General features: G+C 46.0%; 1 protein-coding gene across 7 annotated transcripts; it reads left to right on the forward strand.

Moving 5' to 3' along the window:
- The first annotated feature begins 18,949 nt into the window (after positions 1 to 18,949).
- Positions 18,950 to 57,320, forward strand: RUBCNL (rubicon like autophagy enhancer). 7 transcript variants are annotated; one of them, XM_042919217.1, is made up of 16 exons: positions 18,950 to 19,144; positions 19,380 to 19,455; positions 19,686 to 20,233; positions 31,122 to 31,733; positions 34,543 to 34,625; positions 35,354 to 35,564; positions 40,073 to 40,174; positions 40,654 to 40,714; positions 41,294 to 41,426; positions 42,367 to 42,512; positions 43,988 to 44,052; positions 50,746 to 50,984; positions 52,001 to 52,062; positions 54,698 to 54,851; positions 55,488 to 55,578; positions 56,065 to 56,893. In XM_042919217.1, the coding sequence occupies exons 4-16, from the start codon at positions 31,214 to 31,216 to the stop codon at positions 56,334 to 56,336; spliced, it is 2,139 nt and encodes a 712-aa protein (XP_042775151.1). In that variant the 5' UTR covers positions 18,950 to 19,144; positions 19,380 to 19,455; positions 19,686 to 20,233; positions 31,122 to 31,213; the 3' UTR covers positions 56,337 to 56,893. The 7 variants fall into 7 exon arrangements, with proteins under 7 accessions (XP_042775151.1, XP_042775233.1, XP_042775406.1 ...); XM_042919299.1 differs by lacking the exon at positions 19,686 to 20,233; XM_042919472.1 differs by lacking the exons at positions 19,380 to 19,455; positions 19,686 to 20,233.
- The last annotated feature ends 13,903 nt before the right edge of the window (positions 57,321 to 71,223 follow it).

Raw genomic sequence — 71,223 nt, forward strand, 5'->3', positions numbered from 1 at the left:
GCCACGTTCAACAGCTGGACCTTAATCACAGGCCTCATCCCTACTTCTTTTCTGTATTTCTACTCCTGACAACCTTTTTAGACGGCCGGGAACATCTCATCTTGTGGCCTTTCTACTTGTTCCTCCTTCGGAAGACCATTTCTCAACATTCTTGAGTACCACTCCCTCCCTAACCCATTCCCTGTGGCCCTGCCTTATTTTCTTAATAGTACTGTGAGGAATTACCTGCTTGGCTGTCCAATTACTTTAGTTATCATCTGGCCCTCTTGCTCTCTCACTGCTTCTTAGAACACAAGTTCTAGGAAGGCAGACACTGTTGTGTTTACACCGAATTTCCAATTTCTAGGCTAGCCATCTGCCCCATGGTAGGCTCTCAATAAGTATTTGAATGACTGAATCCTTAGGTTAACCTGCCTTTCACTTACTCTGTCATTTCTTACACTGCCTTCATTTGGGATCCCAAGAGCTGCTGTCTTCACAGCAGGTACGTGTAATTTTGAGTTCCCACCCGTCTCACCCTCCCCAGCTCTGCTGAGTCCATGCCAGGAGACCCAGCATCACATCTCCTGAGCTCTAGGCTTTCCTTCTCAAAACTTGACAATCCAGACCTCTGCTTGAACGGCTCGTTTTGATACATAGCCTTGTTCTTACCACGAGTAGCTCTGCCTTCTTGACTTTGGGATCCCACTGAGGCCTCTGGCCTCCCTGGCCTGCACTATGCCTTCTCCCTCCCTTGTCCCACTCCTCCATCTTTTACCCTGTCCTCCTCATTCCAGCTCCTGCCCTTGCCGCCTGTGGTCCCAGGACTGCCATAGAGAAGCTAGCATCAAGGTCAATGGCACTTTCAGCCTCTAATTTTAAATATGAAGGGCTTTCAGGGATCTCCAAGTAAGAATTTCATTCAAGTGCAACCCAGAGTATGTCAGTCAATAAACAGTCAATGGCGACCAAGTCTCCTCCTTGAGAAAGAGTTTATTTTCCTAGGATGACTAATGTCGCCATTTTTTCCATATTCTTTTTTTAAAATGTGAAGTAAAACATGTACTCCAAAAATAAATGTATGAAACACATTTGCATCATTTAATGAATAATTATCTAGCAAACACCTATATAGCCGCCACCTGGATCAAGAAGTAGAACGTGACCCACGATCACAAACTGCCCAGATGTAACCTGTCCCCAGCCCATCTCCTAGTGAGAACCACTACACTGACTTCTGTGTTTATTTCATTTTTCTTTCTCTAACTATACCGCTTATGTATATATCCCTAAAAAATAGAGTTGAGTTTCATCAACTTTGAACATTACATGGCTAGAAACAAAACATATTTATCTTTTTATGTTTTCTCCTTTGGAGGTGACTCTTTTCCATGAGAAAATTGTTCTTAAAACACATGCTCCTTTTTTTGTCATTCTGTCTGTACCAGCAGCATCTAGCAAGAATCATTATTGGTAAGTTTACCCTTTTCTCATTCTGGCCTTCTTTGGAACATGACTTGCAGTTTCCAGACGGGGTTTACCGCTGTGCTTGCCAGATTGCTTGGTAGTAAGCCCAATTGTGGCATCCAAACCCTAACTCTCTCCTAGCTGCCTACTGCCCACCCCTCAACCAAACAAAGAACATAAGATCTTTTCTTATCTCTACGTTTACACATTTGTAGTGGAGATGAAAATTCTTTTTTTTCTTTTTTTTTTAGAGAGAGAGAGTGCACACAAGGCAGAAGGGCAGAGAGAGAGAAAGAGAGAGAGAGAGAGAGAGAGAGAGAGAGAGAGAGAATCTTAAGCAGGCTCTATGCCCAGTACAAAGCCTGACATAGGGCTCAATCCCACTACTCTGCGATTATGACCTGAGCCCAAATCAAGAGTTGGACGCTCAACTGACCGAGCCACCCAGGCTCCCCAGAGATGAAAATTCTTAATGACTTGCACTGGCATATGGCCTGTAAATATCCAAGCTCTTATTCTATAGAGAACCAGAAGGAGAATTACCGAGGCCGCTGTCCTGAAGCAGGAAGAGCATGTGGAAGACGTGGCCAGTCTTGGGTAAAAACAATCCATGTGGAGCAGCTAACACTAATCCTTTGTAAAGAGAAGTTTTATCTAGGGCCTCCAAAAGGGGACAAACTAACACACTGTGAAGTACCCCAATTCTAAAGCACATTCCTATCGCTGAAAGAATATTGAGTACTCTCATTCTAGAATATAGCCAACTTTTTCAAAATAGCGATATGAAGAAGTCTTTGGATGCAAGCTAAAGCTTTCGGAAAGACAATTTGTGCAACAGTTTTGTAAATCAGGCCTGACTGTATTCTCTGCATTGAAATGAATCATGAAAGTCGTGTGCCTTGTTAGCGTTGTTCCACAGTTGGCTTTCTGACTCAGCAGTATCCCTCCCCCAGAACTGATTTATATGTTGGGAATGATCATTCCGAGGCAAAGAATGAAAGAAGAGAAAAAAAAAAAAAAACCACGTCTCGTTTTGGCCATCAAGTCAGAAGCCTCCACTGTGGTTCTGAGAAATCGCATAAATCCACCTGCTGTGCTGAGCTCATTCATAGTCTGCGCTTGGGTAGTTTGGCCCACTGTGCAGTGAGTTACAATGGGCTACATCAGCAGGTTCTGTCACTTACCCTTGCGCCCAGCTGCTGAGGTCTGAAGAGGAGTGTGTGTGTATGTGTGTGTGTGTGTGTGTGTGTGTGTGTGTGTGTGTGTGTGTATTAACAAAAGGGAATCCTGCTGGTACATTTGAAAGGGGGATCTTAGCAAAATACTTACTCTTACTTTCAGGAGTAAGTTCTAGAAGCTCTGAATGCTCACGCACACACACCCCAGGTGCCTCTGTGTTTCTACCCCTTGCACAGCAAAATAGTCCTTTCCCAGTAAAACAGAGCAAGAGAGAAAGGATGCGATTACTTTCACACAACCATTTGATGGCTATCAAATAGAGGAAAAAGGAGGAAGTAAAATACAAAGTTGATGACAACCTCTTGGTGTTCAGGCCAGACTTCGTGGCAGGACCTTACCTTCCCCGAGCGAAATCCACCCGTGTGGCTCTGTGCTGAGAAAGACTGGGTGACCGCAAAAAGCAGTTGAAAACTGTCTGGGGACAGCCGCCAAGAGACAGGGTCCCATGGCTTCTGGGACCAGAAAGCCACATACACAAGAAATGAATGTGAAGATACTCTTCAACGAGTGAGTACAGGGTGTTCAGTTTGGGGTTGTTAATTTAAAAAAAAAAATTAATGTTTTTATTTATTTTTGATACAGAGAGAGAGCATGAGCGGGGGAGGGGCAGAGAGAGGGGGAGACACAGAATCTGAAGCGGGCTCTAGGCTCTGAGCTGTCAGCACAGAGCCCAACGTGGAGCTCGAACTCACAGACTGTGAGATCATGACCTGAGCTGAAGTTGGACGCTCAACCGACTGAGCCACTCAAGAGCCCCTGGGTTTGTTAATTTTATCTGTGCAACCCAGGAACACAGAGCCTGACGCGGGGCTTGAACTCATGGACCGCGAGATCATGACCTGAGCCGAAGTCGGCCACCTAACCAACTGAGCCACCCAGGCGCCCCTAGCCTGCATAGTTTTAATTAGGCTCAAATATATGCTGGTTGCTACGTTCTTAAAGGGTCTCATGACTGCCTGTGTATCTCATCAAACTGACTTCATATCGAACTGCCTGATAAACACCAGAGAAATCTTGTGAAAGTAGTTTTCTGAGTAGAAATTCGAAGAAGACATTAATGATCTCATGTTCCCTCCACGTCCCCTCCCCCTTGAGCACTAAGCGTGTAACCCCCAGGTTCACATAGCAAGTGCAGCCCTTTCTGCCCACGGGTCCTGTCCCCATGCTACTTGAATAAACTTACTAAGTTGCACCATGACACATCTCAAGGATTCTTTCTTGACTGCCGCTCTCAACGATCCCACCACACTGAGACGAGCAGTGAGCAGAAGGTCTCTCAGAAACCCATCCCCGAGAGCCAGGCAGAGCTCACAGCTGGGGTGGCAGGGAATGACGGGTGGCATAGGCCAGGAGTGTGGCTGGCTCGGGACAAATCTGTGCAATGTAAGAAAAACATTTTTGCTGGAAGAAAATCAGTTGACACCTGACCTTTGAAAATAAAACAAAGAGCTGGGCACGTTTCGGATTTATGGGAGGAGTTTACATTTAAATTCGTTTGAATATCGCTTGCATGCAGCTGTAAATACAAATCTCCTCTCAGATTAGAATTCATTTGTCTACAACTCAGCGCGGCCAAGGGGAATAGTGATACTTTGTAGGAGTTTAGTGTATTGGGGGACAAATCATTCATTCATAAGCAGGGTTTTTACTTCTTTAGGATCCTCTGGGGATAGGTGAGTGAACAAGTAAATACAGGAATCAAGGTAATGCACCAAGTGTTTGTCTCAGAAGTGGTGAGAAAAACAAAGATTTAAAGTCCTTATTTGCTGTCATTTCTTACAAATCTGCCATGCCAGATATTTAAACCACCAAGGTGTTCTTCGGTGTCTAACTAGATAAATAGAGCTTGTCCCGCCTTTTGCACTAAAAAAGTAAATTGTAGAGGTGCCTGGCTGGCTCAGTTGGTTAAACCTCCGACTTCCACTGAGATCATGACCTCAAAGTTAGTGAGTGTGAGCCCAGCATCAGGCTCTTGACTTTCAGCCCAGAGCCCACTTCAGATCCTCTGTCTCCCTCTCTCGCTGCCCCTCCTCTGCTCTGTCTCTTTCTCTTTCAAAAATGAATAAACATTTTTTTTAAAAAAAGTAGATTGTGTCCCCAGGAAGATAATATATGTGAGGCAGTACCTGAGATGCATTTCTTTCCTTTCAATAAAAGGGAGCCCTGCGATGGAATAATAATTTTATCATCTGAAGCATTGAGTGTTGGTTAAATAAATTATGGATCAGCCATGCAATGGGTTATTACACAGTCACTCAAAATCAGGTTTTTTTTGAAAGACATTTCATGAATTGTGGAAATGCTGATGCTATCTTATTTTTAAAATCTGGACTATGCTAGAGTGCCTGGGTGGCTCAGTCGGTTGGGCGTCCGACTTCAGCTCAGGTCATGATCTCACATTTTGTGAGTTCAAGCCCCGCGTCGGGCTCTGTGCTGACAGCTCAGAGCCTGGAACCTGATTCGAATTCTGTGTCTCCCTCTCTCTCTGCCCCTCCCCCACTCGCGTTCTGCTTCTCTCTCTCTCTCTCTCTCTCAAAAATAAATAAACATTAAAAAAAATTAGGGATGCCTGGGTAGCTCAGTTGGTTAAGCATCCAATTCTTGATTTCGGCTCAGGTCATGATCTCACGGCTTCATGGGTTCAAGCCCCACATTGGGCTCTGTCCCGGCAGCATGGAGCCTGCTTGGGATTTTCTCTCTCCCTCCCTAGCTACCCTTCCCCCACTCGTGCTGTCTCTGTCTCTCTCAAAATAAATAAATAAACTTAAAAAGATTTTTTTAGTTAAAAAAAGTTTGGATTATGCTGTATATACAGGTGGTTTTCTATTTTGTAATATATGTGTATGTACATATACATATATACCGTATATGTACATATACCTGCAAAAAGACAAAGGAAATACACCAAAATATTAAGCATTGTTGTCTATAAGTTATAGGATTATTTCTGATTTAGAAATTGAGTAATTTTTCCATTCCAACTATCCTACAATAAATATATTTTACTTAAAATCAGAAAAAAAACCCTCATTTTTAACATTTTCAAGAATTGTGAGTCCCAAAGTGTCCAATCTGTTTTCTGGAACATTCACAAATATGATTAAAATAGATGTAGATAAGCCCAGGAAGATAAAGGTGTTCATCTTGCGAACTATTTACTTTGTTTCCTTGGCCACACGCTTCCCCAAATCTGCAGAACTGTCTCTGATAACTGCTGGAGAGGCAGCTCGAGATCCTTTCCTTCAGCGGGTCATCATCGCCCAGAGGGAAGTGGTGCCCGAGAGGAACCTGAAGATGCTTGCTTATTTACAACGCCGTTCAACACCCTCTCCGACAGGTGGAAGGCCACGTGCTGTGGTCGCAGGGACTCTGCCCAGGAGGTCTGGAGGCCTCAGTTCTGGCCCCGGCTCTGACTTGCACACACCGTGTGGGTTTAGACAGGAAAGGCACAGACCTGATGACCCTACATTCTACTCTAGCTCTCCCTGGACCCACATGAAGGAATGAAGAACACGAAATGGAGACCACATGGAGAAATACATGGCACTATACGGGCAAATAGGAGACTTTCTTTCTTATGATTCAGGTATCTTTAAAAGATAACCAATTGTATAAAGCAAAGCGAGGACAGCACTAAAGATTCATATTTGTCTATTTAATTTTCATAGTTGCTCTATTTGAAGTAGGTACTCTTATCATGTGCACTTTACAGATGAACAGACTAAGGCTGGGAGCTGAAATATCTTGCCCAAGGTCAAATAAACACATCACTTATATTCTATTGCTTTATGCCATTGACACAGTACACAGTTCTCTTGCTAGAAGTATGTGGAAGGGAGGAAATAAATATATTGAGTAATTACTATATTTAGCCGCTTAAACAAATGCCTCTTTGTTCAGACAAAAAGGTATTTATTGGGGCATATTACCATGTTACTCATAAGTCTAAATATGAAAGTCTATAAAAAAGAATGTCTGATTCACTGAAAGGGAAATGATCCAAGATCTGATAGAGAAGGATCAGTTAAGTTTTATGAGAATTTAGATGACAAGCAACTGGCTTTTTAGGGCAGTAACTGGAGAGGAGAGAACAACACTGTAAGAGAATCTTTGTGTTTCATATTATGTCATTTATAACTTCCATTTGGATTAGGCAAGAAACGGATACAGGATAACTAGCATCTGTTTCTCTCCCCCACCAAGTATAATGTTATTCAAGGAAAAGAATTTAAAAGAATACTCATTTTAAATCTATTCAGTAAGTGTGATGGTAGAAATTTCTATGACTGGACTTGAGCCTTTCAGAAGACCTCAAGCAGTACACAGGTTCATGAAACAATGTATAGATTTTTCTCCCGATTCAATAGGATCAATGGGGAGCAGGGAAAACTATGCATGCATGTGTGTGTGTGTGTGTGTGTGTGTGTGTGTGTGTGTGTGTATTGTGTAGGGTTAGTGAAACAAGAAACTAACAGAAGTTTGTTTAAAAAAACTAACATTTTGGGGTTCCCGGGTGGCTCAGTCGGTTAAGCATCTGACTTGGGCTCAGGTCATGATCTCAGGGTTCGTGAGTTAGAGCCTCGCATTGGGCTCTGTGCTGATAGCTCGGAGCCTGGAGCCTACTTCAGGTTCTGTGTCTCCCTCTCTCTTGCCCATCCCCCACTGGTACTCGCTCTCTCTCTCTCTCTCTCTCAAAAATAAATATCCATTAAACAAAACTTAAAAAAACTAACATTTATTAAGTTCTTATAATCTATAAAAAATGTACCACACATATTTTTAAACATTATCTGTAATGTAATGGGTTCTAAGGAATACAACTTTTGGCTATTCAGATGGCCGAATATTTCTTAGATATATTTGGTCTTCATCCACAGTTCCTAAAAATGCTTCAGAGCCATACAGGTGAAATGGGTGTCTTGTTATTAATGAATGTGACTTTTGGACCCACGCAAGGTGGGGGAGGCTCTGGTTGCCAGAAGGATGAACCATGTGATTAAAGGTTTGGAACTTTTAGTCCCCTGGACCTCAGAGAAGGGAGTGCTGGAGGTTGAATCAGCCAATAGCCCATGACTTAGTCAATCATGATTATGTAATGGAGCCTCCATTAAAAACCCAAAAGGATAGCTTTTTTGGTCTTTTTCAGAGTTTCTACACTTGGGAAACCAGAATGCTTCCTCAGGCCACTTAACCAGTCCCCAGACTCCATGAGGACAGAGCTCCTTTGTTCAGGACATCACCCTGTGCACCTGTTCATCTGGCTATTCATTTGTATCCTTATCACATCCTTCCACAAACTGGTAAATATGAGGCAGTGTTTCCCTGAGTTCCGTGAGTAGCTCTAGTAAAGAAATGGAACCTAAGGAATAAGTCATGGGAACCTCTCAGCTGTAGCCAGTTGGTCAGAAGCACACGTAGTGGCCTGGGGCTTGAGACTGGCATCTGGAGTGGGGGTGGGTGCTGAGGGCAGTCTTGTGGGACTGAGCCCTTAGCCTGTGGAAGGTGATGTCATCTCCGGGTACAGAGTGTCAGAATTGAGTTGGATTCTTGGACACCCTGCTGGTGTCTGAGAATTTCTTGGTGGTGTATGTAGGGAAACCTGCCCCATGTTGGAGCTGGGCCTAGGAACTCTAAAATATCATCCCATTTAATCTTCATAAAATCCTATGTAATAGGTGTTAGTATCCTTTTTTACAGATAGGGAAAGTAAGTTTTAATGAAGTGATCAGCACTATTAATAAATAATGTTCTAAGCATTTATTATAGAGGTTGTACTATGTGTCATATTTCTGTGTTAATCTTCATAATCACTGTTTTGAAGTAGATACTCTTATCATGTAGCACGCTTCACAAAGAAGCAAACTGAGACTTAGAGAACCTAAATATCTTGCCCAATGTCAAATAAACACTCTTCATTGATACTATTGCTTTGTGTCCTTGATAGAGTCCAAAAATTAGTCCCCATTCGTCCCTAGCATCTCTGTGAGGGGTATCTACCAACACCAAAGGCAAATGTTGGCAAGTTACATTTTCATTTGTGATAATCTATAAAAGGCTGGCCAAAAGAAGGTCCCATGTCTTCAAATCTGCCTCTCAGTCTATCAGGGAGGAGTGCCTACTTTTCCTTAGTTTCCATGATACTTGGGGCACTTGGAAGCTTAGATGTTGGGAGTCAGGAAGAGTCTGATTGAACATGAAGTGTTTGGGGCATGGTCCTTAAGGAATATGAGTGTAGGGCCAAACCAGACAGTAGCTTTGCTGCACGAGAGAGCTATGATTATCACACCAATAGGTGACTTCTCCATGCCAGCACTGGGTCTGGCATGTCCAACCCTACGTGCTACACGTTATTGGCATCTTGTCCATTTTACAAAGAAGGGAACTAAGGCTCAAGAAGTGTCTTGCCCAAGGCGTGCAGCTGGTAAGTGGCAAAGAGATGGGAAGGTTCCCATCTGGCTGGGATGTCTAGCTGGGATGTCTGGCTGGGAATTCCTGAGCTAAACTCAGACCCGCCTTATTACCCTCTTTCCTGATAGAATAATAATCCAGAGTAAAATTGCACAAATGGTGGTCTTGGGTCTTATTTAAAGACTTGCCTGGAACTACCAACCTTTAACGTCAGTAGGCTATTCTTAAGTCTGACTGCACATTGCCTGCTGCAAAAGGTTTGAGAAAGACAAAATCATTGCTCCTGTGGCTGGGAGGTCACGTGACCCCAAACGATGCTGACAACTTCATCAGGAGCACTCTGCACTGACAGCCAGTTTTCTTTCTAGGCTGCTGTCCTTTTAGGAGGATTCTAAAAGCACGGCTGAGGCCTCTTTTTTGTTCTCTCTTTATAAATCATTAGTTGGAAAAGGGTCTGGTATTTTGCAGTTGTAACGCATCCACAAAATGAACACAAAATTTAGGGCTCTGTGTGTGTGTGTGTGTGTGTGTGTGTGTGTGTGTGAGTATTTGGGCCCATCTGAAGAGTCTTTCACAATACTTTGTCAATCTCTAATAAATACAAACTGTAGCTAATATAAAAGACTAGATTGTAGGTGTTATTGAATATATTATTTCAAATACCAATCATATCTTTTCTGGTTAGTACTTCCCATGTCCCGATTAAGTAATTTTTACTCACCTGCAAGTCACCAAGGCATTCTATGTGCTTTTTAAAGATTAAGTGTTTTTACTGTCCCACCTTTCACATTAAGGTCTGTGATCCCTCTCAAATTAATTTTTGTGTATTGTGTGAAGTAAAGGTCAAGGTTCAGTTATATTCCATATGGTGTCAAATTGCCCAAGCACCATTTATATGAAAGGATCATCTTTCACTATCTGCACTGAATAACTGAACCCACTCGTTTCTTTGTTGCCAATCAAGTGGCCATATATCTGAGTCTATTCAAACTCTCTCTTCTATTCTAGTGATCTCTTAGCCAACAGAAGCCTTGAGCATTAACGCGTGAATTATACTGTCTTTCTGAGGTTAGAAGGAAGAGAAGACCTACATTCAGCGCAGTTTAATACAGTAAATTATAAAGCCATATATTGGATGCTTCCTGTGTACTAGATGTTATGCTCAGTACTTTACATTTATCATGTCATTTATACTATATAACTAATTAATGGTGTGTGCTATATTGACAAAACAAAGGCTTGACAAATCCCGTGTTTCTCTCTGCAATATCAGTTTAAAGGCATCTAATTTATTTTTCTGCAACCTTCCTTCACATCTCTAAATCATCCAAACCAAGGCATGATCGTCATTTTTGGAGAATCTGATGTTTTTGGCTTGATGTCAATTTCAAGAAACGGAGAAGTCAGTCCTGCTTAAGACATTAGGAAAAAGAAATTTCAAAGCCTATTTGTAACTAAGCACATGGAGAGCAGGACAAGACAGCCAGTTTTGAGCAGAAAGCGCAGAGAGTCTGAGTAAGGTCCAGAACAAAGGAAGGGCTCAGAAAGAATGACTACGGACTTCGCTACAATGTTCTCTGTCCAGACTATTAGGTCACCCCAGGAAAATACACAGCTATTTGAAAACGGAAAAGAGCTTTGTGTCCGCCCTCCAGCTGCTCCCTTGCCTTCTTGCAGGCTCTGAAAACAAATCAATGATAGATGCTCACAAGGCATTCTGTTTAGGCTTTTGCTACTCAAAATGTGGTCTCTGGCTCAGCAGTCCCGGCATCACCTAAGACCTTGCTGTAGCATCAGGGGCTCCACCGGAGAACTACTGGGTCAGAATCTACATTTTTTTTTTCAAGACTAAGGGGATTCCCGTGCATATGAAAACTTAAGACGTATTAGATCACCAAGGAAGGAAAATGCAAACATCAGCAGGCTCCCACTGTCCCACTGTCATGTCCCGTTGTCCAGGAGCCTTCAGTAACTCCCCCTGCCCTTGGGCTAAAGCTCCAACACCTTAAGGTGGCCTTAGACTCTCCCCTCCAGCCTCCTCTCCTCACCCTCCCCTTCTTGTATTTCACCCAAGCCCAACTTAGAACAGCAACAGGAATCAGCCAGGCTTTCTTTTTCTGTTTTGTGTTGCACGTGTTTCTGCTACTTAAAACAGGACTGTCTTAAAGCCGCTAATTAGAAACAATAAACATTTAAAACGAGGCCCCCTGGCCCATTGGAACCCAGTGAATGTGCATGTGGCTAGGTCAGTGCATCAGCTCTGTACACAGCTGAACTCAAGAAGCAGAGCTCTCCCCAGGAGGGTTCTTCAGTCAGTAGCTTTCAGCCAATGGCATTTCTCAAGAGACCTCTTTGTTTACACTTGGTTGGACTCTGGACAGCAGCTCCCACACCAAAGAATGACAATAGGACTCTTGGGAGCCCTTCTTAGTTGACCAACTGCTGTAATGATTCATTGAAATGCTCTACTTGTCTTTCCTTCTTCAAATAGACCTAGTGTTTCGTGTTGTACATGATATGGGTGTCAGCTATGTTGACAACAATGTCACAAGCTCTTCCACCAGCCAACCTGAAGAGCTTCCTCGTGTCGCGGAGTAGAACTGAAGCTCCCTCCTGTATGAGGGAAGTCACTGCTGCCTGCTAAGACTGGCATTGATTTTTTAATTTTTCTCGGTAAGTGGAAGAGAGACCTGGGTATTATCATCACAAATTCTGCTATGTGCAGTCCATACAATTTAATTACCAATGTCTTCATAGCAGAGGCACTCGTTCACAACTAGCAAGAGAGAGAGAGAGATGGTTATTCCTCAAGTTCCAGAGTATCAAAGGTAGACCAATTGTGGCTTGCAGACTCTACATTTTGCCAAAATTTCTTTATTCGACAGATACTTTTAAGAGCCTAGATTATGTTCAAAGCACTTTGATGATTAGAGGGAAAAAACTGAGATATTTCCAATGGAATCCAGGAAACCACTTGGCAAGGATACTACATTGTAGCTCCAAAAACTGCTTTTTTGGAGTTTGGATTTTGCAGTGCATCCAAAATCACTCAGTCTCTTGAGGTCTGTAACTTAAAACAATACAAAATTTATTATCATACAGTTCTGGAGGTCCGAAATTCTGAAATGGGTCTCACTGACTTAAAATCAAGGAGTCAGCAGGGCTGTGTGTTCCTTCCAGAGGCTCTGCAGAAGAATCCATTTCCTTGTCTGTCCCAGCTTCTAGAGGGTGCCTTCATTCTTTGGCTCACGGTCTGCTTTCATCTTCAAAGCCAGCAATGGCTGGCCAGATCTTTGTCACATTGCATCACTCTGACTCTCCTGCCTCCCTCTTTTACTTATGAGGACCCTTGTGATTACGTTGGGACATGTGAATGGTCTAGGATAATCTTCTCCTGTCAGAGTCAGTTGCTTGGCAACCTTAATTCTATCTGCAATCTACATTCTCCTTTGCTGTGTAACATGACATAATTACAGGTTCTGGGGATTAGGATGTGGGCGTCTTTGGGGGATGATTCCTCTCCCTATTACAGGATCTGATTTAATTTGACCAAACTCACTGGAGATTAATAGGCAAGAAGGAATGATAATTTATGACTATTTACTATGAAAAATATAACTTCAGGGTAGTGGAGTCGGTGAGAACGCCCATGGTGGCTGGTCAGCACCTTCTTTCCCGGTAGGCAAACTGACACGCAAATCTACTTTTAAATAGAAGTTAGTAAGGACAGCACAAAACTAGAGCATCAAGTCAAGCTGAATGACTTAATGGCTAGTGAAATGAATCAAAAAAGAGAGAGAGAAGGGGCCCCTGGGTGGTTCAGTAGGTTAAGCCTCTGACTTGGGCTCACTGTGTGACATGATCTCACAGTGTGTGGGCCGGAGCCCCACATCGTCTGGCTCTGTGCTGACAGCCTGCTTCACATTCGTGTCTCCTTCTCTCTCTGCCCCTCCCCTGCTCATGCTCTATCTCTGTCTCAATAATAAATAAACATTAAAAATTTTTAAAAAAAGAGGGGGAGAGAGAGAGAGAAGGTGTTGGTTGGATCCATCTCTGCTACAGAGAGCTAGTCTCCCACGGTATTCATTTTACTGGCATATTAAAAGATTGTAACTTAATGTGGCAAAATAATTTATTGAGAAAAGTATTTGTATTTTATTGTTCATGATAACTTATTAAGAAATGCACTTGTTTTATCCTCAGTGCTTTGCGGAAAAATCCAAAGGAATTGAGACCACTTTTCTGTTAATCTCCCTGCCCCTAAGAGGATCAGTAGGGCTTGGAGTACCCCAGGGCGGAGTTAAGGCATTGTGTACTTAACTTAATTGGATTGTGTGGTATGGTAAGCAGAAAGGCAGGAGTTGCCTGAGTGGGAAGTGGCTTCTTCAAAGAGAAGATTTTTTTTTTTAGTTTATTTATTTTGAGAGAGAGAGAGAAAGAAAGAACGTGAGAGCACGTGTGTGTGTGTGTGTGTGTGTGTGTGTGTGTGTGTGTGTGTGTGTGTGTTCCTATGCGCATGCGCATGAGGGAGGGCTAGAGAGAGGGGGAGAGAATCCCACAGCGGGAGCCCGCTGGTCACAGCAGAGTCCCATGCAGGGCTCCATCTCACAATCTGTGAGAACATGACCTGAGCTGAAATCAAGGGTCCGATGCTTAACCAACTGAGCCACCCAGGCACCCCTGCCTTTTTGTTTTTTAATGGGAAGGGCAGAAAGGGTCTGTGAGAGAGGGATAGACTTTCTGAAGGGGCAGCGTTTGAGTGCTGAGTGACTGAATCCCTAAGAGCCTGGTGAAGGACCCTGGTACCCACACTTGGTATAGAGTGATGGAACTGCTCAAATTAGTAAATTTCAAAAATGAGGCTCTCTCTAGTGACCATGATGGAAGAGACCAGAAATGTTACATAGGCACTTGAGCTCTTGAGAAACTTTAGGGAGGGAGCAAGGCTCGTTAACACATGGTACCTTTTTCCTGCTACCTTTTCAAGTGGGGATACCAAGTCAACTTAATTTGATGTAGAAACAATTTTAGAAAAATAAGGTTTTTCTTTTCTCTTTTTTCTTTCTTTCCTTTCTTTCTTTCTTTCTTTCCTTTCTTTTCTTTTCTTTTTTCTTTCTTTGTTTCATATCCAAGTTACAGAGAAAGATTCCTACCAGCCACACAGGATTGAATCTAGGCATTTTAGTCTTTCCTTATCAAACAGCCCATGTGGAAATGACATAAGGAATTATGTATACTGGGCCAGAAGGCTACCAGAAAGACTAACAAAATGTCAGGCAAGAAACACTGAAGTACCAGGTCGTCTCTGGGAAGCTGACGTGAAAAATGTAAAATGTGGTTGATGGCTTGAGGCACAAAGGTAGGAAACAGTGAAGGATGTCCTCAGAGCAATTGGTGGGCCATTGAGAGCCTTAGCATAATTGAAACACGAGTGAGAGAAGAGACTGGAAATTGGGCTGAGATCATAGTAAAGAACACTTTAAATGTTGACTAAGAAACTAAATGTTGGACACTTCAAGTGTTTCCAAACATGGGATAATCTTAGCCTCATGTCTTTCCCTTTCATGGGATGGCATTCAAATCACACCCCGCAAGCCACGTGAACAGTTAGCAAATACATGGATCCCCAGAAACATGTGAAGTACAGGGCCAGGTCTAGGGGGAGGGAGTTGTGGGGGAAGAAATTCAGAATTGAGTAAGGTCCCCCAGGTCCACAATCCAGAGGGCAAGACAGAATACAAACAGCTTACTGTTTCAGTTCTAACAGCAGATTACTGGGTACCCTTGCACTCATGTGGGACCCCACATTTTTACGTATACCACATTTCTTGTGAAAAGAGACCACAGAACAGGTGCAGCTTCTGGTTCTACTAGTCCCGCTAACTAAGGGCATCTTCAAAGAGGATGGGGAGAGGAGGAGGGGGGCTAAGGACAAGGTTTACTGGTTTTCCATCAGACCCAGGGCACGTGTCCTTCCTCTTGCCATTTCCACCAAAACAGGCTGACCCTGAGGATCAGGGTTTGCTCGTGACAAAATACTTTTGCTCGTGACAAAAGGGAAAACAGGCTCGAAATGGAGTCATTTGCCCCCACAGGAGTAAACCAAGAGTTCCTTACAGTTTCAGCTATGCCTGTGAACGCGCCCTCCAATCAGTCTGGAATGAACTGATGGCACTAGTGAGGTTAGACTGGGTGAGAAGCCCCGCCCCCTGCCTGTCCCTCAGAGGAGAGTGACCTTGCTGGAAATCATCCTTTCTTTTGTTTATGGCTTCCTTGTCCCACCCCCTTTCTGCCTTTAAAAACCTTCCCTTTTTGGGGGCGCCTGGGTGGCTCAGTCGGTTGGGCGGCCGACTTCGGCTCAGGTCATGATCTCGCAGTCCGTGAGTTCGAGCCCCGCGTTGGGCTCTGTGCTGACAGCTCAGAGCCTGGAGCCTGTTTCAGATTCTGTGTCTCCCTCTCTCTGACCCTCCCCTGTTCATGCTCTGTCTCTCCCTGTCTCAAAAATAAATAAACGTTAAAAAAAAAATTAAAAACAAAACAAACAAAAAAAAAAACCTTCCCTTTTTGTACAGAGCTCCCTTCTGTGAGCCTGATTCATGAATCATTGAATAAAGTCAATTAGATCTTTAAATTTACTCAGTTAAATTTTGTGTTTTTTTAAAACATATTTTAGCTTCCTCTGTCTCTGAAAGGTAGAACCTCTTTTAGGGTATGGCATTTCTGAACATGCCCTCACAGACCCCCAGCTACCTATCACTGGCAGAAGCAAGTAGTAAAGTGGCAGGATTACTCTTCCTTTTGAAAGAGGAGCACGACAAACCCAAAGCTAGGCTCTGGCACCCCTAAAGGGAAGCAAAATGGGGCAAGACTTATGAAAATTCAAAGAGTTTCCGGGGGCAGAAGGCATCTCTTATCTTAGCATGTTGCTTTCCCTTGGGCTTTTACTCCAAAGAAGTATTACATCCTGATGACACATCTTAAATATATTTATATATGTTTATAATATTACATATATATATAATGTATATATCATATATAACATATACACTATGCATTTTCAATATATATTTATATACATGTATATACCTACAACACATATACCTTATTATGGTAAAATATACAGAACATAAAATTTACTACTTTAACCATTTGTAGGTAGCCAATTCAGTGCCATTAAGTACATTTGCAATAATGTGCAACCATCACCACTATCCATCTCCAGAACTTTCTTATCATCCCAAGCAGAAACTGTACCCACAAAACGATAATTTCCCATTTCCACTCCTCCCGTCTCTGGTAGCCTCTATTCTCTTTTCTGTCTCAATGAGTTTGCCTATTCTAGGTTCCTCACGTAAGTAGCATCATCATACAAATTTGTCCTTTGTGGATAATGGATGTTTCAGACACACAGGAAGGAGGAAAAGAAACTGAGACAAGCCTAATGCAGCCTGGTTCTTTTACCCCTTGTCACGTGCTGACTTCCCTCACATGTAGGATCATCCCTCCTTCCCTGAAAGTCATGATGTCAGCAGACTCCTTTTCGTAGCTTACGAGGCAGTTCATCTCATTTCGTTCCTGTTTTGCACGGAGACTGATTTCTCCTTTGCTGACTTGGTTAGCTGAGCTCAACAACAGGGTCGCGTTCCTGCTCATGGCACAAATCACTTCTTGTGAAGTCTGGCTGGGTTTGGAAGGGCAGCTGCCAGGCTTCTGCTCCCCTGTGAGGCTCGTCCTGGCCACAATGGAGACTTGTGTGTGACCAATGGGTGCTGGGCAGGAGCCCAGTTAGATGAAGCCGTGAGTTGTTCCTGATATGCTCACTGCCCTGGGGCCCCAGGGCATGGAGGGCACTGTGACCTGGAAGATGACCTTCCCCATGAAAAAGAAAACCAACCTCTGCTTTTCCTGAGTGGTTTTTGGCTTGTAATTATCAGTGACTTTCTCAGCATTGAACAATTGATTGGGCAGTCTTGGAAAGCCCATACTCAGCATTTAGGACTTAGGAAATTCTACCTCCAGAACTCTAATCTCAGAGGGGACAGTCGATTTCCAGTATTCCTTACTTGAAACACCTGTCCTTGAGCTTTCTCTCTTAGTTGTAGAGATAAGCTTGCAGAATGTGGCCTCCTTTACTTGTGATTAGATGTCGAATGTGGATGTTCAAGTTTATAGGATGCCCACATAACGGGGCATAGGCCAGCCTATTTACTTTTGATAAAGATGATTCCAAAGTGACTTCAAAGGGGACTGACCAAATATTACCATCTTGGTCTAAAATCTCCTAGTGTCCCTACAAGAATGCTTTCTTTGCCTTGGATTTGTCCAGTCTACCACCTAGTACAGTTTGGTTTCTGTTGGTTGTTTTTGTTTTTTTTTTTTCCTTTGAATAGTAGACTTACTGGTTTACTTTGCATGACATTTTTTCTGTCCACTTCCTCCTGATTCCTTTCCTCTTTTAATTATTACTTGAAAATTCTCATGCTTCACCCCTCGATTTCATTATTTTTCTGTGTAGCATGGTGGAAAAGGGACATAAGGTTTGGTTGATGGAGACCTCGGTCTTCAGAGCCTAACTGTGCTTTACTAACTGTGTGACCTTGGGCAAGTAACTTAACCTCTTTAAGACACAGAGGAAGAATCTGTGGAAACAAATGATATTCCGGAATATTGATAGGATGGCTCAAAAATAATTTGTAAAAGTACCCGAGCCCACATATACTTTTTTTTTTTTAGTTTAATGTAAGCCCTTCCCAGTCTGTCTTCACCCGATCCGAATTCCTGAGACAGAACCCCAAAAGTTCAGAGTCCTTTCCGGTCTAAGTGGTTCTAGGCTCCAAACAGGCTGTGCTCAGTGTTAAGTCGGGTGACTGACAGCTAGTGTTCACCAGACTCTGACTTAGGATCAGAGACTACCTGACGCCGCCCCTTAGCCACTCCAGTCTAGGCTGTGCCAGGAAAAGCGTGTTCCAAAGAGACATCCAGCAAATAAAGCCCAACATACCCGTGAGATGGTTCCACAACCTGGAGGTGACCCAGGATAAAGCCAAAGAACCGAGGGAGGTGCGATGCGGTTGGCTTACCCTGCAGAAGGGAGTCTTTTAAGTAATCCTAGATCGGCTCACCCGCTGCCTGTTGCTACCGGGGCAGGTAACTCCGAGATTCTTCCCCCAACAGAGGTTAGGGCGCTGGCGGAGCGTGTTCAGCCTCCCTAGGGGCGAAGGGACACCGTGCACTCAGCCCTACCAACGGTCAGGGCTTCGGTGTCTGAGCGTGACAACATTCTGTTTTGGTTGGCAGCTTCTCGCCAGCGTCCACCTAGATCTGGACGCAACCCGCGGCACCCCTCGCTTCCAGAGGACTAGGTGATGAGTAGGTAGGTCGGAGGCTGCCAGGGAAGTCGCCGTCGTGGGGCTCCGCGCGGAGCAGCCCGCTGAGGTCACGCTCGGGGGAAGCTTTAGGTCTCGGTCGCGCGCGTAGATCTCTGTGCGGACGAATCCCGAATACTCGGCAGGATCACGCGTTCTCTCAGGCAATTGCACTGAACGCCAAATACCGCTGCCCGGGGGAGGGGGGGAGCTGGGAATTCGTGTCCGCCAGGTCTGCGGGCATCTCGGTATTTCAACCCCAGAAAGCGCGTTTGCGGCTCAGCGCCCCCCCCCCCGCCCCCCCAGCGAGGGCACGGCGTGATTTCGGGAGGGAACGCGGGGGGAGGGGAGCACGGCGGCCCCCGGCTGTCCCAGCCCGCGTCACCCGGCTCGGGGGTGGGCGGCCGAGGACACGGCTGCGGGGGGGGGGTGCAGCGCGGGGGCCGCAGTTCCTTCCGGCTCGCGTCCTCCGCGTCTCCCCGCCGGCTGCAGGCCCGGCCGCTGCGCTTCGCTTCCTCGGGGACCTTCTCGGATTGCTGCGGTGGCCCGGGATTTCGATGGGGGTGGGGTGGCGGCGGCGTGGCAGCGTCAGGGCGCCGCTTCCCCCTCCTCGCTCCCTCTTTCCGCCGCGGTGGCGCGCTCCCGGAGCCCAGCGAGCCGGGAGCCGACGCGATGCGCGCACCTTGGTGAGCGGGGGTGAGCGGGCCGGGGGCGCGAGGGGCGCCGGAGGTGGGTAACGCCGGCGCGGTGAGGCTGCTGCAGCGGTGAGGGGCGGGGAGGGGCGAGGGGCGCCGGAGAGGCGTGCGCGAGCCCGGGGGCACGCCGGGGCAGGGGCCGGGCAGTGCCGAGGCCCCTGGGCGAATGGAGGAGGGGGCTGCTCTGCAGGGATGGCGGGTTTTTATGGAATCGACCTCGCAAAAGGGGGCGATCCCGTGCTCGGCTTGGATCCGGAAGGCTCAGGAACGGAACCTCGAAGACACTTCAGCGCCGGGCGAAGGTCAGTGAGCCCAAAGCCTGCGCCCTGCGTGGCCCCAGGCACCGCGCTCCGGGCGCGCAGGCTTTTCTCGGTTCCCCCAAAGCGCGCGCACAGATGGCGAAGGCCCGCGGAGGATCCGCTCCCCACACACCCAGCCCTATGTATGGATGTCTGGTGGCCCAAACCCATAAACTTTCTGTTACTTAACCGAGCTGGGTTAGTGAGCGCACGGCCGGTTGTGTGGTCCCCAGCGCCCACCGAGAAGTCCACCTGCTGACACTGAGACGGGGAAAGCGGAGCTGCTGCGCTGCACCCCCACCCCGCTCCAGCCTGCCGGTGGCCGCGGTGAGGTTCGCCACCCTCCTGCCACATTGATACCGTCAGCCTGGAGAATGTGGAGAACCGCCGGAGGAGGGGTTATGTAGCCCGAATGGGAATCAACACGATAAGGAAGGGGTATATTCCGGAACCGTGCTTACTGTGTTATTGCAATGGCACTTGGAAGGATCTCTGAACTGACGGTATGTTGGGAAAGCGCAAAGAACTGAGGGTCTGCAGCCTTGGGTTCCGGGGACTCTGTCCTGAAAGGCTGAATAGCAGCAGTGAGGTCTGGGCAAGTCAAGAAACCTTGTTTGTGTGAGAAGCAGCAGGGTGATCCCTGCCCTACCTCACTGGACGGTAACTGGAGGAAGAGTAGGGTTTTGAAAAGCAGAAGTGTGGTTTCTATAAATTAAGGTATCACCACATTGCTGCGCACACCTCCCTCCTGGCCGCCAGCAGAACCTCGTTTGGAGCAGAGGTAAGGCAGCACCTTCAGGGTAGTGTGGGCACTTTCCCGCTTACCTGTCCACGATGTCCGGGTGTGGCTCTTCCTCAGTGTTTTGTTCTGGGCCCTCTTGCGAGCAGTACTGCCTGACGCTGCGCATCAGTGTGACCTCAGGGTTCAGGAGCTGTGCCTTCCTCATCTTCTTTAGGGCCGGAGGGAGATGCTAGGAAAGTTGATGAAAACCGGTCGTGGCCTCTGGGGGTTAGATTTGATTTGAGATGCTCTTCATGACTCTGAAAACATCCTTAGCCTTCTGAAGTTGGAGGTCGTGTTTTCTGACGCAGGGAAGACTCTGCCAGCACCAAGGATAAACGTGCAAGAATAAGCGTTTTAACTGGAATGGTCTTTAGAGGAGGATAAGCAAAGAGGTCAAGAAAGACTGCGTTGCTCGCGAACACATTTTCCCCACCTGTCTGAGGGCACACAAAGAATAGCTTTGCCAAATTTGAATAGTTTCCCTAGTTACTAAATTGAGATTCGTATTTCTCATATGGAAAGGAAAGAGTCACATGGTTGGTTGCATTACTGTTAAAATTGAAGCAGTTCTTTTTAAATAAGCTTGTCAAGCCTTCCAGAGATTATAAACATGAGCAATAGTAATGCCTGTGTGTCGTATTGTATCCTTCCTAAAGAGATAAGTAAGGTGTGCAAGTCAATATTACCAAGACCTCTGATTGTTTTTGCATTGTCATTTTTTTTTTTTTAGCATTTACTTATTTTTGAGAGACAGAGCTGTAGCAGGGAAGGGACAGAGAGAGAAGGAGACACCGAATCTGAAGCCGGCTCCAGGCTCTGAGCTGTCAGCACAGAGCCCGACGTGGGGCTCGAACCCATGAACTGTGAAATCGTGATGTGAGCCAAAGTCGGAGGCTTAACCGACTGAGCCACCCGGGCGTCCCGAGTTTTCATTTTAATTAAAAAGACTTGAAAGATGACTCATTTGCAAAGTTGGGAACTAAAACTAGGTCTCCTTAATTGTGCTGTCATACACTGAAGTCTAAGTCTGTAAAATTACACTGATGGTGATGATAAAGCCAACTTTTATGGAATAGTGTCTGTCGGACTGAGATATGCATGTTACAATTCGTTAAGTTCTCACAACAATCAGTAAAAAAAACTGAAGCACAGAGAGGTTAAGTGCCTTGCCCAAGGTCACACAGCTGGTAAGTGAGGAATTTCTCAGATTGGCATAAAAATTATATTTGATTGGGACTCTTTTTTTTCCCCCTTAATTTTTGTGCTGTTGTATCTTACACATACAGAAGCATGAGGGTGAGATTGGGGGGCTCTGGAGCAAGGTTCCAGGGTCCCAGTGCTGGGCTTGCTGCTCAGTTGCTGTGTGTGGTCTTCACTTCCTTTTCCTAGGCCTCAGTGTTCTCATCCACAAGATAGTAATAATAATCCTATATTGAATGATGCTTTATTTCTCACGTGTGAACCGTGAAAGGGAAATATTGCCGCAGGTAAAAGGAAGTCTCAGAGGCAGGTGTTTTTGTCGTCGTTAACAGTAGGCTGGAAAATGACAAAGGAGAAGCAGCTGAAATGATCTACACACTTAAATGTGATCTGCTCAACAACTAATGTTTGAAAATTCCTTAAAAAAATATTTTGGTTCAGGGGCGCCTCGGTGGCTCAGCCGGTCAAGCGTCCAACTTCAGCTCAGGTCATGATCTCATGTCTCATAGGTTCAAGCCCCACATCTGGCTCTGTGTTGACAGCTCAGAGCCTGGAGACTGCTTCAGATTCTGTGTCTCCCTCTCTCTGGCCCTCCCCAACTCGGTTTCTCTCTCTCTCTCTCTCTCAAAAATAAATAAACACTAAAAGAAAAATTAAAAAAAAATATTTTAGTTCTGTTCTTGGATCCTTAGTTTTACATTTACTGAAAGAGATAAAGGTAAATTGGACCTCAAAGTTTTGGGGGCAGGTGACCTTGAAAAGCACCCATGGCCAACAGGTGCTCTGCTCTAGTTGATTTCAGGTGATGAAGACTGAAGGGCGGTGTGGGATTCTTTTTAATCCTTAGGCTCCTCGACATTCTCTTATTTCAACAATCTATAGTGGGTCAGGAAACAAGTGTCCTGGGAACATCTGTAAAGTACCTCCCTATTCTCTCTTTCTTTATTTGGAAGCTGTTTTTAGAAGACAGCTTTTGGGACGGCTATTTTAATACGGTAGGTCGGGAGACTTGAGCTTTTATTTATGCACATTTTAAGAGTGTTTTAAACCATCAAATCACTTGAACTGTCCTATGACATACATAAAACCTGTTCTTTGTTTTGTGTTGTTTTTCCTGCTGGCTCACTCTTCGTTCAAACTCGGTCTCTGTGGAGATTTGGGCCAAGGTCACTGACATTGCCAGCAGCTACTTCGTGCTTGATAAACTTGGATAGTCTCCAGAAACGTTTGAATCTCTGAGATTTAAAGGTCTTTCCTTCATCCCTGTGCTGTTGCGGGTAAGAATGCGAACTTGGGAGCAAGACTGCTTGGGTGTGCAACGCTCCCCTTTATTGGCTGTGCCTCGGGTCTGCATCTGTAAAATGAAAACAGTGTTGTTGTATCTACCTCATAGGTTGTTAGAGGGATCAAGTGCGTGTGTGTGTGTGTGTGTGTGTATAGAAAATCTAGAACAGTGCCAGGCACCTGCTAAACTTCATGCAAGTGTTAGTTATGAGCCGATGACGATGGCTAAGATAATAGGTGAGTACTCTGGAGGAAAAAAAAATAGAGCAGTAAATGAGGATAGTGTGCACCTTAGGGATGCAGTTTTAAAAAGGGTGATGAGGAGAGTCTCATTCCAAAGGTACTTTTGAATAAAGATGGCTGTGCCGAAGACTATAGAGGAGTGTAGGGGAGGGGTGCAGAAGGGTGTAGAGGTGTAGGGTTGTAGAGGTAATAGATAAGGAGGTCAGAGAGGTAACTCAGGGACACACGGACAGATATTGCAAGTGTTGAAGCGTTTATTTTTGTTTGTTTGTTTGTTTGTTGGGACCAGCAGAACCTCCCTCACGGTGCTGGTTTAAAGAGAAGGGTGGGTGTCTGACCTCTGGGTGTAGGGTCTGGGAACCGGTGCCCAGTTACTGGTTGCCATCACATTGATGATGTTGTCTTTACCAGTCCTTGGTTTCGTTTTTTTTTTTTTCTCTTTTCTTTTTCTAGATAGTTCTGCTGTGGCATTTTCACTTCTTCCTCTCTCTTCTCTATACCTACTTTAGGCACACATATTCAGTATGCCTCTTATTTGCTCTCTGTTTCCCCTTTCAGCTTTCAGTACCTTAGTTTGCAGCCTGACTTAGAGCCAGCGCTCCTTCCATCCCTCTGCCCATGCACACCGGCATTCTCCAGGCTTCCTAGACCTTGTTTGAAGAGAGATGGGTACTTCCTCCCATCTCATTTTTTTTTTTTTTTTTGGACAGCATTATTGAGATTGAGATAGAATTCACATAACCTACAATTCACCCATTTACAGTGTACAAGTTAGTGGCTTTAATATATTCACAGATATGTGTCCTCACTGTCACGGTTGATTTGAGAACATTTAGAACCTCAAAAAGATACCCTGTACCCGTTAGCTCTCACTGTTTATGTTCTCATTCCCTCTTCCCCACCCCCCCCCCAAAAAAATAATTCCACTCATCTATGTTTTGTCTGTATGGATTCGCCTATTCTGGACATTTCATAAAAATGCATCGGTAAATACGAAATATCTTTTGTGCCTGGTGATTTCACTTAGTATAATGTTTTCAGGGCTCACCCATGTCGCGGTGTGTGTTAGTACTTCGTATTGTGGCTAGATAATACCGCATCGCATGCAGCCCCACGCTTGGTTTACCTATTCATCAGTTGATGGCCATTTGGGTTGTTTGCCCCTTTTGGCTGCTGTGACTATTTCTGCCGTTGACATTTGTGCGCAAGTTCTCGCGTGAGCACATGCTTTCGTTCTCTTCGGTATATCCTCAGGAGTGGAATTGCTAGGTCAAATGGTAACTGTATGCTTGACCATTTGAGGAACTGCCGGACGGTTTTCCAGTACGGCTCCCCATTTTATTTGGCTCAAACATGGGAACTTTGCCATTGTTCCAGTGCAGGTCCCTACGCTTACTTCGGGTAAAGTTTTGAATTAATGTTTTTTGTAAGTCTTATTCAGTTATGTGATGTTCGTGTGTAAGTAATTTTTTGTTTGTTACTGTTTTTTTAAATATTTTTTAATGTTTTGTTTATTTTTGAGACAGAGGGAGAGACAGAGTATGAGCAGGGAAGGGGCAGAGAGAGAGGGAGACACAGAATCTGAAGCAGGCTCCAGGCTCTGAGCTGTCAGCACAGAGCCTGATGCGGGGCTCAAACCCACGACCCTTGGGATCATGACCTGAGCTGAAGTCAGACGTTTAGCCGACTGAGCCACCCAGGTGCCCCTGTTTGTTACTGTTTTTTATATAAAAGGTTTTAAGTAAAACGTTACTTGAGTGGTGGTATGTACCTTTAGGTTACAAGATGATTTATTGGAAAGCAAGAACAAAATGTTATGTTCATGAATTTTTACATTACATATTAGGATACCTGTGCCTCTATAAGGTTTATAAATAAATATTGGAGCTGTTTGTACAATCACTTTTGTTTTTTACACAAATAGGTGTAATCATAACATTCTGGGCACAACTGTTCTAAAGACATGGAATCAAATACAGTGGTGTGGTTCTTAATCCTTTGTTTTGTGACAGATTTAATAGGAACGTTCTTAAATTTACATTGCTAACGAAATTGAAAATATCCCAACTTCAGCCCTAGTGATATACATAAATAGGAGTGGAAGGAGCTTTGGATCAGGTGTCAGACTTTTGTTTTTTTGTTCTCCTGGTAAATTACTGATGGTGAGGCCTTGGGCAAGCCCCCTAACGTTCTTTACGTCCGTTCCCAAATTGGCATAATACCACCTGAAACACTCCGCGAGAGTGGTCACTGTGACCTACGCGGTGACCACAGGAAGTTAGTCATTTGTGTGTCTTAGGCAACCTTGCAGTTTTCTCAGGCACGTGGTTCGTGTTCCTTGGTCTTTGCCTTCGTGGGGTCTTCCCAGGCGAACCTTACCCCGCGCATTTGTCATAATTGCTTTGTGTCCTTCCTCCGTGTTCTCCTGACGGCGGACCTTCCAAGTTAAGGGTCACTGCCAAAGTTCAGGTGGGCAGGGAGGAGCCCATGTGATGCCACCAGCCTCATTGCTATATGCCATTGCAATAGAGCACTGCTTCCTTCCTGGTGCTGTTAGTGTTCGAACACAGAGTTCAGCATGTGCCGTGGTGAGGGCGCAGCTGTGTGAAAACGGCAGTTGACTCTGATTGCAGACCGCGTTGTGGAAGCTATGGAGTCGCGTTACTGGGCCTCGAAAACAGTCGCTCTTCTGTTTGATAAGTGATGGTTTGAGTTTCTCAACATCCTGGGGGGTGGGGGTTTGTCCAAACGCAGAGCATGAAGGGAAGTAGATACGGAAAGATGGGGAGAGGACCGGGGAGCTTTGTGAACGAGACACCGTCCATGCTCTTTGCTCACCTGCATTTCGTTACTACTGAGCATGCTCAGTAAGCCGCCTTAAAGTGGGCATAAACGAATTTTACCCTTTACCCCAACTCTCGTTTGTGATTTCTGTTCTCTAGCTTCCTTTATCCTAAGGAAACAGTTGAACAGAAATTTTAGGTCGTGATCTCCAGCTTCTTCTAAAGGTTGACATCTCTTCTCCATTTTCTTTCCTAGGCGACAGAAATAACCAGCAGAACCATTCTTAGGTACTGTTGGTTTGTTCATTCGTTCATTGTATTCACACTCAATGCGTGTTTGGTTGAACACCTATTATGTGCCCCTGTTCTAGATTCTGGGAACAAAGCAGTGTCCAGAGTACAATTTTTTTTTTAAAACAGTTACCCTCAGAGATTTTCCATTCTAGTGGGTGTTCGTGTTTGAGGCTAAATACAATGGGGATTAATGCCAAGGAGTAAGGAGAAAACCAGAGGTGGGAAGCGGGGCGGGGGGTGGGGGGAGAGGAATTACTGGCTGGGGCAGTTGCCATGACATAGGGTGACCATGGAGGCCTCACTGAGGAGGTAACCTTTAAGATCAGTCTTCAGTGCTCCTAATCATGTATACAGTTGGTAGTTAGTGCTGGGGCAGAGAAAATCCTAAATCCGAAATCTGACATGCTTGTGTCTATTCATGGAGTCACTCTAAGATTGTTAGGGGTATTGGGAGTGAAAACTGCTCATCTGCATCAAAATTCTGGCTGGTTATGGTCTGAAGGATGTTTATGAGGTCACTGTAGAGGTCACGGTGGCTCATGCCCAACTGAGTCGTCCACCCCTTTGGCAAAAGCTGCATCTCTGCAGTCAGTATTGTGGCTCTGAGCTTGTCCTCATTATGCAGTCGTTCGTGATGGAACCACTGACTTTGATGGGCAGAGACCCATCTAGAATGACTTGCCAGGGGGAGTCCAGGAATCTCTCTCTTGTCTAGGACCTTTGCTGCCGCATATATGTTAACTAGTGGTAATCTGGCCTGTGCTCACCCTCAACAGGAAAATCACAGTAGAAATGATGGTAAGCTTCGTAATCTTCCTTTACAATGTTTTGGGAAGGGGGCCTGGGTGGCTCAGTCGGCTAAGCGTCTGACTTCGGCTCAGGTCATGATCTCTCAGTTCGTGAGTTCGAGCCCCATGTCGGGCTCTATGCTGATGGCTCGGAGCCTGGAGCCTGCTTTGGACCCTGTGTGTGTGTCTCTCTCTGTACCTTCCCTGCTCTCATTCTGCCTCTCTCTCTCTCTTAAAAAAAATAAACATTAAAAAAATTTTTTAAGTGTTTTTGGAAATAGATTTTAGCTTTGTACCTAAGCCTTGCTAATTCAAAGGACGCCATTTATCACAATGGGACGCATTTTGGGAAGATGTCAACCACTGCTTAAACCCATACTACCTGCCGGCCGTCGGCACTGAAATGTACGAATGTATAGGTTCAGTCACTGTCTTCCCTCTGCCGGAATGTAAGCTATTGGAAGAAGCACGGACTTATTTTGCTCCAGCGCTTCCAAAACAAAAACAGTGCCAGTCATGTAGTAGTTGCTCAGTAAATATTTAATTGATTACCAGACGACAAGCAAGGTGACAGTGAGCCAAAACACCGTATGATGGTATTTCATGAATTATCTGTTGCCCCAAAGATCAGGCAGTGGTGATGTGGACCCCCGGGGCTAGGGCCAGTGCTTTGTTTCTAACCATGGCTCTCTCCTGTGTCAGTCTCCCTCTCAGAGAGGCTCATGCTCCCGAGTGACTGTCCAACCTGGCTTGTCATCCTTTCTCTGCCGTGTCTTTAGACATGGCTTTGAATCTCTATGGGCCTATCCCAGCTCTAAAATGTGCTCGTTTTATAACCTGGAAAAGCCAACACCTGCTGGTTGTTTGTGTGAAACAAGAACACCTTTCTAGAAGGAAGTGGAGCAAGTACCGCTTCTGGAAATCACTTTTGAAAAGGAAGTCTGTTTCTGCTCAGTGCCGCTAAGTCAATTCCGTATCTGGGAGGCTCATAAATAACATCATTCTTCGTGAACTGTGGTCTTTAATCTGTTTGTAAAACACACAGGGATCCCTGCCACTTGTCATTGGTTTGAGGCTGTACATTTCTTTATGTGATTTCACATCTGTAATCATCTCCACCCCCCCCAAGAACAGCTATGACATGTAAAGAATTGATCATAGAATATGACTCATACAGCTTCATTCTCTTGGAAACAATGATGTTATCATGAGCTATGGACTCAGAACTAAAAGTTTAGCGAAAGAAAATTAATAAAAAGCAACATGAACAAAATTGTTCATCGCTATATATTTTATAACTGCGAAAAACTAAAAATACGTTCCCGTCAGTAGTCTGGTGACGTAAATTATGATCCTTTTATACTATAGAAAGCGGTAAGATAGTTGAGTGATACACAGCCTCAAGAACTTGTTGAGAGAAAAAGAAGTCTCATTATAGATTTTGTCCAGTGTGAGCTCATGTGTATGTATAAAAGAGAAAACAAAACACATCTTCTGATCTGCCGTATGTATGTTAATTCATAGGGAAAAGTCTGGAAGGGATGAAGTGGTTACCGATGTCATTTCTGGGACTGAGGTAGGATTGGCAGGTTTGGCACAATGTGAGTGCTTCGTTCACTCTAGGCTTCTGTGTTTTTACCATTTCATAAAAACACAGTCATGGTTCCCATTTGTAATTGTGATACTCGGAATTATTGGAGGGGAAAAGACGTGTGACAAAGAGAAATTGGGGCACCAGGTGAGATTTGAGGTCTGGAGAAAGAAGACGAAGCTGTTCAGATGAATTCTGACAATTGCCACCAATCCCATGATATTTTGTGAGCAGTGATTTGGAGCTCACGCAGTATCGTGCAGTATTATATGTATACCATATACAAACACGCACACATACGTATATATATATATATGTATGTATATATACATCATTTCAAAAGGTTTGACCTAGGATGGAGGGCCCCCACCTCAAGAAAACCCAAGGAATTTAGTACAGTTTTCACATGTACCTTCTTTTGGTCTATTTGTAGACGTTGAGAAAAATGTCATATCTTCAGGAAACATGGATTCACTTCTATCCTTGTACAAACAGTTCTGTCACAGTAACAGAGCAGTTGTATCTACCACGGAAGTCTTCTCTCTAGCTCACGATGTTATTTCCACCGTTGAATTTGCTCTTTCAGTCGTAAGTTTATTGAGGTCCCGCGTGCAGCCATCGGACCTGGCAGAGAACAGACGAGGCCCCATGTTCTTGTGGAGCTTATCGGCAGGGGGGGACTGTGGGGGCAGAGGGGAGTGACAGTGAGGGGTGGAAAAAAAATGAGGAAGTGAGACTACTAGGATGAAAATTAAGCAAGGTGATGTGATAGAGAGTAACTGGGGAACTACTTTAAGAGAGGTGGTTAAGAAAGACTTCTTTGAGGAAGTAATTGATAAACCAAAGCATGCAACAGGACAGGAAGGAGCCAGATGTATGATCAGTTGGGGGAAAGAACGTTCCAGGCAGAGGGACTAGAACAGCAGCAGTAGGGTGGGTGAGAGCTTGTAGCACGTGAGAGTTTGGTGAGTGGTTGGGACTTATGGAGGGTGGACAGAGATAAGTGAGAGAGGTCTGCAGGACGGGATCATGTCATGCCTTAAGGACAAGGTAAGGATTTTGGATTTTATTTCCAGAGTTGATGGGAAGCTGGTGGAGGGGGGGGGGGGTGGATGGTGATTAGGGGAATGACATCTGATTTACACCTATTTTTTAAAATATTTATTTTGGGGAGCGCACAAGCCAGGGAGGGGCGGAGAGAGGGGGACAGAGGATCCAAAGCAACCTCGGCTCTGACAGGCTTACAGCAGCGAGCACCATGTGGGGCTCGAACTCATAAACTGCGAGATCATAACCTGAGCTGAAGCTACCGACCGAGCCACCCAGGTGCCCCGTGACTTACACTTAAAAAGATCTCTCTCTGCGTACCTCTTGATTATAAGTTGGCCAGAGTTGAAGCAGCAAAACCCACTGGAAAGATGGGAGGAGGCCCAGGTGGGAGAAGATGGTGACTTAGATTAGGGCAGTGGCGATAGAGCTGAATTCGCTAATGGATTAAAGATGGAGAGCTACGGAAAGATAGATCAGAGGGGACTTCCAGAGTTTGGGCTTTAGCACCTGGGAGGTGTGGTTCCTGAGATGGGAAAACTAGGGAGGAGCAGACTTGGGCGAAATTAGGGTCTGTTTTGGATGTGTCAGGTTGTGGTGCCCCCTGGATGAATGTCAAATAGGCAGTAAAATATGGTAGCCCATAGTTGGGCGGGGCGGGGCGGGGCGGGGGGAGGGTGTCAGGAGTAGGGATCCAGGTGCAAGCCCTCTGGATACATAACAGTGGTATCTAAAGCCCTGGAACTGGGGTGCCGGGGTGGCTCAGTCAGTTAAGCATCTGACTTTGGCTCAGGTCATGATCTCATGGTTCGTGAGTTCAAGTCCTGCATCTGGTGAGCATGAGCCCTGCTTCTCTCTCTCTCCCTCTCTCTCGGGCCCGCTCTCACTTATACCCTGTCTCTCTCTCTCTCAATAAATAATAAATAAATAAATCAAGCCAGCCTTGGAACTGACTCCCAAGCCTCAGCTCACCACCTTGTAGCCCTGTTCTCCACTCTCCCCTTACGCTAAGCTCACCGAAGCAGACCACTTTCATTTCTTCCTCTTGCTGACCTTGCTTGTGCTTCCAGGGCTGCTTGGAGCCTGCCAGTGTGAAGGACAGTGGGAGCAGTAGAAAGTCGCGGGCTGGGCCAGTGACCACGGGGACCAGGGTGCTTCTCTCTTATCATAAACTAAGTCCCATAAAGCAAAGTTTTTAGTGCTGTGAGTTGCCCTCAGTTTCACGTGCCGCTTGTCTGCTTTGTTGAAATACAAGCACAGACTAAACAAAAATAAGGAACTGTGAAAATGTGTCTTTACTTCCGAATGGTATTCCCATTTCGGGTTTGACATTTAATTTCGTTGGAAGAATGCACGGCTGTCTTTCACTTTTATCTGTCGTATCAGCAGTTTGCTTATATGACTGTGTCCTTGTATAAAAGCAGTCCTCATTTATGCCCTGAAAACCCTTTCCTATCCTGATGTCACGCCTCGTGTGTTTGCTGCCAGTTTTATTGCTGATTTGTTTGTTTATTTCTTGTCAATCCAAGTGGAATTTACTGTATTGTACAGAGCGAAGTACAAACTTATTTTTTGTTTCTTCTCCTCAAAATATTTTGGAGTTTACAAATAGGACTGAGTTCTTACTTACCTTGAATGATTTTTGCTCGTTGCAGGTAAGCTCTCTGGACCTCAGCTGGCCTCATGGTGAGTTCAAGGCCCTAATCCAGTAGTCCAACGGAGTTCACGCCACCCTGAGCCTGGAAAGATGGTGTCACAGTCTATGGGCCGGCAGGATTCTCCTGTGCACCCTTGGGAAGGGGTCAGCAGTGACCCTGGTGACGTTGAGGACTCGCCCAATCTCCTGGACACTGACCAGCCTCCTTGCAAATCAGACGTCAGGTTCATGAGGCACAGAGCTGCCTGGATTAACCCCCAGTGTGCGCAGCAGCAGCTACAGGATTTGCCCCCTCAGGTGCCGACAGCGGGGAACAGTGGGAACCACTTTGGAAGGGATACCGCCTGTTCCCTGGGCCCTTCACCGTCGTCCCTTGGGGACTCCGTGGTGGAGACATCACTGTCCAAGGGTACTGCAGACTCTGCCTGGGGCTCCGGTGACAAGAGCAGCGACTTCTCTTTTGCCTCCAAGGGAGAGCAGACAGTGCTCCCAGGAAAGTCTCCTCAGATGTCTGTGTTCACAAGCTCCAAGATTTCGGCTGCCTCCTCGTGTCCGGAAGCTGACAGCGCTTTTTTGAAGCCTTCCCATCTGACAGCTTCCGCTGATGAAGGTAACTTCAGTCGGGACTCGCCTCATTCTTGTCTGTTGACACGCAGGCTTTGCCTTGGCCTGAAGCCTGTCTTACCGTCTGTCTCATGAGGACGAAAGTCCTGGCTTTCCACTCTGATTGGAGGCCAGTGCATTAGCTCATTTAATATTCTTCAGCCCAGCTACCTGGATGCCTGGATGGTCACAAAGGGTAAAAACAAATATTTCCACTCTCCTTCCGTAGCAAGATGTCATCTTTGCTCGGCTTAAGTGGTAATCCATGCCAGCTGCCATCTTTGAATGGTGTGTGCCTTTGGGAGCGTCCAGCTCATGAAGTTGCTGGCAAGGGAGAGTATTAGAAGTGCTCTCAATCCAGTGTGGTGGGAGAATGTGTTTCCAGACAGACTGGGCTCCATTTCACACTAGTGCTTTCGTAGGAGATGAACTCACCTCACCTACATTGACCTGGACAGGGTGTGGCTAGAAACTGGGCAGATTTAAAAACACTAATCGCAATTTCCCCAAAGACTACACAAAACCTTTCTTTTTTTTTAACTAAAACAAGGGCTTCCATTGCGATGAAGTAATGCACGTATTCCTAAAATAAGATAATGCATGCAAATGCCACTCAAGGGTCAGTAACTTCTCTTATTGCTGTTACAATTTGTGGCATTCTGTTTTTTTTAATGTTTATTTTTGAGAGAGAGAGAGAATGAGCGGGGGAAGGGGCAGAGAGAGAGAGAGACACAGAATCTGAAGCAGGCTCCAGGCTCTGACCTGTCAGCGCAGAGACCGACGTGGGCCTCGAACTCATGGACTTTGAGATCATAACCTGAGTCGAAGTCGGATGCTTAACCGACTGAGCCACGCAGGCCTCCCAATGGCAATCTAAATTTTTAAAAATATATTCGTCATGTTGTATTTGTGTTAATTTACATTCTTGTTAGAGCCCTAGTTCAAAGAGTCAATGAAGTTTCTTTCTTCCCTAGCAGTCTGAACACTGCTGGCCTGCCTGTGTGTGTGTCTGTATGTAGCCATTTATTTACTTCTCACTAGCAAGAACCACCCCTCCACCTTTCCTAAAATATGGGGTTTCTTTGTTGTACTGGAAACACTTTTGAAAAGCTGAAGATGATGACAGTCTTTTAACATATTATTCATCGCTTAAGAACAGCAGATTTTGGACGGTCTTAAAATAGGGTCATTTTGAAAGAAGAACCAGATTTGAGCAAAATGACACGTTCTACCGGAATTGGTTCCGCAATTTAAAGTTATCCTGGAGTTTCTTTCTCCCATAAAGAAAACAGGTACCCTGGCCCCTTTGTCCAAAGATAATAGCCCCCAGCAATTTCTCTAAGTATCTTTAAAAACCATCTTCACCTTGGTAGGGGGATTCATCCCATGGGAGTAAAAAAAAAAAAAAGGAAGTCCTGAGTGATCTGGTCTTTCTTTGCTGTGGGACAGCATTGCAGAGAACAGGCATTTGCTACTAAGACACAAGATTTTTCCTATGACTGCTGCATCACGAATGATAGCACACTTTTCCTTTTCTAGATAATGTGGTAGAGAAAGGCCCTCCCCCACCCCAGCCTATAAGAATTTCTTGAGGCTGGAAGAAACAATCCCACAGTTCCTTTTTTCCTTGCGTAGGATTTGCACATTTATAGAGCACATTCACATGCCTTATCTGCTTTAATCTCCTAAGAGGTAATTATCCAGTTTAAGGCATGAGGACATTTCAAGGCAGAGGCACAACCAGCTGGTAGAGACAGAACTGGAACTGGAATCCTCACTGTTTGATTCTTCTCTGTCCTTTTTCTTCTATACTCGGGGTCCTAACACTATGACCGGCAGGCCAGATCCAGCTGGCCTCCTGGTTTTACAAATAAAGTTTTGTTGATGTTGCTGATGGCTGCTTCCTCACTCCAGTAGCAGAACGACATAGTGTAACAGGTGGCCCTCAGATCCTGCAGTATTCACTCCCTGGTCCTTTGCAGACAATGCTCACCCACCCCAGATGGATCCTGAAGCTAAGAGATTCAGCGTCCTTCACGGACCAGTCCCTTTCTTGGAGAAGAGACAGGGGATTGGGTGATTGCGGGCATCTCTGTCTGTCCCCCGCGAGAGCTGTCTGATCATCAAGACGTCTATAACATTTTGTTCTAATTTAGCAGGTTGGGATAACCGAGCTCTTGAGGCTCTCACAGAAAGACTTTGCCTTAAATGCTCCAGGAAGAAATCACATGACAGGAATCATTTTGCTCTGATGGTGTTCCTGCCGGTAATGGAGTGGCTTCAGGGTGCAGAATGGATGAATCAGCGGAATATACCCTCTGTGGTTTCTTCTTGTTATTGGTCTGGAGGAAGACCATTTTAGAGAAGCAATGCTGGCCTTTCCAAATAGATTATCTCTGTAAACAAGAAGTTTGGGGTCAGTTGCAGTGCATGGGAGAAGTGATCCTATAATTTTTAGGACCCTGCTTCTAGACTGTTCCTTCTGGCCCTTCTCCATCTCTTTTAGGTAGTTTCCATGATCTCCTCCTCTTTCTACCCTCTCCTCCTCACTGGTCTCCTCCATTCCAGTGGTTCTCCCATCCCTCCTCTGAGGATCCCTCCCAATTTGCTCCAATGGGCTCTTGTAGAAACGATCACCATAAAGGCAATATCTGCAAAGCCTACCACCAGGAGGATCTGTCTTCTTCTTGCACCCTAATGTATTCTAGAATTCTGTTAATTTTTAAAAAAACAGGTTTTAAAGGCCACTGCCTAGAATTGTTTTGTTTTCCTTGAACGTCTTTTTCTCCATTTTTAATAACTTGCTGCATTGGCAGGTGCTGTTCCAGTCGGTAGAAGAACCACTTCTTTGAATTCCTTCTCCCCAGAAGCATTCTTGCTCCCTGTCGATGTAGAAAAGGTGAACACATTTTTTTTCTTTAAAACACACACACACACACACACACACACACACACACGCAGAGTGTAAATCCCTTAGATAGTGTTGTTCTGATTTAAATCTGGAAACCTCACTTGATGAAGGATGGCAAATAGGTTTCGTTTCAGCCTTTGGCTAGGCACAGGCCACCAGGAGCTAAGGAGGGCTCTGAGGCAGCCCCTGTGCCCAGCTGGGAAGTTTTCCACAATTGATGCATGGGTCTACCATTGGGCCATGCACCGTGTGGGGTGTATATCACAGTAAATTCAACTTAGCTTGTCTTTGGGTCTCAGTGGGCTAAATTTGATGTGTCTGGAAGATATGGGCTGTACCTCATGTGATAACTCAGTTAAATGAACATTTAAATTTTTTTTAAATTTATTCATTTTTAAGAGAGACAGAGAGAGAGAGACAGGGTGTGAGCTGGGGAGGGGCAAAGAGAGAGACACAGACTCCGAAGCAGGCTCCAGGCTCTGAGCTGTCAGCACAGAGCCCGACACGGGGCCTGAACTGAAGGACCGTGAGATCATGACCTGAGCCGAAGTCGGACGCTCAACCGATTGAGCCACCCAGGTGCCCCTTAAATGAACATTTATATTCCTATACATTAACTCTGCTTAAATACGGCGTCTTGGTTTTCAATTTAATACACCCTCAATAAAGAACAGTTGGTTACGCTTGCAATTTAACTGATAATTATTTTTCTGCAGGAAAATGCCCACTTTTACGTAGCGGATATGATGATAGCAGCCATGGAGGAAATAAAGTGTACCATCCTCGGTCAACAGCACACACAGAACTGGAGCGTAGAAGAAGCCAGTGCGTCGCTCGGGAATGATCAGGCGGACCGCGAAATGGCCTTTTATACGAGTATAAAGCAGGAATCTGGGTCTTCTGACTCTTCTGACAGTGGCTACGAAGGCAAGTGGGGCAAATCAGAGAGACTTTGCGCTGTGTTCTTGACGTACATCTCTTTTCCTGTCACACCCCGAAGTATGTCTTCAAATCTTTTGTCTAAAACGTCCTAAATAACCATCATCCTCAACATCTCTGCCGTTTGGGCTCGGCATCCATTATCCTGCTCCCCTCTGTCGTTACATCGATGCGTTGTTCTGATTTGGACTCCATCCTACTTTGTGTTTGGCAGTGGCTGCTGGCTTCCCTCTTTCCCTGTTTTCTGCCACGTGGCCTTCCGCCAGCTCTTCTCACACATTGCTTCTTTTTTCCAAGTAGACCTCTTTTCATTCATTCCACAAACCAGGATTCTGAGATCCTGGATGCCGGGAATCAACAGGCAACAAGATACATTATTACATCCCTCAAGGAACATCCCTGCGGGAGCTGGATAGACACCGAGGACTGTTGAGTGGGGTCAGCCTGGTAGCGGAGGCAGGGGCCCCATGCAGCGGGCCCCAGAGCAGGAGGAGCGGGCCTTGCTGTGGCAACCGGGGAATCCTTCCTGGAGAGGAGGGTACCTCAGCTGAGAACTGAAGTTAGGGCGTGTCGTTTTCCTACCACTTCCTAAATGGGAGTCCTGCTTAAGTCCTAGATTCTTTCTCTATATTCACTTCCTGGGAGATGTTGTCTACTGCGGTATCTTTCCCTGATTCTCCCCTGATATCTCCCAAATCTGGGTTTCCCCTCCCGTCCCTCTCGGACAAGTGTTTGTTCCATACTGCGGGGACCTGCTTAGCTGGTTGGCAGGTAACTAAACTAACTTAACATGTCTACACTAGTTATCTATTCCTCACAACCCCCTTCCTTTCAAAAAAAAAAAAAAAGATGCCTTTCGTCTTGATTTCCTTGACTTGAGCGTCTTAATCAGGAGCCTTACGGTAATGAGGGGAGAACTCACTCCAGGCCATACCGTGTAGCACAATGCCTGGCACAAAACCTATGTACCATCAACGGCTGTTGAATGCACTACCTGGCTCAAATTGAGGATACAGAGCATCCTCAGTGAACCCAGTGGTGGGAACCACAGAATGACCAGTCGGAGGATCTGGCCTTTCTGGGGTCCCGTGGTCTCTTATCACGTTGTGCAATTACTTTGTTCTCCTTTCCTGCAGCCTGACTTCTCCTCCTCGTGCAGTATCTGGTTTCTGCTCTGCAGCTCTGTGGTCTTCCTGACTGCCGGCCGGGACCTCACAGCTCAACCCGGTCTTGCAAGGACCCCAGATCCACGTTCGCAGGGAAGGGCGCGTGCGGGGGCGGGCTCTGATTGGGCGCCCCCAACTGGTCAGCCGGCCGTGGCCAGGGGAGCGAGGGAATGTGATTTGGACCATCATCCCCACTGAGGCCACTCCTGGAGAGAAAAGAAACGATTCCTGTTTCAGTAACTCTTGTACTTTATCTTTGACTCTTTCTTCTTTGTGCCTGTGTCCCTGCCCTGCTTCTAGTGAACAGATCGGCCCTGACTTTTCGGTAATCGTGACATCCCCTCCAGTCGTTCCCTATTCCTGCCTTTGACCTGGACCACCTCAGCCACTGCTGGCCAGTCATTCGATGGGAAGTGCAGTTAGGTGCTCAGTGCACATTTGCTGTCTTTGATTGTCTCTTTACTCACAGCCTCTTTCCTTTCCTTGAATGCTGCACACATCTGGCTTCCTAGGACGACTTGTGCTCCTCTAAGATGGCCTGCTGACTTTGTGCCACATTTTATCCTGGACTTTTTAGCCTCGTGGAATGCAGCTTCTCTGTGCCTTTCCAGCAGGCATCTCCCGCCATTTCCCATGGGCTTCAGTAATCCTGGCCTGTCAAAGTTGACAGTGGTCATGTCTCCCAAGCTCTTGCCTTCCTCCCTTAGCTTGGTCTAGGCTCCCCTGGAATGCTGGTTCCCCAGGAACTTCCCGTTAGTTCTTTCATCCCTCCCATCCTTGAAAGCAGTCTCCTGCCGCCAGCACTGTGACAGGCTCCCAGATTTGCATCACGGGGCAGGGGCACCATTCATACAGAGTTAAGCATAAATTGTGCTCCAGAACTTTCTATAATTGTCCACGTGCGTGCCTCAGTCCCTCCCGGAGTTGCACGGTGTGGAGCCCCGCCTTCTTGTGTTTTCTTACAGTTATGTGTGTCCGTGTCTCAGCTCCTTATGAGGTTTTAATCTCATTGTTGGGTAAGTATTTGTCTTATTTGAATTTGCCTTCAGCTTGGTGCCTTCCTCAAAATCGGTATTTTATAAATATTTGTTGAATGGTTGAGTGGAAGCTCGTGTCTAGCTCAGTTTTTTTTAATGTGAATGTAAATATGTGAAATGAAACCGTAAAACATTTCTACCACCCCGATAAAAATACGCATCCTTTATTAAGTGTCTCTCCTGTGACATTTATGGTGAGAGATGCCACTCCGTCGGGGTAGGTCGGTATTCTTCAAGTTAACAGGTGGGTCTTGAGAGCATTTAAACACAAACCAAAGAATAGAAAGTATCCGCATTCCCCTCACCTAGAGTGAGCAATGCTTCCTGGAACTTTTATTATTATTATTTTGTATCAGTGGTATAGATTTTTGTGTTTGTACTAAGTGTGAATGTATGTTACTGTGGATCATCGTCAAAAGGGTGCCAGGAAGCACAGAGAGCTAGGGGAAGTTACCCCTATTTTACCCAGAAGGAAACCAAAGCCAAGAAGTTGGTTATCCATAGTCACATAGCTAGGATCAGACAGTGTGGTTTTAAACCTTGGCCAGTTCACTGCAAAGCCCACGCACATAACCTCTGCGTAACCTGAGGGCTAGAATTTTTCCCTAAGCAATAGAAACCCAAACATTTCTCTGTGTTTTTCTCTCACATTTATTCAAATGAATATAGTTTTGTAGTGATTATATACTCCTATTAATGTAATTGTATTCATAATATGATTGCATTAACAGTATTTCATATACAGCTTTCCATGTTGTTACAGTTTTCACATTTTTCCAGGATGCTATTTCTTGAGTCAATAACATAATTTGTGAAATCAGTGCACTAATATTTGTCATTTAGGTAGCCTTCAATATTTTAATATCTTAAATGGGCTGCAAATAGCTCCTTTATGATCAAAGTCTGCATTTTTCACTTAAAAAATTTTTTTAATGTTTATTTTTGAGAGAGAGAGGGAAAGATAGAGCTCGAGCGGGGGAGGGGCAGAGAGAGAGGGAGACACAGAATCTGAAGCAGGCTCCAGGCTCCCAACTTGTCAGCGCAGAGCCTGACGTGGGGCTCGAACTCACAAACCATGAGATCATGACCTGAGCCAAAGTCGAATGCTTAACCGACTGAGCCACCCAGGTGCCCCCATTTTTTTTTTTTTTTTTTTTTTTTTTTGCTTTTCAATGACACTCTAAGGATAATATCCCACACTAGCATTCGGGAAAGAAAAGCCTGGACATATTTGTAGTAGTTTCCTATAGTTGCTTTAACAAGATACCACAAAAAGCGCGGGGAGCTTAAAACAACGGAAGTTGTATCATCTCACGGTTTTGGAGGCCAGAAGTCAGCAATGAAGTTGTTGAAAGGCTTGGTTCCTCGTGGAGGCTCTGAGGGAGAACCCGTTCCTTGCCTCTTCCAGCCTCCGGTGGTTACTGGTGCTCCTAGCCTGTCCTTGGTTTATGTGTGAGACACATCACTCCATTCTCCGCCTCCACTGGGCCTTCTCCTGGTTTAGCAATGTCTGGATGCAAATTTCCCTCATTATGTTAATACCAGTCACATTGGATTTAGAGCTCACCCTAATCCGGTAGGACCTCCCCTTAACTTGACCACGTCCGCAAAGACCCTGATTCCAAATAAGGTCACATTCACTGGGTGGGTATGTATTTTGGGGGGACACTCTTCTACCCAGCACAACATTTGTGTCGCTTATGCTCTTTGCGTCACTCTGAAGCTGATTTTTGCCCTCTTTCATTTTTTAAAAAAATTGTGTATTATGGAAAATTTCAAACACACATCAAAGTAGGCAGCTTACTCTTAGGGACCCCCTCATCATATATACTCATCAGTCTGCTTTCTGAGTCACAGTGAATGCAAAAACAACACAAAAATAGCTCTCTACATCTTTTAATTCTTTTTTTTAATGTTTATTCATTTTTGAGAGAGAGAGAGAGAGAGAGAGAGAGAGAGAGAGAGAGAGCACAAGCAGGGGAGGAGCAGAGGCAGAGAGGGAGACATAGAATCCAAAGCAGGCTCCAGGCTCCAAGCTGTCAGGACAGAGCCCAACATGGGGCTCGAACTCATGAACCGCAAGGTCATGACCTGAGGTGAAGTCGGATGCTTCACCAGCTGAGCCACCCAGGCGCCCCTGCATTTTATAATTCTTAAAGCTGGATTTTTAAACTCTTTTAAAGTAAACTCTCGGCCCATTTTGTTCCCCAGTTTCTAGTTCATTGACTATGACAGGTTGTGCAGTTTTTCCTTTTCTCCTTGTTGGTGAAACTCCCTTCATTTCTTTTTCTAGGCTGTGCTGTGTTACAGGGCAGCCCAGTGGCTGGGACCCCCTCTTACTGTGATGTGCTCAAAGAAGGCTGTAAATGTGACTTCGATGACTTTGTTGTCGTAGGTAAGATTTGGAAACTCACCAGCTAAGACTCGGTACTTCCCCTCCCCTGCACACACATATTGACATGCATTACAGGTGATATTGCATGGTAGTGGCTTTCAGAGAGACTTCTCTCAAGATCAGACTGTGACCCTGATTTAAAAAAATAATAAGATGTCCTTCTTATTTCGGATGTCTTGATAACCAGTCTGTCATCTGACTTGTAGAATTGAACGCAAAAGCAGATACTCATTATGGTCTGGTATCTGGCCCCTCCATCATATTCTCGTGGAGTCCCAGGTGAGTATATTTTGAAATCCCATCTCTGGTCCTTAGCTGTAGTCTCATGATAGAAACCCAGAGAACCTGAAGTATTAAGATGCTGAATACCGACTTCTTTCTGAGATGCAGGCATTTATTTTTGTGTTCTTATAAAATTGGGTATGAACGAGCCAAACAGACCGAAAGACTTTAATACCCTTTCTTTTATTTACTTGCAGAAGTTGGTGAGTTTAACAATATCACAGAAACCTGTGGATGCCCCTGCAACTCCTCTAAGAGGTATCTGTCTTCCGTGTCCCGCTGCACCTAGACCCCTGGGCCATTACCTCTGAGGCACTATGAACACCAAGCCTCTGACATCTTGGACCAAGTTCAGCCAGTTCCAATGATAGGGATTAGTAATTAGCAATGAAACAATCACCGATAAAGTTTCTATAGAGCTTTCTACAGTTTTTATTTAATAGCGTTTAAAAGACTTTGGTATACAGTCTCATTGAATCAGGCTGGGCAGAGTTTTTAACCCCATTTTATAGATGGGAAACTGAGGCTCAGACCCAGTGTGCCTCAGGACATAATGCTGTTAAATAGCGGAGGTAGGACTTGAACTCAGGTCTTCGGACTCCAAATCCAGTGCTCTTTAACCACGTTTCCTCGTCTTGGTACCCTCAATAAATAAAAGCTGCTCTGTTGAGCACGGAGGAACTGCATTGAATAAGACATCCAACGGGTATAGATGCCTGGTCTCCTGCGTGACACATCTTCTGAGTTTTAGGAGTGGGAAGGATAGTTGAAAACACAAAGACACAACATACTGCTCATGAGTATAGTTTTCCCCTTTTGGCATCTTGTACCTTTCAGTGTCACTTATGAGCCAAACTTCAATTCTGCTGAGCGAATAGCCAAAGAGTTGTACCGAGTATTCCGGAAGTGCTGGGTGTTGTCAGAAGTTAATCATCAGCTGGCAGGTTCTCTGAATGCAGCTGGCTCGATGGTAAGTACCAAAATTAGTTGGCCTTGAATTGGAAGTTCCTTAATTCTCATTTTGGCTGCCGTTCACTTCAGACATTTATGCGTTTCCTTGTATGGTGGCCGGGTGTTGCCGGGACACTTGAAACAAAGAATGAATCTGACATTTATTGAGTGTTTATTATGCACCAGGGGATTCAGCATTTCACATTTTTCATCCTTCTAAGTATCCTATTAGGTAGATGCTGCTATTATGTTTATTTTATTTTATTTTATTTTATTTTAATTTTTTTTAATGTTCTATTTATTTTTGAGACAGAGAGAGACAGAGCATAAGCAGGGAAGGGGCAGAGAGTGAAAGAGACACAGAATCCAAAGCAGGCTCCAGGCTCTGAGCTGTCAGCACAGAGTCCAGTGCGGGGCTCGAACTCACGAACTGTGAGATCATGATCTGAGCCGAAGTCTGACGCTTAACTGACTGATAACACCCAGGCGCCCCAACAAGTTTGAATTTTAAATGCTAGTAAGAAACTTGAGTGGTTCAGAGGGGAGCCACTGGACATTTTTAAGCAGGGAAATGGTCTTAAAAGAGCTTTTTCTGGGGAAGTCTGACAACAGCTGGGGTTTCTGGTTGGAATTGGTCTCAGCCTCTTGACTAAGAGGGGTAAGGCTTCTGCTGTGCATAAAAGCATTCCAGGTCGCAATGACCTACTTCCAGTAATTTGAAGTCTGGAAACAAGTGAACTACTGAAAACACGAGGAAAAGTGATCTCAGCTGGGTGGTGTTTCAAGCATGTCTGCAGATGGCTTTAGATACAGGGAGGGCTCCTTTAGTTCAGTTGAAAGCAGTTTCAATTTTTCGTGGCAAATTTTAATGCTGGAAACACACGCGAACGTTCTTTTTATTTCAGTTCCTGGAATGTGCTTGTTCAAGTTGCTCTGAAATTCTCTTCTGTGTCGTGCAGGTTGTGAATGAAGAGCGTGTCCGAAAAGACTTTGAATCCAGCGTGGATGTAGTTCAGGAAATTAAATTTAAGTCGAGGATCAGAGGGGCTGAAGACTGGACGCCCCCTAGATTTCAAATCATATTCAGTGTTCACCCACCACTCAAGTAAGTCCAGGTTGCTGCTTGGGCCTCCAATCCAGGTAGCGCAAGTCGAGATGGCCCCCACTCGTGGAGCCATGGCTTCCTCTTCGTGGAAGTTGAGGAAGGGGAAAAAATAACACACCAGGGGACAAAGGAAGTTTTGTTTTAGGAATAGGAAAAGTTGGGCATATTTTTCTGAATTAGCTTCTTAGCACCCTGTTTATCATGGGTTTTGGAGGGCTTGGGGGTAGGTTTGACAAGTTGAGAGTTTAACTATGTCCTTAATTATGTACATTATATAGCAATTAAAAATCAAGTAGGTTTAAAGGGGATATTCTTTAAGTAGCTAATATTGAACCTTAAAAACCATATACAACAAATTTATTTATTTATTTATTTATTTATTTATTTATTTATAAAGTTTATTTATTTTATTTTAAGAGAGAGAGAGAGTGTGAGCAGGAGAGGGACAGAGAGTGGGGGGTGGGGAGAATCCCAAGCAGGCTCCACGCTGTCAGCCTGGAGCTCGATGCAGGGCTGGAACCCACAGACCCGTGGGATCATGACCTGAGCTGAAGCCAAGAGTCGGACGCTTAACCAACTGAGGCACCCAGGCACCCCGACAGGGGGACATTTTTTAACCAGTTACAGTCTTTCCATTCCTCTTGGCTTGTATTTAATGTGGCACCCAAACTACAGTGTAAAGAAGGGATGGTGAAGGTTATTGCCCGGGTCCCATGGAAGTGCCTTCTAGGCTCTGTGTTACGTTTTCTTTTAAGAGAATGCCAGGAAGGTCTCTGGGGCGGCTCGGGCAGAAGAGCTCCTTCTCCAGGACTTGCAAGGGGTCACTTTCCTTAGCAAGGGGTGACTCTTCTCTAGCATTTCCCTATGTCCTCTCTAAGGGACATGGGTAGGGTTCTGTACATTTTTACCTCGACCTTTTTTGCTGACCCCAAACTGTAATAAAATTTTATAACTTTCTTCATATTTCCAAATCACATGTGAAGTTGTGAAATCAATAGTTCAATAGAAAACCCTCCAGTAGACTGTCTCTCACCAGAAACGTCTGATACTTCTGTCTTCTATTGCCTCTTACTCATCTGAATTTCTTTGGATCCATTTGTCAACTTCCCAAGTGCATTACTTCTTGGTGTTTCGTCTCCCTGAACTTTCTCCAATGCATTATGTGTCTTAAATTCTGTCTGATAAGGAACCTGTGCCCTCACAGCGAGAAGTCTCTAAAGATCCCATTGCGGAAGAGTTATTCATGAGACTTACTTCTGCTTTGGTGGTAGCTGGGGCTTTCAGAAGACCCACCAATCTCAACTCTAGAATAAAAAACTCTATCAAATAATCCTATTTTTTCTCCAGATGAAAAGTGACAAAATTAAGGCTCCAAGCCAAGACAAGTACCGTGATGTCAATTTCTTTTCTAATCAGTTGAGAAATGCTCTGTTGACCATTTCTGAAATGTAACCGTCATCATTTTCTGTACTCAGGAGGGATCTCGTGGTAGCAGCCCAGAATTTTTTATGTGCTGGCTGTGGAACTCCAATAGAACCTAGTAAGTATGGACAATGCATCACCTGCTTAGTGTTCGGTCACAGGGCAAAGGGGAGCAAAGTTGGAGAGCGCATTGTTTTTATGAGAGATGCCTTTGATGAGGAGTTGTTCTAGGAACTTCACAATTCTTATCTAACTCAAGAGAGTTGCCCTCTCTTCCGCGAAGAAGCCATCGTAACTTACAAGGCTGTAAGTGGGCCTTATAAGACCATTGGTGGGCCTGTTACCTCTCGGCCTCATCCCCTAGGGCACTCAGCTCCAGCCACATGGCCTCCCGGCTTTTCCTTAAAGGAGGCAGGCTCACTGCTGACTTAGGGATTTTCATCTGTGGTTTTCTCCCCTTAGAATGACATCCGCATGGCTGGCTCCCTTACTTCCCTCACATCTTCATTCAGAAATTAATGAGGTTTTCTCTGGCTGCCCTTTTGAAACTGTCTGCCTTGCCACACTCCTGGCCACCAACATCCGTGTGTACTCTACATTACCCTTCCTTTCGATTTTTATTCCAGTACTTATCTTGCTAAAATATTCTTTTAGATTTTACTGGTTTTTCTTACCATTGTCTGTGTCCCTGTCTAGATTCTAAGTTCCCTGAGGACAGACGTGTTGTCTGTTTCATTCACTGCTCCTACAAGAGCACCTGGTGCGTGGTTGTTCCTTAAAAGAAACTTAAAAGATTTTACTGGTTTTTCTTACCATTGTCTGTGTCCCTGTCTAGATGTCCCTGTCTAGATTCTAAGTTCCCTGAGGACAGACATGTTGTCTGTTTCATTCACATGCTCCTACAAGAGCACCTGGTGCGTGGTTGTTCCTTAAAAGAAACTTGTTGAATGATTGAATGGCCTATCAAGGAGCTAGCCAAACTCCTCTGAGAGGGTTTGAGGAGGTGGCCTGAGGGGATCATTCCTGGGTGAGCCGAAGCCTAGAAGATCAGGCTTCTTCCAGGCAGAAATGCAAATTGCCCACTCCAGACTAGGAATCTCTTGTTCTGCTTCTGAGGGTAGCCATAGGCCTGACCTGTGGAAGGCAGGGAAGAGAAGCTTTGCTGGAAAGGGTCCCTTGGCCTTTGATGGAAAGTGTTGGAAAGAAAAAGACTTTGGGGACCTCCCCCTCAAGAAATAAAAATAGAAAACAGAAATCTGTCTGGGATTCTGGGCCCGCCATTCTTCACAGTTATAACTAGTTTTCTTTAAGTGACTCAGCCTCCCGGCTAGTTTAGTAGGGACCACGTCTATTTGGTTAACCACTATATCCTGGTGCCTCAGTATCTGCATGATTGAGAGCATGAGTCAGAAACTATGAACATGTGACTGTGATTCCACCAACTTTTTAAGTATTTCCCCAAGCTTGTTCAACTGTGGAGATGTATGCCTGCCCTGGTGACATGATTGTGGTCCTTCACCCATGGAGCCTGCTTACAGGAAGGCGTAGACATCAGCAACGTTTGTAACAAAATAGAAAGTCAAGAGTGTTGTGGGATTTACAGCACAGGAACTGAATCTGGGCTCGTGGGGCTGGGAGTGAGAAGTTCTGCATGGAAGTGATGGGCCCCAGAAGCGTGTGTGTGTGTGTGTGTGTGTGTGTGTGTGTGTGTGTGTTGGGAAGGGTTAGGGGTCACCATGAGCAAAGGGCCTGCAGCAATGGCAGAGAAGTCCTGTGTGACTGGAGAGTAATGAGGACAGGAGAACACATGCTGAAGAGGTACCCAGGGCACAGAGAGTAGATACATTATCAGCCAATGTAGGCAATTTTGGACTTTTCCTATGAGCTTCCTATATAGTTCTTAGGATATATTTTGACTCTTTATTTTAAGATAGATTTAGACTTACAGAAGAGTTGCAAAAATGGTACGGGGGCATTCCGTATTTCCTTCACCCAGCTTTTCCTAATGTTAACATCTTACAAAAATGAGAATATGATCATTAAAACTAAGAACTTAGCATTGGTACACGTCTATGAACTCAACCACAGACTTCATTCAGATTTCACCAATGACCTAGAATTGCACATGGCATTTAGTTGTCAGGTCTCCTCCGTCTCCTCCAATCTCACACACCCTGAACCATTTGAAAAGTGAACGGACAACATGACGTTTTACCCTTTAATGCTTCAGCATGTTTTAAAAGTAAGGATGATGAACAGTTAGCATACCAAGGAAAGTTAATAACAACTCTCTAATATTCTCTCATACCAATCCATATTCACCTGCTGTTCTCAAGATGTCATTATAGCTAATTTTTCCATCCAGACTCTAACCATGTTTAATACGTTGCGTTTAACTATCATTTCTCTTTAGCCACCTTTATTCTAGAACTGCACTATCCAACATGGTAGTCACTAGCTCATGTGGCTATTTAAAATTTAATTTAAATTAATTAAATGGGGTTTTTTTGAAGTTTATTTTGAGAGAGACAGAGAGAGAAAGAGAGAGAGAGAGGGAGAGAGAGAGAGAGAGAGAGAGAATCCCAAGCAGGCTCCACACTGTCAGCACGGAGCCCATTGTGGAGCTCGAACTCACAAACCACAAGATCAAGAACTGAGCTGAAATCAAGAGTCAGTCGCTCAACTGATTAATTAAAGTTAAAAATCCAGGGACACCTGGGTGGCTCAGTTGGTTAAGCATCTGATTTTGGCTCAGGCCATGATGTTGCTGTTCATGGGTTCGAGTCCCACGTCAGGCTCTGTGCTGACAGCTCAGAGCCTGGAGCCTGCTTCAGATTCTGTGTCTCCCTCCCTCTCTCTCTCTCTGCCCCTCCCCAGGCTCGTGCCCTGTCTCTTTTTCTCTCTCAAAAATAAACATCGAAAAGAAAATAAAAATAAATAAGTAAATATATTTTAAAAATTTATAAATGAGTGAATAAATAAAGTTAAAAATCCAGTTCCTCAAGCATGCTAGCTACATTGCAAGTGCTCAGTAGCCTCATGGGGCTAGTAACTGGTCTGTTGGAGGGCACGGGCTTAGAACATTTCCATCCTCACAGAAAGTTCTGTGGGACAACACTATTCTGGAATTTTTCCTTCCTATTTATTTTTCTGTGACCTTGCCTTTTCCTCAGCTGAGAGCAGTTCTGGTTTAGAGCAGGATTTCTCAACCTCAGGACCACTGACTTTGTCATCCAGGGCCGTCCTGTGCATTGTAGGGCATCCAGTAGCATCACTAGAGGTCGCCAGTGGCTCCGTGAAACTGTCCCCAGATATCTCCGAATGTTCTTAGGGAGAAAAAAATTACTCCTGGCCCGGAACCACTGGTTTAGGATACATTGTTTTGCTCTGTTTGAATGAACGGACTGAAGAAACCAAGAGAGGTAGACGTAATTGATTCTGTATGGACAGAGTAGTGCTTAGTATATATTCAATGAAATTCGAAGAGTGAGCGACTAGGTATTGAAATGTTGGGAAAGTAGATGTTAGGGGAAGATGAATTACATCAGGAACATGTACTGTCTCCTTCTGCCCCCCTCCTCTTCCCATTTTGCTAAGTTTGATCAGAAATGGTGAGTGGAAGGGTCAGAGTATACCTCATTTTGCCCATTTTATATAAAATGTATCAAGGCCCTGTCACAAGCGAAGTAATACTCATTATCTGCCAAATCAGAAATCTTAATCCAAGGCGGGAAGTAGACACAATGCAAAAGACTTCTCCAGATTTCAAATTTGAGAAGTCAGACATAAACATGAGCTCTTAAGGTCTTAATGATAATTCATCAACCCCAGAGAGACGTCTGTACACACGTATTTATAGTTGAACCTGAGTATTTGTGATTCCATATTTGCAAAATCATCTACTCGATAAAATTTATTTGTGACCACAAGATCATGACTCATGGTGTTTTCATAGTCAAGCACGGATATGCACAAAACACCAAAACTTTGAGTCGCCCGAAATTTGAGTTGCCCCGAAGCACACGTTTGCAGCCGAAACTGAAGAAGGCGATGCTCTGCCTTCTTTTTTATCTCTCGTACTGTAAACAAGGTCTTCTTGTGGTTTATTTAGCACCCCCCCCGTTTCTTTTTTCACACTTTTGCCTTTTTTTGTCGGTGACTTAGCTGTTTTAAACACCCCCCACGTGTAGTGCTAAAGTGCTGTGTAGTGTTACTAAGCCCAAGAAGGTTGTGATTTGCTTTATGGAAAATGTACGTGCATCAGATAAGCTTCATTCGGGCATGAGTTACAGTGCTGTTGGCCCTGAATTCAATGATATAAATAAAAAAAATATATATGTGTATTTTTTAAGCTTATTTATTTAAGAGAGACAGCACACGTGCACATGAGTGGAAAAGGGCAAAGAGAGAGGGGGAGAGAATCCCAAGCAGGCTCCACGCTGTCAGCACAGAGCCTGACGCCGGGGCTCGATTTCATGAACCGTGAGATCATGACTTTAGCTGAAATCAGGAGTCAGACGCTTAGTCGACTGAGCCACCCAGGTGCGCCCTAACAAAATACATTAAATAAGGTATCATTAATCAGAAAACACACAAAAAACAAGATTATATATTGATCGGTTGGCAAAAATATTGTTACTAGAGGCTCACAGGAATCTAGCCCTGTATTTTACTCTGGGACGCCCTTCAGTACTCACTAATTCGGTATTCAAGGCAACTTTGTAGAACATAAACTATTGTAAATAATAAGAATCATTAAGAATCACACTGGGTGTGACCTGGGTCGGAGGAATAATTTGGGCAGGCGCAAAGGCATTATTAGCTCTTCGCCCTTGCCCTCATCCAATGCAGCAGAGGAAGAGTGGGATATAATGGCCAAAAGCTAGAGCGTCAGGCCAGATGTGAGGGGGAATCCCACTCGCCTGCTTACTGTTTGTGTGTCTCTGGCATGTGGCTTAACTTCACCGGCTGTGCTCTCATCAGCGAAATAGGGAAAGTAATAGTCCCTGCCTCTTAAAGTTTTGAGCAGAGAACGACACAGTGTATGTAAGACATTTAACCAGCGTAAGACACGGAGTAAGCGTTCGATAAACATTTGCTCCTGCAGGCACTCGGGCCTTATTTATTTTTCGTTCTTTCTTTATTTTTTGGAAATACGTGTGCAGAAGCAAATAGGAATAACCATGTACCTAACTCATGGAAAGCACATGGTGTATAAAGTATCCTTCAGGCAACATTTCATGAAGACATAAGTGGCCTTGTTTGTTTTTGAAGCTGGTATTTAAGGAAGCTGGATGTAGAATCTGCAGTGTGCCAGGTTCTGTGGTGGCTGCTTTCCCATCCACAGTTTCACTTAATCTTCACAAGATGTATCATCTAATATGTCTATGATGCCTTATGGTATTTAAATGACAAAGAAACCCATGAGTTAAATGGCGCATGTAAATATCAGCCTTGCTCATCTTAGACTCGATATCAAGGGAGGGACACGCAGGAGACTTAACTGAATTGTTGCCTTCTTTAACTGGGTGGTAGGCACCCAAGTATGTATTGCATTTGTCTCTGTGCTTTTTGCTTGTCAGTGTATTTTGCTAGCTATATTTCTGAAAGCCATGTGTGTTCATTTTACCAAATTCGAAAAATGTGAAGAACAAAAACCCTTCTCCCCCACCGCCCCAGAAGTAGTCACTATCGCCTTTTTGGTGGGGATCCTCTTGGACTGTGCCTGTGTATTTTTCAAAACAAAATCAAGATCACATTATACATATTTGTAACTGGGCGCTCACTGCCCATGGGCTAAAATGTATCTCGTAGGCTCTCTGGCATTTCACTGTGGAGTGCATCATACTTCCTTAACTAGTTGCTTCTTAATGTGTATTTAGATTGCTACCCCCTCCACTATAAATGTGCTATAATGAACACTTTTCTATGTCTCCACGCATGCATGTTAGCACTTCTGTCTGGTGTCACAGAAGTAGGATTCCTGCCGCATGTTGAAGAATTAAAGTGTATCATGGAACTTTCTTCCTGAACAGTAGCCTCCTGTCAGCCCTGTGAGTGCCCACCCCGGTACCTCACCTGCTCTGGATGCTCTAAATTTGTGACAGTCTGATGCAAAACCAAGGAGTTCGCTCTGCTAACACACGTCTTTGTTACTGAGGTCGTTTCTCAACGTCATTACTGGCTATTTGCATTCCGTGTTTCCCTGTATCGCCTATTCCCATCCTTTGTGCATTTTTGTGTTTTTTTTTTTTTTCTCACTGATTTATCCAGGAAGTTTTTTTGGGTGTCACTCCCTAACTGTGTACATATTGTGCTTTACAATTTACAAAGCACTTTTCGTTATGTGAGATATCCTGGCATCTGGTTCTGAGTTGGCTTCTTATGGCCTCAGGACAGTTAGCTTGAAGCGATTCCGGCCAGCCCTCAGGCCGCCTGCCAGAGGGAGACAGAGTCTGGACTCCCACCAGATTTCCGCACTCCGAATCTCATGTTCTTTTGGCTCCACTGCAGTTTACAATGCCCATCTTCCAAATTCAGGAGTGTTTGGGGAGGTTTCTGTTTTTCTGACAACTGTTTCCGCAAAGCAAAGCTCATGAGCGGCCGTAATGCGTGGCCTCCAGTCCCCACGGCCTTCAGTCCCCACCGGATCTTTCCCAGGCGCTGTGAGGTGGAGTATGGTGCTCGCGGCACAAACCCAGCAGTCTTGAACGTGGGGTGGGAAGGGGAAGTAGGGGTGGAGGAGGGTACGTTGCCAGCCCAGGCGAGCTGCGCTCACGTCCCGTGTGCTCACCCTCCGTGTGCCCTGCAGAGTTTGTGAAGCGGCTGCGGTACTGCGAATACCTGGGGAAGTACTTCTGTGACTGCTGTCACTCCTACGCGGAGACCTACATCCCTGCCCGGATCCTCACCTTGTGGGACTTCAGGAAGTACTACGTCAGCAATTTCTCCAAACGGCTGCTGGACGGCCTGTGGCACCAGCCGGTTTTCAATTTGCTGAGCGTTGGCCACAGCCTGTATGCCAAGGCCAAGGAGCTAGACAGAGTGAGGGTGAGCGGCTGCCTCTGCTGGGGGGAGGCCGGGCCAGAGGCTCGGAGGGCCCTGCGATGGCAGATGCCACCGTCTCAAGGGACCCAGACAGACCCTCCAAGGGGCGGGTTTACCACCAGCGGATGGAGCGTCAGCTTCAGGGCCTTTTCCAAGACCCCGTACCACATTTTATATTTATGCATAGTTCTGCACGTACACGTAGCTTTTGAAATTTGTTTATTATTATTTTCAAAATAAAATTGTTTATATTTCAGGTATACAGCATGATAATTTGATATACAAATACAAGTGAAATAATCACCACTCAAGCTAATTAACCTATCCATCTCCTTGCAGCCACCTTATGTGTGTGTGTGTGTGTGTGTGTGTGTGTGTGTGTGTGTGTGTGTGTGTATGGTGGGAGCACCTGAAATTTACTCTCTCAGGAAGTTTCCAGTATTCAATACACTTATGATTAACTATAGTCATCATACCATCTATTAGATCTCTAGACTTACTCATCCGACAGAACCCCAACTTCGTTCCCTTTGACCGATGTTTTCCCATTTGCCCCACCTCCCCACCCCCCACCCCGCCCCGGTAGCTTCTGTTCAACAACTATCTGCTTCTGTGTATTTGACCTTTTAAGATTCCACATAGAAGTGAGGCCCATGCAGCTTTTTCCTTTCTCTGTCTGCCTTATTTCACTTAACATAATGCCCCCCAGGTTCACCCATGTTGTCACAAATGGCAGGATCTCCATTTTTTGTGCATAGTTTTGTGTTCTCCTCAAAGAGGGCCCCCACCCCAATGGTTATGTAAGCTTCAGGCCCCACAATAGTTGGGTCCATCCTGGACCCTCTGCGGATCTCTGGACTCAGTCACGAACCCCTGCTATATCGACTGTTTACTTCAAAGACTTGTTTTATAGAGTTGTAGCCTTTCAAAGTGAGAAATAACATTTAGACTTAACTTCTACATTTTCTGTGTCATTTATCACATTAACTTTTCCCCCCCCGTTTGGTGTCTTCCTTTAGGAAACCCGGGAGCAACTTTTTCACATCAAGAAGCTGTTGAGGACCTGCCGGTTTGCTGAAAGGTACTAGTGTTTGGCTGGGACAGGCCAGGCCTGGGTCCAGGAGGGCTGGGCGCCCCCACATACCTTCCAGTCCCCTGTGTGCCACCTGGTCCCAGCTCCCCCAGTCCACAGGGCCCCTTAGCACAGCACCTACTTCGGTCTCCCCTTGGTGATGCAGACCGTATTGTTAAAGTCACTAAACCTGGGGCGCCTGGGTGGCGCAGTCGGTTAAGCGTCCGACTTCAGCCAGGTCACGATCTCGCGGTCTGTGAGTTCGAGCCCCGCGTCAGGCTCTGGGCTGATGGCTCGGAGCCTGGAGCCTGTTTCCGATTCTGTGTCTCCCTCTCTCTCTGCCCCTCCCCTGTTCATGCTCTGTCTCTCTCTGTCCCAAAAATAAATAAAAAACGTTGAAAAAAAAATTTAAAAAAAAAAAAAAAAAAAAAAAAAAAGTCACTAAATCTTCTGGCTCACTAGCAGTGAATGTAACGTGTTAGAAGAATTGGCCAGTACAGGGATGAAATCACTCTAGTTTTCAGTTGTGATAAAATACACGTAACCAAATACACCGTCTTAACCATTTTAAGGGCACAATTCCGTGCCCTTAAGTACATGCACATTCTTCGGCAACCGTCACCGCCATCCAAGCACAGAACTTTTTGTATCTTGCGAAACTGAAATTCTACATCCATTGAGCAGTAACTCTCTCTTCCCCCCTCCCACCCCGCCCCTGTAGCACCTGGCAACCACCATCCTACTTACTGTCTCTATGAAGTTGATGACCGCGGGTACCTCATAATAGGACAGTCACACAGCATCTTTCCTTTTGTGACTGGCTTATCGCACCCAGCAGAATGCCCTTGAGGTTGCACCTGTGTTGTAGCACGTGTCAGGACTCCCTTCCTTTTTTAGGGCTGAAAAAGATTCCATTGTATGTATCTGCCACATTTTGTTTACGCATTCATCACCAGAAACGTTGCTTCCATCCACCTTCTAGCTGATGTGAATAGTGTTGCTATGAGTATGGGTGTTATCAACGGCCTTTTAAAAACCCCCGATAGAGGAGCATGTCGAACTGTCATTGGTTGTATAGTATTCTATACTAGGACGTGGTATTGATTTAAGTATTATTCTCTTATTCATAGATTTTTTTTATCTAATAGATTTTAATATCTTAATGTTAAAATAGATTTTTAATATCCTTATAGATATTAAACCCAGTAGATTTTAATACCTAATAGATATTTAGATAGGTTTTTAATGTCTTGTGTTATTAAAAAACTAGGTTTTAGCTGAATCTCTGTGCACGTCCATAAATACGTCCTTAGGATTAATTTCTAGAGCTGGAATTTCTGGAAGCCATGGCCATAGAGGTATGGGCATGAATTCATTGACAGAGATAGAATTTTTTAAGTGGAAAAAGAGGTTGTTACTCAAGGGGTTAAGATTATTTGTTATAGTAGGTGGGATCATAGTCTCTAAAATATTGTTTTGTTTTAAAGCTTCGTTCAGTTTCTGATCTTTATTTAATGATAACGTATTGCTTTTGAATTAAATTTCTTGGGGAGGAGCATGTCTCCGGTAGTCATTGGGCCTAACCTGTACCTACCTCATGGCCTTGGTGTGACAGGTTAATTACTTCTCAGGCTCTCAGTTTTCTTGTCTGTAACATATTGTTATATGTAACAATACCCACAATTATTACTGTCTACAAAAATTTCTTGAAATTTTCTTTTCTCTGCTTCAGATAAGGTCTCATGCTAAGACCAGGGAAAAAGCACAAACAGATCTTATGTGTTAAACACATACGCAGGGTGCCCTGAGGATGCAGAAAAGGTGTCTGAAGGGGTGGGGTGGGGAAGAGGACCACGAGGCTTCCTAAGCCTGAGCTTGAAGAGCGAGTTGGACTGAAGAAGAAGGGTCAGGGATCCCCCGGGAAGAGGAAGCCTCGGGGGGCCAGCACCCCTGGCTGCATGGAGAATTCAACACAGCCTGGCGTTACTGGAATGTCAAATCCAGGGTAGGCAGCGGCTGGCTTGGGAATGCAGTGCATGGTGATGCCACTGACTGATTTAGGAAATTCAGAAGGAGATGAGTAGGAGTCAGAGAAAGTTATGTTCAGTTTTGAATGTCCTTGGGACACACAGGAGGCTGTGATCGGCTCACAGTTGGATGCTCGAGCCTTAGGCTGTGTGCTGGACTCGTGGATGAGGGGAGTCCCACACCTGCCTGTGAGCGGTGATTCTCCTGCTGGCTGGGACAAGGGTCCACCTGCTGATGGTTGAAATTGAGCTGAAATGAACAAGGTAGTGCTTGTTATCTCAGTTATAGGTTTTTACGTCTCGAAAAATAGATTTGCAGTTGTCTTTCGCTCAGCGAAACCCTGCCCATGGGCAGGCTGCGAGAGGCGTGTTTTTCTGCTGGTTCAGCCTTCTGAAATCCGCTTTTGTAGAATTTTAAGTTCCTGGCTTCCAAACAGACTTGCAAAACGTAAGGTGGTGAGTAAGGCTAACTTGCTCTTGGGCTTTTTTTTTTTTAATTGAGCTCAAAAAAATGAAGTGTGAGTGCCAGAAACAACAACTGCCTGCCCCCCACCCTCTTGTGTCCCCACCGCTGTGTGGGTGGGTGCCTGAATTACTCTTTGTTTCCTCTCTGGCAGCACGTTAAAGGAGTTTGAGCAGGTGCCGAGGCACTTGACTAATGAGCTCCACCTGTTCTCCCTGGACGATCTGGTCAGGGTCAAGAAAAAGCTGCTGTTGCCCTTGCTCAAGGACATTCTAAAAGCTTCCCTCGCACATGTGGCCGGCTGTGAGGTAAGGGTTCACCTGGAACTGGTGTGTCCCCAAGCTGTCCCTTCCACATCAGGACCTGTGGCGGGTGTTCTACACGTCACCCCCTTTTAACCCCACAAATCCTGCGGAAAGTGCTGGGAGCACCCTTCCCAGATGAGAGATGAGGTTCAGAGCGATTCGGTGACAGCCCTGGCAGGTGGCAGGGCCGGGATGCAGGCCTGAGCCAAGTGCCTTCCTAGGGAACCAAGCCCTGCTTGGGGCCTTCCTTGACTCCCGTCTGCCCTGACGTGCCAAGTACAGCCATGTGGACTCGGGATCCAGTGCAACAAGAGCTCTGTGTCCACATGAATTCAAGAATTGTAGTGCAGCCCTCAGAAACAAAATCAGATCATTTAAAAGCACATATGTAAAATCATGACCTTTCCCGGTGCCTCAAACTACCTCGATGTGAAATTTCTCGGTGCAACACACACATGTGCATGTTCCGTTCGAATCCATTTACTATAGCGTGAGATAGCATCCTGTTCCTTCTAGAGGCTGCAATTACAGACACTTAAAACTGACGTGTGTAAAGTTCTGCAAAGTAGGAACCTGGCTTCTCCATCAAAAGAAACATTGCCAATGAGGATAGTAACTCTCCGGCTCCTTCTCTTACAGCTGTGTCAAGGAAAGGGCTTCATTTGTGAATTTTGTCAGAGTGCCGCGGTCATCTTCCCATTTCAGACCGAAACGTGTAGAAGATGTTCAGGTATCTTCATAGCTTCATAACGTAAGCTTACTAACAGCTTAATAACCGAAACAGAAAATTAACTTAAGGGCAACTTAATAACTTAAGCCCAGTGTTGTTTGAAGTATATGATGCTGGTGTGTGCTTGTATGTTGGATGGGAGCTAATGGAATTTGGGGTGCATGGGGAGGAGTGTGTGGGTGGGGCAGGGATGAAGGGTGAAGCCTTCCTGTACAGCGTTTGGAGAGAAGAGTGGTTCCCCTTTGGCCCGTGCCCCACTTCTTTTACAGCAGGGCAAGCACTCCACAGCCACTGCCCCAGTTATGGGATTGGATCACAATCATGCCTAAGGCTGAGGTGCTGTCTCTGGCTTCTTTTGCGCTGCACTGGCAGATTGTGGAGTTGTTGTGGAGACCGTGTAGCCCAAAAGACCTAATGCATTTGCTATCTGGCTCTTCACAGAAGAGATTTTTAGACCTTGTTTTACTGTATGTGTTAACCCTCCAGGAAGTCCCGTGATCTCTAAACCGTTTCATGGGAGCAATCTGGCAATGCATTCTGCCTTTACCCTTGGTAAGAGCTGCTCCTCCTCTTTGACCCCCTCCAGCGCTGTCTCCGCTAACCTGTTAGGCAGAATCATTAGGCTTTATCGCAGGAGAGGCTCCCCAGCAGACAAACTCCAAGCCACAGGTTTGCAAGCAGAAAGCTCACTGGGGCATGTCAGGCTCAGCACCCGTGGGAGCGTGAAGTCAACAGGGCTTGGCAGAGGGACGAGTTGAGCTGGATATGGTGGCCTTGAAGGCTTAGCACATCTCAGGGCACTCTGGAGCAGGGTGGCCTTCACTGTCGTCACATAGTCGGTCAGGGACCAGCCAAGCCTTTAAACCCAGGGTTGACCAGTCACCCACCAGATGCGAGCCAGTGTCCGCATGCAGAGATGACCTTGAGGGAGGCAGCTCTCTCCAGTTAGGGCCATTTCCAGTGAGGGCCACCTCCTCAGCTGTCAGCAGCTGAGGGAACAGTCTTTGGGCAGATCTGGGGGCACTATAGTATCAGGCTCTCTCAGCCTCAGGTCCATGACTTAGTGGGGACTTCATAATCGCTTAGTTTCAACCTGCCTCATTTCTTGTCGGATGACTCTGGTTTCTGGGTTCAGACCACCTCTCTCCCCGGGATGGGGATGACCATCTGTACATACGTGAGCAAGCAAGACAGCCCCTTTGCTGATAGCTGTCCCCTCTGCTCATAGGGTGTAGAGCCTGCTTTCACAAGCGGTGTTTCCAGTCGTCCGGGTGCCCCCGGTGTGCGAGGATCACAGCTAGGAGAAGACTTTCGGAAAGTTTACCCTCTGCGGCATCATGATGCCCCGAGCATTGTGAAAAAGACTCTTCAGTATGCCTCGTAACACCAATTTGTGTCTATTATTGATAACATTGTTTTAGATTTTGAGTATTGTATATTAAGAATGGCCGATATTACATATATTTAATGTTTTCAAAAGAATTCAGATTGTTATTAAGCATTAACTTGTTACTGGTGGTTTTGTTTACACATGTTCAATGTTTTTGCTGCTACTGTTTTTTTTTAAAGAGTTTTTCGGATACTTCCTAAATTGTATTTGAGTGGTTGTGTATACCTAATATCGGATCCTATTTTTTTTTATGAATTATCACTGACAAGACAGATGACTCCGTTCCTCTTCCTGTAAAGTTTGTCTTGTGAAATGGATCGGTACTTCCAATGAACAAAAGTGCGACCCACAATCTGTTTGCTCGGAAGTTTTTTCCGCCTTAAATGCCATTTTGTAATTGTATCAGTGTTACAGACTCGGCTCGTTCCTGGGTTCGTATGGAGAGTGTACGTTGTTTCTGCAGTTACATCTATTTCGAGATGAGCTTGAGTTGCTTAGCCGTGCCCAGGGGCCCTGCTTGACGCAGTCACCTCTACGTGGCGCTCTCAGAAGTGCACATCTTTGTTATCTCTCTTCCCCACACCAAGTCAAGGGAGGCATGGATGAGCAGAACTTCACACCTGCCCTTTAGGATGTAGTCTCATACATATAACACTGAACATAAAGTGTTTGCAGAAAATACTGTAATAACATTAAAATACTAGTAATTACTAGTAAAATACTAGTAATAACATTAAAATCACAGACATCACCTTAAGAGGTTAAAGGAATCACTATGCTTTCTTGAGACATGGGAGTCTGTTTTTTTGTTTTACCTGCTACATTCTTTCTCCTACTTGAGAAGGGCCTTGGGCCTGGATTCCTTCCTGGAACATCTTCAGCCTGGAGCACAAGTGTCATATCCCCTGGGGTTCATGTGCCCTAACTAAACGTATTCAGATGAACTTCTCAAACAGTACAGGCAGGCTGTAGAGTGGTACTGGTCCTCCCCTAATCCTATCCAGTGCATGCGTGTGTGCGTGTGTGTGTGTGTGTGTGTGTGTGGTATTCAGTGGAATAATATCGAGCTCATGAAAGAAATGAGTGTCTCCCACCAATCTGGTATCTTCTCCTTCTGTCACTTGTTTTCCCATCCCAGATGCATCCAGAGCTGTGCGCCCACTCATTATTTAAGCTAGGTCTCTTTTAAATATAAATTTAGGTCCATGGGATGAGATAAACAAAGTCAAATTTAAAGCAGTGTTTTATTCTTGCCCATAGTTTATATTCCCTCTTGGGAGTCAAGGATCGGCATGGTATGTTAATATCACCTGTCTGTGAGATTCATGTCAGTGTCTTCATTTCACAAGTAAGAAAACAGGCTGAGAGAAGAGGAACAACCCACAGGTAGTGCACGGGACAGCTGGAGTTGGCTCTCGAGTCTGCCTGCCTCCAAACCCCGTGATCCTAGCCCCTACCTATGTGGTATCTTTTGGAGACAATACAAGCGAAAGAAACCAATTTCTTAACTGGTAAGTGCGGTCCAAGCCTCAGTTCGTGGCATGGGGCTGAGTGCCTTCTCAGTCTCTTGCATTGATTTGAGGAAGTTTCTGTGGCTTATGCATTGCTTGAAGGGCTCTGTGTTTGGGCTGCTGTGTTTGTAAGGCACTGGTATGTGTATGTGTGGGAGACACATCTTTGATGTTGAGGAAGAGGGCATGGCAGCTGCCAGGAAGTGATGCTTTTGACTTTTTATTTTGAGGCATATCGAGGCAATATAAATAACCATTCTATGGGCTTGGCTGAGACGTGGTTCCTCCCCACGTGGTATTAGACGGGTTTTCCCCGCAAGGTGCCTGTTAGAACAAAGAAGCCACCTCCACGCACGGGCAGCAGTCTGCAGGGAAGTGATTCACTGTGAAATATGTTGCTTTTTAATGGGATTTACTCATTGTCCTAGTTTTTCCACGTAACTCTTCCCTGGCCGCCAGAAGGAAGATGAGGACTTGGTCTTTTCTCATCAGGCTATCATCCACCGTGAGGCCTCGAGTGGCAGTGCTGGGATCCCAGTGATTACTTTGGCCTTTACGCCGTTGCTTGAAGAATTCCAGTAACGTGTCGCTTACAGTCGTGGCTCTCAGCTGCAGGCAGGGAGTTATACCAGGGGACGTGGAGTGAGGAGGGATGAGTCATCTCAAAGATGTCCTAGTGGGTTGGCTTGGGTGAGAATTATTGGATCGATTCCCAGGTCTGCCGCTTTGTATTCGTGTGGCTCTGGGAGAGATACTTCGACGATCTGTGCCTCTGTTTGTAAAATGGGGGATAATCTATACAGTTGATAGGAGGATTAGAAATGAAAATGAAGCACCCAGCAGAGGGCCTGGTACAAGCAATTATTAAGTGGTAATAATTAGATCTAGACAGATTAAATACTGAGTTATACCACCTATTTTCTGTGTACCTTTGTGGAAGTTACTCTGTATCTCAGTTTAGTCTGAGGATTAGAGCAATACCCACCCCATCCCCCCCACCCCCCACCGCAAAAAGCCACGTTGAAGTTCTCAGTCCAGGTACCTATGATGTGACCTTCTTTGGAAATGGGTGTTTGATGATGTAGTTAAGATGAGGTCCTCCTGGGTTAGGGGACCCTAATCTAATGATGGGTGTTCTTACGAGAAAAGGGAAGTTTGGACAGAGATAGACACACAGAAATCACAGGGAGAGCGTCATATGAAGGAGACGTGGGGCCACGTATCTGTAAGTCAAGGAACCCTGAGCACTGCCGGCAGCCGGCAGACCCTAGCAGGGAGGTGTGAAGCCGGTCCTCCCTCGCGGCCTCACGAAGGAACCAGCCCTACCCACACCCTGACTCTGAACGTCTAGCATCCGGAACCGTGAGAAAATGAACGCCCGTTGTTTTAACCCACTTGGTTTGTGGTCATTTGTCGGCGCAGCCCTAGGAAACCGACGCACCAACGTCCGGCATTGTTAGGAGGGCTAGATGGTGATTAATTGGCACGCTTCCTGGTGCCAGAGAGGCATCATCCAGTCTGGACCCCTGACCTTCAGGCATCAAGACACAGAGAATGAACTCTGAAAGATAACGATGGCATGGAAACTGTACCATCTGTAGGTCGGTGGGCGTCTGGACAGACAGAGATCCCCAAACAGAGCGATGACGACCGAGCACTGCCTCCACCTTTCCTACTTCTGCTCTGGAGCTTTGGAGAGAACGGCCACCCTTAGGTGCCACGAGTTTGGAAGGTGCTAGTCTGAATCATGGTGGGGTGGGTGAGGGAAGCGGCTGTTACCTAAGGTTAAAAAGCAAATTAATCCGTCTTGATTTTCAGATTTAACATACATTGGAATATACCTTCAGACATATCTTGAGTGAGGCTTTGATTACGAGCCCCTCCTCTCCCCCTTGTCTGCCCGGGGCTAGAGGCGGATTGGGGCTCATTGCTGGCCACACTCATGGGCGTCTGTGTCTAACAGGGGACAGGTTCTAGTGGCCCTGCCCCATCCCAGTCCCCTGTGGGGGACCTCAGAGGGTGAGAGGGACTTGTGACGTAAAAGGTCGTTGTGGTGTCCTAGGGAATAACTTTGGCTGTGGCCAAAACAGGTCACTTTTGTAGCCCTTTGCTGAAGATGCTAAGAGTGTCCGTCTAGAACAGGGCTCCAACTTCAGCTCAGGTCTCAGGCATCTCTGGGGTAACCATCAGGCAGAGGAGATGACCATGTCGCTGTGGAGAAAGATCCATTGCAAAGGCCACAAAGGAGATAAGCAGAGTATTTGTCAAAGTATGAACTGGAGCTAGAGGCTGAGTGCACGCTGAAGAGGAAGTTGGCAGCACGGTCCCCAGCCCTGGGGGTGGGGAACACAGAGTAGAATCAGCGATCAAGGTGCCCACAGTCGCCCCTAGGGAGGCCAGCAGGGGCAGGGCGACAGGTAAATAGCAGTCAGAGCAGGTATAGTCAAAACACTGCAGGAGTGGCAGGATCCACTTGGGACACCACGAGTGCTCGTGGAGACTGATCCGGAAGGCTCAGGCAGACGCCACAGTGAACAGGAGGGTGGGAAGAGGCCCCAGGAGAGGAAGAGCAGCCCAGAGACTTCTCTGAGGAAGGGCGAGTACACGAACACCAAACTGAGGGATTTACCTAAGGAGGAAGCCAGAAAGGCTAGCAGGACCCAGAACGTGGAGCCTAGAGAACGTGAGACCAGTGGGCATGATGGGCTTTGGATTCTACAGGAGGCAGGGAAGCTTTGAAAGAATTTTTGAAACATTTATTCATTTTGGGGAGGCAGAGCACGAGTGGGGAAAGGGCAGAGAGAGAGGGAGACACAGAATCTGAAGCAGGCTCCAGGCTCCGAGCTGTCAGCACAGAGCCCGACGTGGGGCTCGAACTCACGGACCGCGAGATCGTGACCGGAGCCGAAGTCAGACGCTGACCCAACAGAGCGACCCAGGCACCCCCCCCCCTTTTTTTTTTTAAGTTTATGTATTTATTTTGAGAGACAGCATGTGTGTGCGGGGGGGGGGGGGTGCTCAGAGAGAGAGAGGGAGAGAGAGAGAATCCCAAGCAGGCTTCACACTGTCAGCACAGAGCGTAATGTAGGGCTTGAACTCGTGAACCGTGAGATCACGACCTGAGCTGAGGTCAGATGCTTAATCGACTGAGCCCCTCAGGCGCCCCTGAAGGATTTTGAGAGAGAGAGCCTCACCACTGAACCTCCACATAGGGAGATAATATTGGGTCCGGGTTGAGGATGGATGGGAGCCCAGGAATTGTCCGCCGACCAGCTGTCGTGATGACGTTCTGAACAAGGGCTTCCATGGAAGAAATGGGAAAGGGAAGATGCTTGAAGACGTGGGGAAGAACTGGGGTGAGGAGAACAAGGAATTTATCTCAGGCATAAAATTCGAAGGAACCCAAAAACTCAGGATTCAAGAAAGATCATCAATGGTTTAAAAACTTAATGTAAAAAAATTCACGATGAACGAAATTCAACATTTCAGATAAAGACGGGATTCTGCCCTGCCCTGGCCCAAATGGGCCTCACGCATCTCCCGCAAACCCCAGCTGTGGGAAGAACACAGGAGACACTGAGGCCACGGGCAATGTGTTGGAAACTGAGGAGTCTGGGCGGGAGGTACGAGAGGAAGGCCTCTGCTAACATTTACAGAGCCTGTGCCAGAAAGCAAACCTCAGGCCCACATACCAGATCGCTAACTACGTAAAAATGACACAAGATTCATTTTATCCTCCTACTGTGATGAATATGCCTTCATCAGGACCCAGGAAGGCAGGGTTGGATTCAAACTTGAGACTCCATGGGGCGCCTGGGTGGCACAGTCTGTTGAGCGTTTGACTCTTGGTTTCGGCTCAGGTCATGATCTCACAGTTGGCGAGTTCGAGCCCTGCATCAGGCTCTGAGCTGTCAGTGCAGAGCCTGCTTGGGATTCTCTCTCTCTCCCTCTCTCTCTGCCACTCCCCTGCTCATACTCTATAAATAAAACAAACAAACAAGCCTGAGACTCTTGGTGCTCTGGAGCATGATGGCTCAGAGCTAGCTGCGACCTGCCCTTTTTCTCATCCTGTCTCTGGCTTCATCCCGCAAGCTGCTGCTCCGAGCTCCTGGTGGGGACAGCATAGTTCACCTTCAGGAGACTGGTCCAAGGGAAAGGTCCTGACTGTCCTCTGTAGGTGGTCTGGGGCCACAAGGCAGGAAATTCTGGGGTGCCCAGAGCACCATCTGAAAGGAGGGGCGGGCCTTGGAAGGACATGTCCCCTGGGTCTTTGTTCCATCACCTGTGGGGAGGGACAGAGCCAGAGGAAGGCCACAGCGGGGCCTCGGGCTCCCAGATCTAAGGGCCCAGTGACCCCAGGCAGGGGGGTGCGGGAAGGGCAGCAGCGTGGAGGCAGGAACACAGCAAGACGAGGGTGAGGGGCGGCCCCGGCACGAGAGGTGAAGTGCAGAGGAAGGTATAGAATTTGTCTAAGCTCTATGGTCAATCTCTGGGATTCTTAGTCCTCTTGACGAGGAGAGCTGCTCCTCGTCGAGAGGAAGTGGAAGAGGCGGTTTTTCTGTTTTGTGCTGAGGTTTTCCAATTGTGTGCGCATTCTACCCGCCGCAGCCTCACTCATGAAAGCACTGTTTTAGTTTCCAGTGAAGTGGAAGGGAAACCCCCATTCCCCTTTTCACACCAGTTGGGGAATTGTTTATTCAGAGATAGAGATCCTTCAGTGTTCGTTTTAAGGAAGCGTGCTCCTAAAGGATGTTGACAAATGAAACAGTGTAATTCTCGACTTCATCCCTTTTTGGAGACAACCGAGAAGGTTCGTGACCGAGGCTTTCCGTGCGTGGTGTTTGCTGATGTGAAACCAGCTGAGACCTGGTGCAGGACTGAAGGCCCAGCTCCTCCCCGACATGTCTGCAAGGTTCTTTCAGTAAGAAGAGGAACCTGGGGTGTGGAGGTGCTGCGTGGAAGCATTAGATCAGCAGACCTGGTGTCCAGAGTCAGGGGCCCGTGCACTATCTTTCCACTCACAGAGCTGTCCCATCACCTCCCCAGGCAAAGGTAGAGAAGCTTCTAATTGCCCACTTGGGACACGTCCCCTTCTGCCACCTCCCTACCCCTCTGACATTGATCTCATCCTCTGTCCCATCCACTTGAGCACACTTCAACATTAAAAACAAACGAATGAAGACCTTCCATAGGTCATTTATTGAGCAAGTACTATTGCCAGACACATAAAGATGCCTTTGGCGAAGGGCTTCACTATAGATCGGAACCCTTTCCCCTGTCCTCTGCTTACTATGGATTCCACAAGTGTCCAACAAGAGCACACTGCCTTCCCACTGAAGGCGGAAGGCCCTGCAGGACAGCTTCTTTGTCACCATCCAACAGAAAATGGCTTATTAGTAGCTGGTAGACAATCTTTATTACATCAAGTTAACAGATAGTGGTCTCCATCCACCATGGGGCTGCAAGAAAACAAGAAGGAAGGTGTGTCTATGGCTTGTGGCGTATCCACCAACATCTGGCTTTCCTCTTCACGGGCACACAGTTAAACTACGTGTCACCTGGGTGAGCCAACGTGGATTGAAGTACAAGTGGAGGCGATGTACAGTACTTCAGGTCTAGCCCTAAACGTCCTCCTTGGCTTTTCCCTCCCACGTTCCTCTCTGGCTGCCTGGAAGCAAAGGACTGCATGACAGAAGAGCCACACAATGGAAAAAGCCTAGCCCCCTGAGTGGTTGTTTGAAGGAGATCTACTCATAAGCATGGCATCTGCATTAGACTTGGCATGATTGAAACTGAACTTTTATTTTATTCAGTTACTGAGATTTGGTGATGCTTGTTACGGCAGCATAACCCAGTCTTCCCTGACTAATACAAGAAGCCCTGATGCCTGTTGCCAAGTGGATCAGCAGGTGGGGGACAGTTTCATCACACAGATGGCAAAAGCTATTCTACTACCTCTAAGTCACCCACTAGCCTCTAGTATCCCTTATATCAAAAAATAAATGAATAAACAGAAGGGAAAAATTTTTTGGCCTCACATTCATCTCCATTTTCACTTCCATGTTCTTTTTCACAGCCCCATTTTTGAAAGAAGAGTCTTTAATTTTTTTCTTTATTTCCACACCTCCTGTTTTCTCCTCTACTTAATCAATAGAGTTTCTATTTCAACAATTCCACCCAAACTGTCAAGGTCACTAGTAATATCTTTGTTACCGAATTCAATAATCATCTCGTTGTTTTCATCTTAGTCTGTCCCTCAGGAGCATCCCTGTGTATATTTTTTTACAACTTTAACAATATGTAAAAATGGAAAATCACTAGACTAGAATTAAATTCACCACATTTATTTAATGGTGAATATCTCTGTAGAGTGAGATTAGAAAAAATTTCTTTTGTAAACTTTACCATATAGAATATGTATCATTTGGCAAATCACGTCTAGGGGCGCCTAAGTCAGTTAAGCATCTGACTTCGGCTCAGGTCATGATCTCATGGCTCGTGAGTTTGAGCCCCACATCGGGCTCTGTGCTGACAGCTCGGAGCCTGGATCCTGCTTCGGATTGTGTGTCTCTCTCTGCCCCTCCTCACTTGTGCCCCCTCTCTCTCTCTCTCTCTCTCTCAAAAATAAACATTAAAAAAAATCACATCTGCACTACAACCATGTTTCTGCCCCCTGCCACCCCCTAAGAATTTCCTTTACATCAGACAACTTGTCTTTGGAATGTGAGGGTGATTGGCCCATGGGCATGATGAGAATGCAAAGAGGAGGATTAAGGTAGGAAACCTACATCTGAAGGGTGGCTCAGATGCTTTCAAGTTGTGCGACATTGACCAGGGCCTTTCACTTCTCTGAGTCTTTTCTTCTCTATCTAGAAAGTGAGGTAGCACATCCACCTTGTGGGGTTGGTTTGGGCATCAAATAAGAGAATGTAAGTGAAAGCTGCTATAACGTAAAGCTCTATAGAGACGTAACTTAGAACACTACTCTCTTCTGACGCCAAAGCTCGTAGGAAACTGACACTTGTGGTTTCTACTCTCAAAGCCCATGGAAATGACTATTGGCTTTCTGTGAGCTAACGTGACACTTTGACTACGCCCTGGCCAGCCTTCCGGGGTACACACCACCTTCTTGACCAGTCATTCTATCCAGGGGGCCACTCTTGGTGGCCATGGTCAACACAGAGAGTCACTTCCCAGCCAACCTTCCTTCACTGTCAAAGCCGGGACTGGCCAACGTTCAAAGTGTTGGATATCTGTTTTTTGAACACCTGGCTCCTGGTAAGAGGGTGCCTACAAATATGTCACTTTTCTCCACCTAGACTTCAAGTCAGCAAGTCACTGAGAAGATATGTTGTTATGGAAAAGGTCATTAAGTAGCCTCGGAGGCAAACGTAAGGTCAGTGTGCACACCTCGTCCTGGGAAACAGGTGTGTTTTAGTACCTGACAGAAGTGGATTAGTAATCACATTCCAGACTCTAAATGTGGACACTCTCATCATATACAGTTTAGTCTCCAACAAATTTTCACTCAGAGCACCCTCTTCCCGGGACCCAGATGTACAAAAAATAAATACTTCTCCTGCCTTGGGAATATAATTCAGGTTTTGTTGCTTGCTAGACCTGTGAGCCTTTCGTCAATCTCCCCTGTAGAGGTTGTGGCGAAGTATGATTGAGACCCTGTATGTGAAAGCATTTGAAGCCTGTGAAGTGCCACTCAAATGTCATCTTCTCTCAAGACACCCCACACGTGTTTAGGGGCGTTCAGCAGGAAGGTGATTTACAATTGACAAAGTGCCATATTTCTGTGGCTTTTATGCCCGAGTCCCCTCTCTGACTCTTAGCCAGAGAAGAGAAAGCAGAGGCAATCTGGTTTTAGCTGTGAGGGACCCAGGGAGTGGGTAACTGGAAAGAGGAACGTGTGTATGGGCGTGTGGGAGAGACACAAGCCAAACTCACTCACTTCTAACTATTCCCTCGGCCTTCCCGGCTGAATGAACCCATGCTGACCCGTAATGTGTTCTCTCCCTTGTCCTGCACCAACTTCAGCGCTGGAGGCACGCGAGGACTTCAAACCGTAATTCTTTACGCTCATGGCTTTGTTTCTGTCAACAGCATCGGAGCCTGTGCTGTCTGGTAAAAAGAAGGAAATTAATATTTATCACATATCTATTATGTAGTAGAGACTGAGGTTTTATATTTTAAAATGAGTGGCCAGAAAATGGCATTGATGCTCAGTTTTCAGTAATGCGGAGGAGACAGACTGCAAAGATTTGGGGCCACAGCATTCTTCTGGCAGAAAGAACGCCAAATACGAAAGACGCAAGGTGCAAAGGAGGCTTCTGTGTGCAAAAACCAGATGGAAGGTCATGGCTGGAGGAACTCGGGGAGGGAGCAGAGAGCAGGCAGGAGCTTGATCATGTAGGGCTGCCCAAGCCATGGTGAGAGTCTGCATTTTACTCTGTGTGCCACAGGAATCCGCTGGGGGGTTATGCGAAGGGGAGTCTGTGCTCTGCGTTGAAAGTTATCACCTGGAGAAGGACGTGTGTAGGGAAGGAGACCGTGGCTGGTGATCAGCTGGAGGTGGTTCCAGATCCAGGTAAGAGATGATGGTGCCCGGAATGGCCATGGTGGCAGTGGAGTCAGAGAAGAGCTGATGGTGTGTCGTTCAGCCATCAACAGCCTGATTAAGAGCTCGGAATGTACTTCTGCTCTGATGCGCGGTGAACCAAAATTATGTCTTTGGCCACGATCACCACGAGGTGCCGACACAGCACACGGGGAGATGGGCTGAGATCGAAATCTCCCCCCTCTCTCTCCTTGATTTCTACAACTGTTCGCATCGTTTAGGAAAGAGGGGGAAAGTCATCCATTTCTACAGCAGGTGGCAGCATCGCTTTGAGTTCCACACATCCCAGGCCTGAAGCGAAGATGCAGGCCCATCCGGGCTACCAAGACCCAGTGTTTCCAGCTCACCCGGGTGTCCCCAAAGGAAGAGAAGCAGCTAATCAGTCTTTATTGTTGTCCAGGGAATCACCCGTTAGGAAGGTGGTTCATCAGATTCTGTTTCAAATGTGTCATTTTCCCATAAGGGCAACACATCACCCTTTTAAAAGGAAGAGTTGCGGGGCACCTGGGGGGCTCAGTCGGTTGAGCGTCCGACTTCAGCTCAAGTCGTGATCTCGCGGTCCGTGAGTTCGAGCCCCGCGTCGGGCTCTGTGCTGACAGCTCAGAGCCTGGAGCCTGTTTCACATTCTGTGTCTCCCTCTCTCTGACCCTCCCCTGTTCATGCTCTGTCTCTCTCTGTCTCAAAAATAAAAACGTTAAAAAAAATAAAAGGAAGAGTTGCTTTTTTCCGCCTTTTTAGTCATTACAAAGCACGTACGGTGCCCTGGGCTGTTTCCTGACAAGTCCACAGGGTCTTTAGCAGTTTAACGGTGGGGATCCCAGAGCTGTGTTTTCAGGCCTGGTTGGGGGGAGGGGGGAGGGGGGGGAGGCGAAGGGGGTGGGGGGGAGGCGAAGGGGGTGGGGGAGGGGTAGGGGGTGGGGGAGGGGAGGGGCTGGGGGCGGGGGGGAGGGGGCTGTGTGGAAGTGGGGGAGGGCAGGTGCTGGGTAGCACAGAGTTTGAGAGCCTCTGGATGCAGACCACTTGGATTTCAAAGCTGGCTCGTATACTTAACTAGTTCTGTGACGCTGTGCGAGTTACTTAACTCCTGCCTCTCGACGTCCTCATCTGTAAATGGGCACAATGACAGTGCCTGCCCTGTTAGGTGGCTGTAGAAACGAAACGAGTTGTAAGTGTAAAGCATACAGAGCGGTGCCAGCCCCGGGGCAAGCACAGGAGGGGCGACAGCTAATGATGCCGACACACCTTGTGCCCTCCTTGGGTGAGAACGGCTCTGCAGGGCACCAGGCACTCACTGCCCCAGACCAGAAACGACTGGTCACAGACTATCTCCTCAGTCTTCCAAGGTTAGCATCTAGGTGGTTGAAACCCAAAGTCGCAGGGACTGAGAAAGGCTTAAGGTGTGTCCCTGCTTCTAGAATGATCTATATGCAAGCCCATATAGAGGCAGGGTAGGTCCTAAATTTGCACCTAGTCCTATGTCTTCTGCTTGTGGGTCCCCACCCCAGGATTTGGCCTCTGCTTGAACACTCTAGAAAGCACAGCATTTGCTAAGATTCCATCTGACCCCCCTGTCATTTACACCCCTGAGGCTAAGTGCACATTCGCATCAGCCTCAATAAATGGAAATCTGCCCCCATTCCAAAGGTTCTTCAGGGAAAAGAGATACAAGATGTCAACTTTGACCCCCAATGCTACCGTCGTTGGGAAATCCTTAAGGAAAGGGGACTGTTGGCAAATTCGTTAGGGAAAAGGGACTCTTTCTGAACTTAGCCTCCCCTTGCTTTTGGTGAGAAAACAGAAATTCATTACAGTAGGACCTTGACCGCAGGGTCAGCCAGGAGCTGGTCTTTCTTTTCACAAGTGTCTAAGGGTCCTGGGTCCAGGGGCTGCATCACTAGCAGGAAGAAACACGGCTAGAGAATTGGAAGGTCTGTGAAGCGGCAGCAGTGACCAAGGTAGGGTTTCACTGAGCCGAGCGAGGCTTGCCTCTGGATCCCACCCCCGGCCCACGTTGTCAGAGTCACGCGAAAGATGCTAGGATAGGGTTGAAGCCCAAAGGCTAGGGCTTATTTGGAAACATAGTTCTTCCCTGCATCACTCAGGTTACATAACTGATGTAACCAAGTCACCTCACCTCCCTGGGTCTTCATTTCCTTGCCTGCAAGGTGAGCGTAAAGGAACTAACACAGTGTTTCCAGAAGTGAGTTCCCTGCCACGTTAATCCTTAGAGCTGCTCCATGAAGAAACAAATTCTGTGGTCTAAATCATGTTCCACCAGGCGCATTTTTGCCCCTCAGTGACCTTTGGCGACGGCTGGAGCCGTTTTCGGTTGTCACAATGTTGCGGGGGAAGGGTGGGGGGCTACGGGCATCTAGCGGGCAGAGGCCGGGGTGCTGCTAAATAAACAGCCTGCAATGCACAGGAGAGTTCCCACAGCAAAGAACCGCCTGGCCCAAAGCGGTACAAGGTGGAGGAACTAAGGAGAAACGAGTGAGTTGGGGGATATACGTGGCATGTTCTATCGCTTTCTTTCTCAGTATTCTATCTCATTCTTTCTTTCACATTGGCATAACAAAGGCAGGGAGATGTATCTCTGTACGTTCCCTTCAACCCAGTGTTTGTCATACTTGTTTGATCTTGGAACAGTCTGTCTCCCCACCCCCTCCACGATTACACCCACCACCTTATTATCCTCATGCAAAACCGCCTCCAGATAGGGGGCCATTTGGGGGGGAATGCTGGCTAGATGATGCCTAAAGTTGTTTTCCATTCTAAAAGACATTTAAAGATATTTCCCTCTGATGAGGCAGCATAATGTTGGGTCCTGAATAAAGCTTGGAATCCCCCTGCTTGAGTTCAGTGCTGGGGTCTGGGAGCTCTGTGACTTTGGACAGGTGACTTCTTTTCTTTTTACAGCAAATATAATTTATTGTCAAATTGGTTTCCATACAACACCCAGTGCTCATCCCAACAGGTGCCCTCCTAAGTGACTTCTGAAGTGGTAGAAATAGCACTACTCACTCCCTAAGTGCGCCGTAAGGGTGGTGGGAGGTAATACTCTTGCAGTTTTCAGGTCAACATCGCACAGTCAGACATCAATCATTGTTATTTTTTTTTCCAATATATGAAATTTATTGTCAAATTGGTTTCCATGCAACACCCAGTGCTCATCCCAAAAGGTGCCCTCCTCAATACCCATCACCCACCCTCCCCTCCCTCCCACCCCCCATCAACCCTCAGTTTGTTCTCAGTTTTTAAGAGTCTCTTATGCTTTGGCTCTCTCCCACTCTGACCTCTTTTTTTTTTTTTTTCCCTTCCCCCATGGGTTTCTGTTAAGTTTCTCAGGATCCACATAAGAGTGAAAACATATGGTATCTGTCTTTCTCTGTATGGCTTATTTCACTTAGCATCACACTCTCCAGTTCCATCCACGTTGCTACAAAAGGCCATATTTCATTCTTTCTCATTGCCATGTAGTACTCCATTGTGTATATAAACCACAATTTTTTGGGGCGCCTGGGTGGCGCAGTCGGTTAAGCGTCCGACTTCAGCCAGGTTACGATCTCGCGGTCCGTGAGTTCGAGCCCCGCGTCAGGCTCTGGGTTGATGGCTCGGAGCCTGGAGCCTGTTTCCGATTCTGTGTCTCCCTCTCTCTCTGACCCTCCCCCGTTCATGCTCTGTCTCTCTCTGTCCCAAAAATAAATAAAAAAAAAAAAACGTTGAAAAAAAAAAAAATTATAAAAAAAAAAAAACCACAATTTTTTTATCCATTCATCAGTTGATGGACATTTAGGCTCTTTCCATAATTTGGCTATTGTTGAGAGTGCTGCTATAAACATTGGGGTACAAGTACCCCTATGCATCAGTACTCCTGTATCCCTTGGATAAATTCCTAGCAGTGCTATTGGTGGGTCATAGGGTAGGTCTATTTTTAATTTTCTGAGGAACCTCCACACTGTTTTCCAGAGTGGCTGCACCAGTTTGCATTCCCACCAACAGTGCAAGAGGGTTCCCGTTTCTCCACATCCTCTCCAGCATCTATAGTCTCCTGATTTGTTCATTTTGGCCACTCTGACTGGCGTGAGGTGATATCTGAGTGTGGTTTTGATTTGTATTTC

Source organism: Panthera leo, chromosome A1, assembly GCF_018350215.1.
Source record: "Panthera leo isolate Ple1 chromosome A1, P.leo_Ple1_pat1.1, whole genome shotgun sequence".
NCBI classification, from domain to species: domain Eukaryota; kingdom Metazoa; phylum Chordata; class Mammalia; order Carnivora; family Felidae; genus Panthera; species Panthera leo.

What these genes read in the sequence shown, in the direction of transcription:
- RUBCNL (XM_042919217.1), top strand. Translation starts at nt 31,214, where the DNA reads ATGGTGTCACAGTCTATGGGCCGGCAGGATTCTCCTGTGCACCCTTGG. An exon ending in TTCTGACAGTGGCTACGAAG is followed by an intron (nt 35,565 to 40,072) that starts GCAAGTGGGGCA and finishes TTCTTTTTCTAG; the next exon opens with GCTGTGCTGTGTTACAGGGC. An exon ending in TGAATGCAGCTGGCTCGATG is followed by an intron (nt 41,427 to 42,366) that starts GTAAGTACCAAA and finishes TGTGTCGTGCAG; the next exon opens with GTTGTGAATGAAGAGCGTGT.